Below are 60948 nucleotides of genomic sequence, written 5' to 3'. Positions count from 1 at the left end.
AGAAAGTCCCGGGGCAGAAAGTGGAGGGAGCAAGGCAGGCACTTGAGTCGGCACCCTTCCTCCGTAGGCACAGCTGAAATCAGAGTTAGGCCAAAGGGAGGCCGGTCTTCAGCATGATGTGTCTTCAGCATGTTCTGGTTTAGGCCAAAAGTTCCAGGGACTTAACACCCCAGGAGCAACCCTCCCACTGAGGGATGGGAGTGGGTGAGAAAATGTCTCATGTGGTAGGTGACTTCTAAGATGGCCTCCGATGACCCCTGTTTCCCAGGACTCACACCGTGTGTATTTCCTTTCCACACTGAAAATGGCTGAACTGTGTGATAGGATGTTACAGAAATGACAGTGTATGATATCCAAGGCTAGATCATAAAAGAATTGTAGCTCCTGCCTTTTTCCCTTTTGGATCTCTTGTTCTTGGCGGAAGCCAGCTGCCATGTTATGAGGATGCTCAAGCAATCCAGGGGAAGGTACACATAGGAAAGGTGCATAAGGACCCCTGTCAACAACCAACACTCCCTTGTCAGGCAAGTGAGACAGCCATGTGGCCATGTTGGAAGTGGATTCCCCGACACAGTCAAACCTTTTGATGATTCCAGCCTCATGAGAGACCCTAAACAGAACCCTGAGCTAGAACCACCTAGTTGAGCTGCTCCTGGATTCCTGACCCTCGAAAACTGTGATATAGCAAACATTTATTGGTTTTTTAAATGTTTATTTATTTTTGAGAGAGACAGAGAGCACGAGAAGGGGAGAGGCAGAGAGAGAGGGAGATACAGAATCGGAAGCAGGCTCCAGGCTCTGAGCTGTCAGCACAGAGCCCAACGCGGGGCTTGAACTCAAGCACCGCGAGATCATGACCTGAGCTGAAGTTGGACACTTAATGGACTGAGCCACCCAGGCACCCCAAATGTTTATTGTTTTAACCTGCTAAGTTTTGGAGTGATTTGTTGTGCATTAATAGCTAACTATATTCTCATACAGCCCTGTAGGAATGGAAAATGGTGTAGTGACTTTGGAAAACAGTTTGCTGGTTCCTCAAATGATTAAACAGAGAGGTACCATATAACCCAGCAATTCTACCCCTAAATATACACCCAAAAGAAATGAAAACATATATCCACAGAAAAAGTTGTGCATGAATGTTTACAGCAGGATGTATTCAGGATAGTCAAAAGGTGGGAACAACCCAAATGTCCATCAATGGACACATGGAAAAGTAAAATGTGATACATTCATACAATGGAATATCATTTGGCCGTAAAACGGAATGAAGTAGAGATACATCCTGTAGCTTGAATGAGCCTTGGAAAGTGAAAGAAGTCAGTCACAAAAATCCACATGTTCTGTGACTCCGCTCATACGAAATGTCCAGAAGGCAAGTCTATAAAGACAGAAAGTAGGTTAGTAGTTGCCTAGGCTGAGGTGGGGGATCGGGGTGATAGCTAAAGGGTATGAGATTTCTCCTTAAGGTTATGAAAATATTCTAAAATTGACTATGGGAATGGCTAACACACATTTGTGAGTAAACTAAAAATTACTGAATTGTCTACTTTTAATGGATCAGTTATATGTATATGAGTTACATTTTAATAAAACTGTTTAAAAAGCTGGTAATGAAGGGGTGCCTGGCTGCCTCAGCTGACAGACCATGCAACTCTTGATCTCAGGGTTGTGAGTTCAAGCCCCACGTTGGGCGTGGAGCCTACTTTTTTTTTTAAAAAATGCTGATAAGGAATACACCCCAGCTTCTTCCCCACTGGTGAGACAACTCTGAGGCGTGTTCCACACAGTCTCTCAGAAGATGCCCTGTAGGACTGATCCCATTTCCCACAGCCGTATCATGCCTGTTAATATGCACTTTCTTTTCTCTCCTTTCTTCCCGGTCTCATTTCTCCACCCCGTGATTTCTGGGACCACATCTCAAATACACTTCTTCGCCCAGTTCTTGTCTCAAGGTTTGCTTCTGAGGGAATGAAACTAAAGCAATCATGTTCTTCAGGTTGGAGGTCAGGATGCCCTGGCATGGGGCTCATTCTGCACCCATCCATAGAGAACCCAGATGGGAGGGCGGTGCCCACTGGCAGACTGTCCAGGGTGAAGGCTTGAACCAAAGTCCAGAACTGTCACAGAGCTGGCCCCCATCCTCCCCAGCACGCCTGGCATGAGCCTGGCACAATTTGCACGCACACACACTTTTAGGCATGGGAGAATTAAACAACCCAGCCTGTCACCGCCCTTTACCCCAGAGTCAGGCTGTGTGGGACATGTTCATTTCCCTTTGGCTTATTTTGCTTGTCTCTGTGGCTGGGCGTCATCTGACCACACAAACTACCAAGACAGAGAAACAGGAGGCTCTGAAGGGTTGTGTGGAACTCAGTCAGGCAGTCAGACCCTCTAATGGTGAACCAGAGGTATCTGATTGAGGGGAAAAAAGATTGCACAGCTAAGACTTGACATTAAAGATACAGGAACATCCCTGGAGGCCCCCCGCCCCAGGCAGAGGGGCCGGCATGGTAAGGCACCTCCCTCACAGGTCACTCTGGCTGCAAACCTCACCAACTGTCGCCAAGCACAGGCTGACTGTCCAACAGGAGAAGGAAGACGCTTGGGCTCGACTCAGCTTCTCACAGCAGCCTCCAGGTCCAGACTGGGAAACGGGTGCCTGGAGTTTTATGCTTTCCCTGATTTAGGCCTGTTCAGCCGTGGTCAAATGCCATCATCTTCAACCAAAAGACAGCTGGTGGATGTTAATGCTTCCAGCATTCACACACAGGGTTACCCAGAGCAACAGAACTAAAGAGCTCCGATTGGCCCAAAGATTTCATAAGTTGGTCCTAGAACAAGGACTTTGATTTCACTTTTTATATATTTTACTGTGATGCTGAATTTCATGTGTCAGATTGGCTAGGCTATAGTACCCAGTTACTTATTCAAATGCTAATCTATGTGTCGCTGTAAAGGTATTTTGTACATATGGTGAACATCTACAAGGAGTTGACTTTATTACTTTCCATAATGGGGGTGGGCTTTGCCCAATCAGTTGAAGGCAGCAGCTGCAAAAGCCGAGGCTTCCCAGAGAAGAAATTCTGCCTCGCGATGGCACCATCAACCCCTACCTGAGTTTTCAGACTGCCAGCCTGCCCTACGGATTTCAGAGTTGCCAGCCCTCCAGTCACATTAGCCAATTTCTTCAAAAGAGGGATAGAAAAGGTATATACCTATCACCTATTGGTTTCGGTTTTCTGGAGAGCTATGACTGATACATCTACCTCTAGAGGAAGGTAAGCCTGAGAGGCCCTGTGTTGTGGGTCATCACAAACAAAGAGTCCACCTTTCAGGGGGCATGAGCGTCTGTCCTGGGGGAGACAATGCCAAGGTCACAAGGAAGCAGGTAGGGGATTTGCAAAAACACGTCCTGTGGCTCTGCACCCATAAAATGCATTCTGCTGTTGGTTTAACCAAATTGGCTAGAAAACATAACTCCCACAAAGCTATCCCAAGATAGTGCTGCAAACGGAAAATTACAGAAACCACTCAAAGGTCTCACAAAACCCAGGTCCCATAAGCCGGCTGCCACATAAATCAGAGCAGGTCACAGCACTGCCCTGATGAAAATCCTCCCGAGGATCTTACAATAAACCCGAGTTTAGCTCAGCCTGTAGCCCAGCCTTGCCCACTCCTGCTCCCCTTCTCCTTCCCTTTGCTTTGCTGGTCCACTCTCTGCCACCTCAGGATCTTTGCATGTGCTATGAAACTCCTTTCTCCTGGCTCCTTGTTTGGTGCCTTCTCCTCCTTGAGGGCTCTGAGGTGGCCTTCCTGACCACACATTCTGACGTACCCCCCTCCACCCCTAAAACCATCTTCTGCACCCCCTGTTCATGCCCTTCATAGAACTTTCCACAGTCTGGGGGCACCTGGGTGGCTCAGTCGGTTGGGCATCCGACTTCGGCTCAGGTCACGATCTCACGGTCCGTGAGTTCGAGCCCCGCGTCGGGCTCTGCGCTGACGGCTCAGAGCCTGGAGCCCGTTTCAGATTCTGTGTCTCCCTCTCTCTCTGCCCCTCCCCTGTTCATGCTCTGTCTCTCTCTGTCTCAAAAATAAATAAACGTTAAAAAAAATTAAAAAAAAAAAAAAGAACTTACCACAGTCTGGAATGATTTTGTTTGTTTTCGTGCTTATTGTCTGTGTCTGAAAGTTCCAGAAGAATGTGCCGCACCATCTCATTCTCTTGTGCCTTCCCCACACCGGGTCATAGGAGGCAGTGCCCGATACATATTGAGTGAATAAATGATTCCTCAGCTCCTAAGCTCATCCACATTCAGGTCAGGGCCGCTTCCTGCCTTCCTACAGTGCCCTGGGCTGACCCATCATGTCTCTCGGTGATCCACAGTAGAGCCGTGGCATCTAGCTATCCAGAAGGCTGGCCCCCATGCCTGGAGGGTGGAGGACTTGGATACTTGCACAGGGTTACAGGGTTGAGCCTAAAGAGAAAGTCGTGTTGTTTAACAAGGTGGAAATGAACTGAGCCCTGAAGAGTGTTCCTGGCAGAGAGAACAGCAAGGGGGGGAAGGCCTCAGGGCAGCATTTCCAAGGACTGCCGGGAAGCCAGAGAACCAACCTCTAAGAGCCAGGAGGAAAGTGGCAGGAGCAGAGGGAGGGCAGGGCCTGAGGGCAGACTGAGATCCACAGGGGGATTTTCAGTAGGGAAATGATACGGCCTGATACACACACACACACACACACACACACACACACACACACACGCTGAAAATCCAGATAATTCCTGGGCTGAGGGAATAAAGAGTAGGGGTGAGAAGGAGACTTTTTTAAAAAACATTTTTTTAATGTTTATTTATTTTTCAGAGAAAGATCATGCAAGCAGGGCAGAGAGAGGCAGACAGAGGATCCAAAGTAGGCTCTGAGCTGTCAGCACAGAGCTGGATGCGGGGCTTAAACTCACGAGCGGCAGATCATGACCTGAACCTAAGTCGGAGGCTCAACTGACAGAGCCACCCAGGCCTTCCGAGGCATTTTTTTAAACTATGGTATTAGCTAGACTGCTAGCTATTTCTTTTTTCACTATGTACACGTATTGCCTTAAAATTTAAGCACACGATCACTCTGGCTGATAGGTAGAGGCTGGACCGTAAGAGGCAGAGGAGATTGTGGTGGGGGCCTATGTCAGACTGCAAGCTGCCTGCCTGATAGCCATTCTCTTCCCCCTCCTTTCCTCACTGACCGACCCGACTGTCTGCTCTCCCAAGTGACCATTCACACAGCGTGCGTCCGCCTAAAAGACTAAGTTTCCCAAAGAGCGGATGCCACTGAGTACAAGTTGCTGAGTGGAACTTTTGAGGGAATTGTTAAAAGAGGGACAGGCAACTGATAAGGGCCCTCTTCTGCTTTCCTTGGCTTTGACCCTTTATGACCTCCACTTCAGTGGAGTTACTTTCCACGGGGGTCCCTCATTCCTGAGTCATAGAAGCCAACCTACAGCTTTGCTTTTGCCGCTCAAGCCCCTGAGATTCATTGGTTACGATGATTTCTAGGCTTTCTGTGTAACTTCAGAACCCCTGCCCTTGGCTTTGAAGGTCAACAGCTGTCTCCCGATCTCCATGAGCCATTTCTGCTTCTCCTCCTGCTAACTTCACTGGTTTTATGTTCCCTCTGCATTCCTGGCACCTGGGAGTTTCCCTCTTTGAGTTTAAACCTGGCTAGGTATTCAAAAAATCATTTTACTGTATTTGAAAAAAATTTTTTTTAATGTTTATGTATTTTTGAGAAACAGAGAGGGACAGAGCACGAGTGGGGGTGGGGGGTGGGCAGAGAGAGAGGGAGACACAGAATCCGAAGCAGGTTCCAGGCTCCAAGCTGTCAGCACAGGGCTCGATGCGGGGCTCGAACCCACGAACTGTAAGATCATGACCTGAGCCGAAGTCAGACGCTTAACCAACTGAGTCACCCAGGTGCCCCTATTTTACTGTATATATAATCATTTCTTGCATCCTGTCTTATCTTCTTGTTCATCTATAGCACACAATTTGACAATTAATTACTTCAGCGTGTATATTGTCTCCCTAACTAAATGTAGACGCTCCCGGTTACATTCCTGCAAAATTCATACTGAAGTTGAAGTCCTAACCCCCCAGTTAGTGTGATTATATTTGGAGATAAGGTCTCTGAAGACATAGTCAAGGTTAGGGGTGCCTGGGTGGCTCGGCCGGTTAAGTGCCTGTCTTCAGCTCAGGTCATGACCTCAAGGTTCTTGAGTTCGAGCCCCACGTCAGGCTCTGTGCTGACAGGTTGGAGCCTGGAACCTGCTTTGGATTCTGTGTCTTCCTCTCTCTCTCTCTGCCCCTCACACACTTGCACTCTCTCTCTCCCTCTCTCTCTCTCTCTCTCTCTCTCAGAAATAAGTAGACGAGAACAAAATGAAATGAAGGAAGACACTATAGACGGACAGGCACTGTTACCAAGTGCAGTGACAGCCCGGACACGTGGCCGAAGTCTAGATTGGATGGAGTCTAGAGCAGCACCCCTCAGGCTCTCTGCCATCTTGGTTTGCCCCTCCTCTGTGACCTCCTGAGTGACCCAGCTCCAAATCCAGTCCCTGGGGGGCTTCACCAGGCCCTGGGTGTCCATCTCGGTGGGTCCTAGACTTCCTAGGAGGCCACAGTCATCGTCATCTCCTAGGAACGCACGCCCAACAGGGCGCCCCAGCAAACATCCAAGCACCCACAAAGCAAGCGCAGAGAGCAGGGGAGGCCACCTGGCTTCAAGCTGTGAGGTGCAGGGAGGTCACCTCCCAATGTATTTCTGAGGTGCTTCACTTAGGACACAAGTGGTTTTCCCAGAAACTTCCCTTAAAAACACAGTTCTGGGGGTTCCCATCTGACCCTGGGTGCTCTTGCCTCCCCTTGACCTGGAATCCCTTCCCTAAATCGTCAGATTCCAGAATCCTCCCCTCCCAACGCAGAAGCGCCCTTCTGACTTGGGGCCTTCCCTTCTCTGACTCACATTCTTCCTCCTCCTCCTTCTGACCCCGGATTCTCCAACACATACAGCTCCCCAGCCGTGGACGAGGGTCCCCCACTCGCTGTGACCAAGAGGGCTCCTGCCCTTGCACCCAGCACCCACAGGCTGTCCTGCGGCCTGGTGGCACTGGCAGTCTGTGGGCAGGGGCAGGAAAGGGAAGCTGGGAGGGACAGGGGAGGGACAGGGGAGCATCTCCGTGGGCATTCCCCAACCAGGGCAGTCACTGGACCAGCAGGGGAAGGGGGCTCGGCCAGATACCAGGAGGAGGACACAACTCTGTCTAGTGGAGCCCAGGTGTCAATCTTTGGTGTCCATCAGAGTCACCTCATTGGTGACCGCAACAATTCTGTTGACTCAGAATTTCTGAGCCAGCGGGGCCGAGGCGAGGCCCGGGAACGTGCATTTCTAACAAGGTCCCTGGTGAGGCGGTTGCTGTCTGTTAGGACTGGACTTTGAGAACCGCTGATGCCCATGGTCTGCTCCTCAGTTTCTGGCGTCCATTAACCTGGGTTCCAGTCACAGCTCTGCCCCCTGCTGGCAAGCGGCCTCTTAGACAAAGAAATTCTTCCACCCAAGTTTGTCTCCATCAGAGAGATAAATGGAATATTTACTTCCTGCTGTGGTTTTAAGGATTAAGTTGAAATAACTTGGGTAAATTATTTAGCACAGTTCCTGGCATAGAATATGACTGGGGACAAATCAATCCTTTTTCAGTTGGTTGTGGTGTGGGAATTTGGCTGGAAGGAAGCTGCTGTTTGGAAGGTTTTGTTTTTTTGTAAGCCTTAATGAATTATTTTACTTTAAGAAAAAAAAATTTTTAAGTCGTCTCTACGCCCAACGTGGGGCGAAACTCACGACCCCAAGATCAAGAGTTCCAGGCTCCACTGACTGAGCCAGACAGCTCCCCTGTCCGTGAATTATTTGACTTTTAAGAAGATGGGGTGCTTGAGTGGCTCAGCCCCACTGACTTTGGCCTTGAACTCCTGATGGGGTGTATGTGACATGACCTGCAGCGGAGATCTGAAGAGCCATTGCTCATTTTTACCTGTTCCCTAGCTCCTGTCCTCTGCCAGAAGTCTGATGTGTCCCTGGTGGGGGTTGGTCCTTCCCTTGTATTCCAGAATGAAGAAGAATCACAGCCACAGCTGACCCACAGCCAAAAGGAGCCAAGCCACAACCAAACCGTGAAGGAAATGTATGACAGGCATGGCTGCGAGCTGCTGAGATGTTAGGACACGTTACTGCAGCTAAACTTAGTGACAACCGAGTAAAACTATCCTAAGAGAGACATCTGGCTAAATAAAGCATGATGCGTCTATATGATGGGAATGTAGCTAGTAAATTTAAACATTTTTTAATGTTTATTTATTTTTGAGAGAGACAGAGACAGAGACAGAACGTGAGTGGGGGAGGGGCAGAGAGAGATGGAGACACAGAATCGGAAGCAGGCTCCAGGCTCCCAGCTGTCAGCACAGAGCCTGTCACAGGGTTCGAGCCCACAAGCCAAGAGATCATGACCTGAACCGGACTGACGTCCAGCCGTCCAACCGACTGAGCCACCTAGGCGCCCCGCAGCTAGTAAATTTAAAGTTACATTTAATTTATTTTTTTAATGTTTATTTATTTTTGAGAAAGAGAGGTGGGGGCAGAGAGAGGGGGACAGAGGCTCCGAAGCCGGTTCTGCACTCACAGCACAGAGCCGGATATGGGGCTCAAACTCACAAGCCATGAGATCGGGACTTGAGCTGAAGTCGGACACTTAACGGACTGAGCCACCCAGGCGCCCCTAAAAGTCACATTTTAAGTTACATTAAATTTATATTTAAATGCATGCAGCTATTGACATTACATGTAAGGATATAGGAAATAGCTAAAAGTATCATTTTTTAGTAAGTAAACAAAAGGCAAAATTTCAAACTGAAAGTACGGAGGGATCCCAATTTTGTAAATAAAAACATATCTTTTAAAATATATATCTTGGGGGCGCCTGGGTGGCGCCGTCGGTTAAGCGTCCGACTTCAGCCGGGTCACGATCTCGCGGTCCGTGAGTTCGAGCCCCGCGTCGGGCTCTGGGCCGACGGCTCGGAGCCTGGAGCCTGTTTCCGATTCTGTGTCTCCCTCTCTCTCTGCCCCTCCCCCGTTCATGCTCTGTCTCTCTCTGTCCCAAAAATAAATAAAAAACGTTGAAAAAAAAATTAAAAAAAAAATAAAATAAAATAAAATATATATCTTGTATATATTGTATATGTTGGTTGAAGTAAGTTGGGTAGAAACTTTTCCTAGAGAAAAAGAATTGGGGTGAGGGGAAGACACCTAAATATTTTAACCATAGTTATCTCACAATGGTGGATTAGGGGGCTGCCTGTTCTCCTTTTTACTTATCTAAACTTTCAACTTGTCTGTAATAAACATGTCATGCTTTTATACTTTAGAAAAATAGTTATACTATACAGGTATGTTTAAAAGAATCAATAACCTAGAGGCGCCTGGCTGGCTCAGTCGTAGAGTACAGGACTCTTGATCTTGGAGTTGTAAGTTCCCATGTTGGGCGTAGAGATTACTTAAAAATAAAATCTTGGGGCGCCTGGGTGGCTCAGGTGGTTAAGTGTCCCACTTCAGCTCAGGTCATGATCTCGCAGTTTGTGAGTTCGAGCCCCGCGTCGGGCTCTGTGCTGACAACTCAGAGCCTGGAGCCTGCTTCGGATTCTGTGTCTCCCTCTCTCTCTCTCTGCCCATCCCCTGCTCTCTCTCTCTCTCTCTCTCAAAAATAAATGTTAATAAATGTAAAAATAAATCAATAAAATAAAAATAAAAATAAGTCAATTGAGGTGCCTGGTGGCTCAGTCAGTTGAGCATCCAACTCTTGATTTCTGCTCAGGTCATGATCCTAGGGTCATGGGATCAAGCCCTGCATTGGGCTCCTCATTGAGTGTGGAGACAGCTTAAGATTCTCTCTCTCTTGGGGCACCTGGGTGGCTCAGTAGGTTGAGTGTCCGAATTTGGTTCAGGTCATGATCTCACAGTTCATGAGATCTGCCCTGGCAGCATATAGCCTGATTGGGATTCTCTCTCCCCTCCTCTCTTTGCCCCTCCTCCACAATCTCTCTCTCTCTCTCTCTCTCCCTCTTAAAATAAATAAATAAACATTAAAAAAAAAAAAAGAAAGAAAGAAACAGTCACATGTTGTACCGATGGAGCCAGGCAGACGCCCAATAAATTTTGTGTTGTATGTATTTGACCATCAAAAACAAGTTGTGTCTAGAGACACAACTGCAATGCAAGTCAATTCTTACGTAATTATATGGAACTCTAACTTAAGGTAGGCTGTGGGTGACCTTCAGTGTATCTAATATGTTGTGAATGGGACCCCAAAATAAAATTTCCCCAGAAGTGGTGGTGGTTGCTAATGATTCCTGCTCTCCTGTCACTGGATACCTTGTGGAGTGACAGTGAATGTGCAGCTTTTAGGGGGCAGGGGTGGGAATGGGAGGACTCCTTCTCAACTGCCACAATGGGGTCTGGGGCTCAGACCCTGACCCTGAGAGGGATCAGCCACAGAACCAGGATCCTGGATCAGGGGTGGCACCCTCCTGCAATGCCGAAGAATCAGCACTAGGGGACAGCCGAGAGCCAGGTCAGGCTAGGAGGGCGCCTGGGAGCTTCCCCGCATGCTCTGCTCTCCCTGCCAGTCTCCCGCCTGGGACCATCCCTACCACCAAGACAGTTGCTACAGCTTAGAAGGTGGTGCCATTTTTCAAAAGGGAATTGCTTTGCAAGTAAACCTAAGTGTTTCACCGGCTCCTTCCAGTGGGATACTCAGAAATATTCAAGATAGGTCAGAGGGGTTTTTTAATTAATTTTTTAATGTTTTTATTTGTTTTTGAGAGACAGAGAAACAGAGTGGGGGGTGGGGGGTGGAGGGGCAAAGAGAGAGGGAGACAGAGCATGAACAGGGGAGGGGCAGAGAGAGGGAGACACAGAATCTGAAACAGGCTCCAGGCTCTGAGCTGTCAGCACAGAGCCTGATGCGGGGCTTGAACTCACGGAGATCACGACCTGAGCCGAAGTCAGACGCTTAACTGGCTGAACCACCCAGGTGCCCCTTTTATGTTTATTTTTGAGAGAGAAAGAGAGAGACATAGCCAGAGCTCGAGCAGGGGAGGGGCAGTGAGAGGGAGACACAGAATCTGAAGCAGGCTCCAGGCTCTGAGCTGTCAGCACAGAGCCCAATGTGGGGCTCAAACCTTTGAACCAAGAGATCGTGACCTCAGCCAAAGTCAGATGCTTAACTGACTGAGCCACCCAGGCACCCCAAGATAGGTCTGTTTTTACATGTTTAACACAGTCTACCATTTAAAACATGTTCTCAATTCCTCCGTAGCCAGTTTGTGGCTAATTTTAGGGACTGACCTAATACAGTTCACATCTCATTTTTGTGCGGTATCCCTTCAAGGTATTTTCACCTGATGTTCATCATGCTGATACTTTCAAGAGGTTAAAAAACTTTTAGTAGCGAGACTGGTGGCAAGGACCATTTCTCTGCAACACTGAGAAGGTCGACGTGGCACAGACAGAAGCGTCCTGAGAAGACCACTCCGCAGAAAGCCGTGACGTCATGAGTTTCTTCGAACTGGCCTTTACTAGCATGGAACAAACCACCTCAAAAGTAAGTAGTTTAAAGCAATTACCACTACTACTATATTTTGGGGGCCGGCCTGAGTGGAGTGGTTCTTCCGCTGGGCTTCCCTCCCTGGGTTCACTGTGTGGCTGCAGTCAGCGGGCAGGTGGGCTGGAAGCTGGTTGGTCTGGGTCTCAGATGGCACCACTCAAGGGTCTAGTGTTTGGCTGGGGTGGCGGGGGGCAACCAGGCCATGGTGATCTCATTCTCAAACAGGTCAGATTTCTTCGCTTGGCCGCTGGGCTCCAAAAGGAGCAAGAGAAGCCAAGCCCTCAGCGCCCAAACACTTTTTACGCCTCTGCTGTGTCGTGTTCGTACTGTCCCCTCAACCAAAGCAAATCACACGACCAAGCCCTGGTCAGGGGTAGAGAAAAGAGTCCCCATCTCTCGACCCGAGGAGCTGCGAAATATCGTGCCCTTAAAAAAAAAGATCTACTATGTGCTCTTTCTCCTCTCCTGCCACTGCCAAGGACATCTTTACCCAAGCAGGGACGGATGGCAGCCCCTCCCCCTCCCCCATTACCCCTGTGATCAAGGTCAAGTCAACTCCATGTGCATTTCCCCAGCTGTGTGTGTGTGGTGTACCAGTCTCATGAAGTTAGATGTTTTGGACTGAAATATATCCCCCTAAAATTGGTATGTTGAAGCTGTAACCCCCAAGTGCGACTGCATTTAGAGACAGGGCCTTCAAGGAAGTAATTAAGGCATGCGTGTGCACACACACACGCACACACATGCACAATCCTATATATGCAGCTGGATGAATGTGTAGATGGGGGTTTTGTTTACTGGACCGAGGAGTTTTTAAATCCTTTCCTTTGTTGTTAAATCAGAGCACAGATTTCAGCAGATTGTATTTTCTGAAAAATTAGCCACAGCAATGTTCCCAGTCCTGCACGCTGGTCTAAAAACTTGTCACTGTCTCATGAAAGGAGGCAGCCTAACAGAACCAGAATACACACTCGGGGGGTGCCTGGCTGGCTCAGTCAGTGGAGGATGCCACTCTTGATCTTCGGGTTGTGAGTTCGAGCCCCATGTTGGGCATGGAGCCTACTGAAAACAAAAATCCTTTTTTTTTTTTTTAAAGAGAGTGTGATTGGGGGAGGGGCAGAGAGAGAGGAGGACAGAGGATCTAAAGTTCTGACGTCGGCTCTGCACTGACAGCAGTGAGCCCCATGTGGGTCTCAGACTCACAAACCATGAGATCATGACCGGAGTCAAAGTCAGTTGCTCAACCAACTGAGCCACCCAGGCACCCGCCAAAAAAAAAAAAAAAAAAAAAAAAAAAAAAAGAATACAGACTCTGAAGCCAGACTGTTCACATGCAGACCCAGAGCCACCATTTCCTAGCTGTATGATCTTGAGCACATTGTTCAGCCTCTACGTGTCCCTGGTTTCTTCATCTGCAAATGGGATGATAATACGACCAACCTCAAAGGGTTGTTTTGAGGATTTAAAAATGTATAAAATTCATTTTTTTAAAAAAGGAAGTAATTAAGGTTAAATGAGATCATAACCATAAGACCCTAATCTAATAGGACTGGCGTCCTTATAGGAAGAGGAAGAGATGGGGACACCTGGGTGGCTCAGTCGGTTAACCATCCGACTTCATTTCAGGTCATGATCTCACGGTTCATGAGTTCGAGCCCCGTGTCGGGCTCTGTGCCGACAGCTCAGAGCCAGGAGCCTGCTTTGGATTCTGTGTCTCCCTCCCTCTCTGCCCCTCCCCTGCTCACACTCTGTCTCTCTCTTTTTCAAAAATAAGTGAACGTTAAAAATACATATATTTTAAGAAGAGGAAGAGCCACTGGAGTGCTTGCTGTCTCTGTCTGTACACACAGAGAAGAGTCCATTGGAGGACACAGCGAGAAGGCTGTCTGCCAACTTACCAGAAACCAACCCAGCCGACACCTTGATCGTGGATTTGCAGCCTCCGGAAGTGTTCACTCAGTCTGTGATGTTCTGTTATGGCAGCCCGAGCTAAGACATAAGAGTTTCTTGATTAGTTATGCTTGGGAAGTGAGTGTTCCGTACTGATTCCCACACGCCTTGGAAATTCCTAAAGCTCCACAGCCTCTCAAAGCGCTCTGAGTGGTTCCTCAGCAAAGAAGGCTATAGTTTATCACAGGTCCCAAAACTTACTCAACCAGGAGGTCCTTTTCCAACACCTACGATCACCATATGAAGCCATGTTAGTTTCTAGGGCTGTGGTCATAAACCAGCACACTGGATGGCTTTATGCTCTCACAGTTCTGGAGACCAGAAGTCAGAAATCAAGATGTCAGCAAGGTTGGTTCCTTCTGGAGTTTGAGAGAAAATTCGCTCCATGCCTCTCCCCTAACTTCTGGTGGTTGCCGGTCACCCTGCGTGTTCCTGGGCCTGTAAGATGCAGCACCCACTCCCCTCCTGCCTCCGTCTTCATGTGGTTCCCTCTGTGTCTCATTCTCCACTCCTTCCCTTTCTCTTCTAAGGACCCGGTCGTTGGATTTAGGGCCCCCCCTAATTCCAGGATGATCTCATCTGGAAATCCTTAGTTTTTTCAAATTTTGTAAAATTTTTTAAATTGTTTTTAATCTTTATTTATTTTTGAGAGACAGAGTGCAAGTAGGGGAGGAACAGAGGGAGAGGGAGACACAGAATCCAAAGCAGGCTCCAGGCTCTGAGCCGTCAGCACAGAGCCCAACATGGGATTCTAACTCACGAATCAGGAGATCATGACCTGAGCCAAAGTCGCAGGTTAACCAACTGAGCCAGCCAGGCGCCCCAGGGCTATGCTTTTAGAGACTTGCTCCCAAAGCCCCGCTTCCTCCATGCCTCCCGTCTGCCCAGAACCCTCCAACACTCCCTTGGCTTCCAGGAGGAAATGAGACCTCTTCCTCCCTCTAGGGACAGCCTTCCAGGATCAGCCAGAGTGTTCTTATAACTTCCCCGCAGAGGCCACTTCTTTGGTGTCTTTCTCCTGGACTGCATCCCTGCCCAACCTCCCTCCACCTGTCCACACCTCTGTTTGCCTATAAGCCACACAGCAGGTGAGTTTCAGGAGTCTGTGGGGTCCCTGGAATGCAAATAACCAGAAACAGTTCGAATCTCAGAGGTGGGGCACAGGGGGTCTGTGCGTGCGCATTTTCCCAGGGAAAGACCTAAAGCTTTTCATCGCTTCTCCAAATCATTCTTTCCTGAGCTAAGGAGGCTAAAACGGCAAGTGTGGAGCGAGAGAGCAGTGAATAATTCTCCCTTAGAGCAGTACCACTGGGGAAATCTGCTCTGAGGGGAAAGAACCCCTCTCCCCACTCCTTTGTGTTGAGGGGCATCTGGTAAGAACAGACAGCAGGCACAGCCCATCCAAATGGGTCAACCATCCACAGGGGTCAGAGGTGACAACACAGCCTGAAGGATGCCCTGGGGATGGAGCAAAGCTGGCTCCATGCAGACTGGCAGCTGTGAGCAGAGGGGTGGCTCAAGGCTCTGCCGCCTCCACGCCCCCACCCCTGCCCCCAGCCCTGTACCCTGTAGGTGACTAGCAGATGGAGGTAGGGGGGAGGCTGGGAGAGCGCAGAGAAGCCTGAAAGCAAAGCCCTATGGCCCCCACCCCCCACCACACCCCATGGTTTGGCCTCTGGCTGGCCCCGTCTGTAAGTCTTGCCAACATCCTAGATTCTGGGAACCTGCACGTTCCTGGGAATGTGCGTTTGGTCCACTGGGCTGTGTTGTGCCAACTGCTAGGTAACTTGTCTCTCAAACTGGGTAATACGGTTTTTGCAAGTAGCCATCTAAATCTCTTTGGGATTCCATTTGAAAGCCTACTCCTGTGCCCAAGGACTCTGTATTAGTCAGCCGGGACTGCCAGAACCAAGTACCACAGACTGGGAGTCTCGAACAACAGAAATGTATCTGCTCACAGAAGTTCAGATATGAAGGTGTCGGTAGGACCCGTTCCCTCTGGGTGCTGAGGGCCGTTCCCAGCCTTTCCTTGATTTATACGTGGTCTTCAGGTTCACATGCCATTCTCCCTTCTGTGTGTGCATCCAAATGTCCTCTTCTCACAAGGACACCGGTCACATTGCATTAAAGCCCACCCTAATGACCTCCTCCTAACCTAATTACCCCTTTAAAGGCCTCATCTCCACATAACAGTCACATTTGGAGGTCCTGGGGGTTAGGACTTCAACATATGAAGTTTGAGAGGATACAATTCAGCCCAGAACAGACACCCAGGAGTAATTAGAGGGTGGATGGTGGCACTTGTGGGCGGAGATCACAGTTTGATTCTGACCTCTCAAAGCTAGTCTGCACCAGGGCCCCCTCGGGACACTGCATGGCCACCTCGCCCAGCCTCTGAGGGGCCTGGATGGCCCACCCCTCTGCACTGGCAGGCCAAACCTGAAGGGGAGGAGGCATCAGGGAGGACCCTGGAGATGGGGGCAGGGCAGCTTGAGGGGGTGTACATGTGGTTTGGGAAGGGCTAAAGTACCCCTTTGTTTGGGAGATGGGGTGGGAGAGAGAGTCTCTCGGGTTCAACTGGCCTTCCTGCTGGGGAGTGGGTGTGTGGGTGTTCCCAGGAATCCTATTTGCATACAGGGCCCAGACTTCTGGGAGGTTAGCAAGAAGGAATTTATTTTAACTTGCAAATTTGTTCTATTACGTAAAGTGCTATTTAGTTGTTGTTGAAAAGACAAATGAATCGTAGAAGTTAAAAATGCACAAAAGCTTGAAAGAAAAAAAATGCCCACGATCCGCCAGAACTAAAAGTCACTGACATTAGCTAGACATTTGTTATTTGACAGTATCATGTGCTTTCCGACCCTTCTCTTAATACAAGTAATACACGAGGTTACTAAAAAAAAGAATTAGAAAATGCAGTTCACCAAAAGAAAGCAATGTTATTGGGTCGTTTATAATCCCACTACCTAAATATACCTTGCTTTTTTGTCTTATAAGTCTTTGGCTACTAATTTAAATACTTTCCCATGTTTATTAGTCATTTAGATTTCTTTGGCGAATGGTCTTTTGCATATTGTGCTATTGGGTATTAATGGTGTCTTATCAACCTGTTTGGAATCTTTATATAGTAAAAAGTTTCTGAACAAGTCTCCCACAAACGTACTACTTTTGCATGTGGACTATTTTGAGCTGAAGGCAATTGAGGCCCCTTGGACTCAAGAGAAACTTTTGCCTCTTCTGGGAATGCAAGCTGGTGCAGCCATCTGGAAAACAGTATGGAGGTTCCTCAAAAAATAGAACTATCCTACAGATGCCCAGCAATTGCACTACTAGGCATTTATCCAAGGGATACAGGTGTGCTGTTTCGAAGGGACACATGCACCCCATGTTTAGAGCAGCACTATCAACAATAGCCAAAGGATGGAAAGAGCCCAAATGTCCATCGATGGACGAATGGGTAAAGAAGATGTGGTATATAGATACAATGGAGTATTACTCGGCAATCAAAAAGAATGAAATCTTGCCATTGGCAACTACGTGGATGGAACTAGAGGGTATTATGCTAAGCGAAATTAGTCAGAGAAAGACAAAAATCAGATGACTTCACTCATCTGAGGACTTTGAGAGACAAAACAGATGAACATAAGGGAAGGGAAGCAAAAATAATATAAAAACAGGGAGGGGGACAAAACATAAGAGACTCAAATATGGAGAACAAACTGAGGCTTAAGGAGGGGGTGTGGGAGGGGGGATGGGCTAAATGGGGGAGGGGCACTAAGGAATCTACTCCTGAAATCATTGTTGCACTATATGCTAATTTGGATGTAAATTTTTAAAAATAAAAAATAAAATTTAAAAAATAATAATAAATAAATACTCATGTTGATTTAGGAAAAGAAAAAAAAAGAGAAACTTTTGTCTCTTCCTTAATTACCTAGAGGGATCTAAAGTGGGAGTCTTTCCCAGAATAAGAGTTATCTCCAGAGATAAACCTTATCTGAGTGACCCATCTGTATGGCTGGGCAAACATCTAATACCAAACATCTGGGCCTGTTCTTACTGCCCTGTAAATTGCCCTCCTCCTGTTTGAAGCTCAGGTCCTATCCCATTCCTTAGCTCAAGATGGCATATATACCTCATTTTACCTGTCTGTTTTTTAATCTGCCACGTATGTGGGATTTCTGCAGTTAAATTTTATTTTCTCCTGTTCATCAGTCTCATGTCAATTTAATTCTTAGACCAGTGAGAAGAACCTTAGGAGAGTAAAGAAAAATTTTTCCTCCCCAATAACAGTACAGATACTAGGGGCGCCTGGGTGGCTTGGTCGATTAAGCGTCCGACTTCGGCTCAGGTCATGATCTCACGGTCCGTGAGTTCGAGCCCCGCGTCGGGCTCTGCGCTGACAGCTCAGAGCCTGGAGCCTGTTTCAGATTCTGTGTCTCCCTCTCTCTCTGCCCCTCCCCCACTCACACTCTGTGTCTCTCTCTCAAAAATAAATAAATATTTTTAAAAAATTTTTTTAACAATACAGACATTAACCCTGTGTGGTATTCGTAGCAAATATTTTTACCCAGACTGTGGTTTGCTCTTAAGTCTTTTAGCGTTTTTTGACCTGTGTCTATCTTTTCCCTTTGGGATTTCTTTACTGACTCTTATATTTAGAAAATCCTTCTCCTTCCCAAAATGAAATATTTTCTTTTCGTTTACTTGTGGCTGCTCTCTTTTCTCTTTCTTTTTTTGCGTTTACCTCTTTAAAATCTGGGAGTGAAAGTGAGAATTTTACCCAAGGTTCTCCAAACACTTAACAGATTTTCCCACCTCCACTGTGTACGGGGCCCTCCACTACCCCTGCTAGGAGCACCCACTCCCCCAGGGCCCGCAGTCCCCGGCTGCCAGCACTCACACAAAAGCACTAGAAAACAAGTGTGGTTTTTGATGTTGTGGAGGGGGGAGGGGGAGGGGTTGACCTTGGAGATCTCCACGCAAATAACTTGAAAATTCCCCATAGGGATTTCTGTTCTCCTGAGCCCCTGCCCCTGGCTCTACCCCCAGGGGGCCGGACCTTGCCTCCTTTCTCAGGGCAGCTGCCTTGCTGCCCACCTGTAACTCCGCATCCATTTCTTCACTTCACTTCAAAATCCCTCCTCACTCCCTCTCTCCCGCAGAACAATTGGGCTGTGCGGCTCCTGGCCCAAACCCAATTCTTCCTGAACAAAGACGTTCTGCTAACAGCATCCACCTCCTTAGAAAGCAGAGTGGCAACTGTTTTTTGTCACTTGAGAATTCCTTTGGGGTCTAAGTCTCCGCCCCATGCGGCCTATTAACCGATTTCTTCCAAACAAAACCAGTGTATGTCTAAGTGAAATTCCCACATCATCTGCTAATGGAGCCCCAGGGTGCTCTGTCTCCTCAGTGTGTTGAACATGCAGGAAGTGGGAGTCCTGGAAGATATAGAATCTGGACCACCCCCCACTATGGAGCGCCAACATTCAGAGAGGCCTCCCTGGGAGCACAGAGCTAGGACTGAGCAACTGAGGAGCCACCAAAGAGTCAGACACCCAGGACCCTTCCCAGGTCCTCAAGGTGGTCTCACTGGCAGGGAGGGTCCGTGTGCACCACCCTCCTCAAGGTGGACGGGCTCATGAGGGACATGTGGGCAGGGCAGCAGCGCTCCAGAAGCCTCCAGGCCCCCACTCCCAGGAGCAGCCATGGGAGCCCAGGGAGTGGCCAGATCCCAGTGGCCACACCTGGGTGGCAACAGCCAGAGCAGTGACCACAGTGAAGGTGCCCATCACAGCAGGTGTAGAGAGTGGGTGGCAGCCCTGGGGACTCTGAGACGAGGGAGAGGACTGGGGTCCCCGTGTGAACGCACAGGTTTGTGGAGGCAAATTCTGACCTGCTCTGAAGGGTGGTTCCACGAGCTCAGCTCACAGGATCGTCCAGTGGTTAGCAGCACAGCCTTGGGGGCTTGGCCAGATGGCCTGGCTCACATCCCCGCTCTTGCCCTGGCTGAGCCACGCTTTTCCCACCTGAGAAATGGGATAACACTACTTACAACGGGCCTCGTTGGGAGGAGTACGTCGCTCAGTGGCTGTGCGTGTGTTGAGTCAAGAGGCAATCGCTGGTCATCGTTGTCAGCTGCTCTGTTAGCTCCCCGGGCTGCTGTCACAAATCACCACAACTGGGGCCCTTGCAACAACAGAAAGCTATTCTCTCGCAGTTCCAGAGGCCAGAGGGCCAAAATCATGGTGTTTGCAGGAACACGCGCCCCCTGAAAGCTCTAGGGTAGAACCTTCCTTGCCTCTTGCAGCTTCCGGGGGTTCCTGGTGTTCTTCAGATCGCTCCAATTCACGGCTCTGTCTTCACATGGCCGTCTTGCCTGTGTCCTTGTGCTCTCCCTTCTCCTTCTCCCGTACTGTGTCATTTGTACCCTGGGGGATTTTGAGTTATGGAGGTGATCGAGAGATGACACAGAGAGGTCAACGCCATCGAAAGAATTTATTACTTACACTTCCCGAGAGAAGGGGCGTGCCCCGCCACACAGGGCCCCATGGGAAACGTGGTGGTCAGGAGGCAGAAGACAGGAGCAAGGGGAAGGCAAGGCAAGGTTGAGTAAACCCTGCAGGACTGGCTATTTGGAATAATTCCCACAGGCTTTGGGCTATAGGAGTATCTCCAGTTGCAGGTCCCTGGCCCTGGGATTACTTGGGGGCAGGGACAATGTCGGCCTGGTGTGCAAGAGATCAGAAGGTAGGTGGGGGCTCAGCCTTAGGTAGCCTGCCTGCATCAGAAGGGAGAGTTCCTGGCAAACTGACTTGCAGGAGACAGGTGAATACTCTGGCCAATAGTGTGGTCCTGTGATTGATAGATGCCAAACAGACTTACAGAACCTAAGAAAACACAGAACACTTCTCCTCTCTTATAAAGAAACTAGCCGTTGAAAATCAAAACAAAACAAAACAAACAACAACAACAACCAAAGAGACTAGCCATTGGATTTAGGACCTACCCTAATTCTGGATGATCTCAAGACCCTTAATTTAACTATGTCTGCAAAGACTCTCTGTCCAAACAAGGACACATTCACAGGTTCCAGGGGTTAGGATAAAGACATACCTTTGGGGGGCCCACAATTCAACCCACTATGGATGGCCATGGACTAGATTGGTTTATAGTTCTGTTAGACTCTAGGGAGAAATGACGGCTTTTGCCTTTTTTGATGAGCCCTGCAGTGTTTCTACCATGGTGGTGGCTCTAGATGAGTGCTAAAGCCAGGAAGGAATCTAAGGAAAGGTGTGGGAGGGACCCTATGGGGTGATTTCTGGATCAGTGTGGGCAGAAGTCTTGGGGTGGAGAAGTCTGAAGCCTAGGCAGAAGGGATATGACTGGAGAGCAGTGGCCACGGTAGCCAGAGGATCCAGGGTGCTCTGGAGAGGCAGGGTTGGTGGGGCCTCATAGCTCAAGTTCCTTGGATGACTTTCAGGCTAGGGATGCTATTCCTTAAGATGCTTTTGGTGGCTAGTAACAGAAAGCCCTGGCTCAATTCGCTGAAACAACTTGGAAACAAATCACCACCCATCATGGGAAAGCTGGTGGCTGGGTGGCTGCAGGTAGAGTTTGATCAAGGCTTGCTCTATTTTTCTATAATCTCCATGGTTCCACTACTCTCTACGTGGGGCTTTTTTTCAGGCCGGGTGCCCTCATGGTTACAAGAAGCCAAACTAAATGTGATCACGTACAAGAGCAGAGGAGGACTACCTCTTCCTGGGTCTCCTAATGAGTGAGGAAACCTCTCAAGGTCTCTAGCAGAACTCACCTTGCTCTCATGCCTCCATGGCTAGCATCGCATGAAGGCCTATGCCTGATCCAGGGACCCCCTCAGGGAAATGGCTTAGATAGTCAGGCCCATCCTTACAGTTGGACTGGGGCCAGACCGCCTCCCGCTGCTATGCACCCTTTTCGCTACCGGTGTTACGCAGTTAACCTGTTGCGGACAGTGTTTAATCCAGCATTTCTGTGTGTTTGAAGGATGTGTGTGTGAGAGAGTTTCTATGTGCTGGGGTAACAGACTTCCCACTCGCTGAGCCCAACATATGGTTCACGGTGAGTCTTCTTTTTACTGTTATTTACTTTATTTAATTATTTCTGATATGTATTTTCTGATTTTGTTACAATAATCAGAATATCTTTGGGAGCGGGGGGGTGCCTAGGTGGCTCAGTTGATTAAGCATCCGACTCCTAATTTTGCCTCAGGTCACGATCTCACAGTTCGTAGGTACCAGCTCCGCGTCAGACTTTGTTCTGACAACGCAGAGCCTGCTTGGGATTTTCTCTCTCTCCCTCTCTCTCTGCCCCTCCCCTACTCACACACACACACACAAGCGTGAGCTCACTCGCACTCTCTCTCTCTCTCAAAATCTCAAAATCTGAAAATAAACTTAAAAAAAAAAAAAAGAATATCTTCTGGGCAATTTGCTTTATTTCCTGCCAGGCTTTTCCCCAACAGACTTTTTTTTCACATGTCTGTGTTCACCATACAAGCGGGTTTTTTCTGTATTTCCCACCCAGCATCCATTCGCCTTCTTTTGGTTGCAGCACCCCAAAATCCTTTAGGGACCCACTCCGCTACCACTTGGAGGCCTTATGCTTCAGTGGGGCTGACCCCATGCCCCCACTCCAGGCCTGACCAACCGGGATGTGGTCCCCAGGCCGTAGAGATCACTTCAGAGAAGGGAACAGGAGCCCACAAGGCTCAGGCCTGAGGTTCACCATAACTCCGTAACTACAGCGTCTCTGCACTGACCACAGCCGCCAGCAGCCTGCACGCGGAGGACAGCTCCCTACAAATCTAGCCTCGGTGAGAAAGGGGAGCCAAGAAAGGGAGACAGAGGGGCGCCTGGGGGGCTCAGTCTATTAAGCTTCCGACTTCCGCTCAGGTCATGATCTCACGGTCCATAGGTTCGAGCCCCGCGTCGGGCTCTGTGCTGACAGCTCGGAGCCTGGAGCCTGCTTCACATTCTGTGTCTCCCTTTCTCTCTGCCCCTCCCCTGCTCGTGCTCTCTCTATCTCTCAAATATAAGTGAAAAAGAAGAAAGAAAGAAAGAAAGAAAGAAAGAAAGAAAGAAAGAAAGAAAGAAAGAAAGAAAGAAAGAGAAAGAAAGAAAAAGAAAGGGAGAGAGAAGACTAAATCTTGACATTATCATGGGGCTCCTGTGGTAGGGAAATTTTCCCTTAGACTTTACAGGTTCTGTGAACCAACAAATGCCTTTATTATTATTAATAATATTATTATTATTCAGCTTAAGCAAGTCTGAATTGGGTTTCCATTACTCCCAGCTGAGAGTGTTGGCAAATACACATAGTGTGCATGAAATACTGTATCCTGCTTTTTAGAGTAATATTATTTAAGCATTTTTCCATGTGTCTATGTAGGCTTTATATAGTTGCATAATAGTCCCCAAACTGGGTTTACCCTAAAATGAGAATATTTATTTATTTAATGGAGAGTCATTATGTCTACAAGACAGGAATGGAAAAGAAATCAAAGGCAACAGTTTTTAGACTAATTTCCTCCTCTGAGCATTGCTTAATAAAGGCAAGTGGTGTCTGGGTGGCTCAGTCAGTTAAGCACACAACTCTTGATTTTGGCTCAGGTCATGATCTCACAGTTCATGGTTTCAAGCCCCTAGTCAGGCTCTGCATTGACAACATGGAGCCTGTGTGGGATTCTCTCTCCCTCTCTCTCTGCCCCCTCCCACTCATACTCACTCTCTCTCTTTCAAAATAAATATTTTTTTAAAAATATAATAAAATAAAGGCCAGAAACTTTCAAACTAAATTAAGGAGAACAACTCTTTTAAATATATTTTCTTTTATATATGCCTACATATATATTAGGTATAACAGAATAAATATACATGATGTTCTACACCAATATTATTTAATATTTATGCATAAATAAACAATATTGTGTCCAAATCTTAATACTCCTCTCCACTCTTTGACATTAATCCCTCCTTAGTCTACTTTTCTTTCCTTGGCACAGATTTTCATTTTGTTTATTTTTTCAAGTAGGCTTTGCGCCCAGCATAGAGCCTAACACGGGGCTTGAACTCATAACTCTGAGATCAAGACCCTAGCTGAGGTTAAGAGTCAGACACTCAACTGACTGAGCCACCCAGCACCCCTCCTTGGTTCAGATTTTTAAGGCATGTGAGATTTAACAAGGGTGAGTGTAAAATGCCACATGTAGGATCAAAAATCGAATTCCAGGGCGCCCTGGGTGGCTCGGTCAGTCACGTGTCCGGCTTCGTCTTGGGTCATGATCTGGCATTTCACAAGTTTGAGCTCCGCATTGGGATCTCTGCTGTTGGCACGGAGCCCACTTCGGATCCTCTGTGTCCCTCTTTCTCTGCCCCTCTCCCACTCTCACAAGCACTCTCTCTCTCTCTCTCTCTCAAAAATAAACAAACATTTAAAAAAAAATTTTAACCGAATTCCAACGGAAGGGGAGGACAAGGAGCTTGGTTTCAGTGTTACGAGGAGTGCCCGACAGCTTCAGTGGTCCACAGGCTGTGCACAAGGTGACATCAAGAACCAAGAACGTACTAACTGGAAGCAGGACACAGGGAGGAGTAGGGGGTGGGAGCCTCTAGGGTCAGGCAGATGCCATTGAACATGCTGTGCACGTAGTTTCTCTGAGTCTCAGTCTCCTCACCTGTCAATTGGGGAAATAACACCTGCACAGTGCAGGCACTCAATGCAGTCAGTGCGGTATGCTGGTCTTAACTGTTTAGGACGGGAAGATATTCAGGCAAACACTGACCGACTACCCCACAGGGATCTCATAGCCTTCAGGGCTGGAGGAGATTAAGTTTAGCTGCGTGTAAAAGGAAAACCAAATAACAGTAGTCTGAGCATATATATGACCCTTTTCCTTCACGTAAAAGAGCTCAGGAGGAGCGCAAAGGTCTCGTGGTGACTGGTATGGCGGCTCCAACCATGGCTCCCAGATTCCCTCTATTTTTATGCTCCACCATCTTAGTGTGTGCCTTCCAATCTCAAGGTCACCTCATGAACCAACACAGCTGCTGGGGCTCCGGCCTTCACACACCTGATAGCAGGATGGCATAATGGGGAAAGAGCAAAACAGATGTTCTGCTTTTCGAAGGATCCCTTCTAAACTCCACTCGGGACCTTCTGTTGCACCTCATCGGCCAGAAGCTCTTACCTTGCTGCAGGGAAGGCTGGGGTACATATTCTTTCGGCTGAGCACATAGCCACGCTGAATAAAACGGAGGTTCTGATACTAAAGAAGAAGGGTGACGAGGGTGAGCAACTAGCAGTCTTCTCCATGATCCTTTCACAGGGTACAAGTTCGTACCAATTGGCCCCTCCCTCCCCAACAAACTTGGGTTTGCCCTGTGAGCTCCGAGAAGGCAGCAGAGTATTCATGGGGAGAAGAAATACTTAATGAGCGCTCAGCCTGCGGCTCAGGAGAAGTTACAACAGCTGTTGCCTATTGATGCGATGCGATTATGTTAGGCCTCTGTCTGCATTATCCAGTGTCCTTACCATGCCAGTCATTCAATATTTTTAATACCCCCCCTCCAGGGTATAAGATGGTGTAGGAGAGCTTGAGTTCTGAAGCCAGACAGAGTTTAAAACCCAGATTCAGTGCTCATTAATTGTGTGACTCTGAATGAGTCATTTGTCCCCTCTGAGGCTCAGCTTCCCCCATGTGTAAAATGGGTGTAATAATAGATGCATTACCTACGTAGAGACGATGGGGTAGTTGGAAGGGTTGGATGCTTGGCTCCTTCTCCTGCCTGTTAGTAGTCGCTGTTAGCTGGCAACCCCAGGGGAAGCACAGATAAAAGAGACTGGAAGCTTCCACTCCAACCGCCTCCTTAACAAAGAGCGTAAGCACAAGTAGGTTGACCCGGGTCTGCACTTTTCCGAAGAGTACTCGGGGGGTTATAGATCCTTTGTTATCCTCTGCCCTTCCAGCCCAGTTGAGCAGGGAGGAGATGGAGACTGTTCATCCTGGGTCACGAGGAGCGCAGGAAGGGAGTGGAGCCTGCAAAGTACAGCTGGGCCAGGCAGTTACGCCCAGGTCCCATGCCGGCAGCCCCTCCCGTGCTGATCTGCACCCCACCGTCACCAGCCCTCCCACTCTGGGCCGGCGAAGGGAGTGACAGCCCTGATGATATCAAGTGACCGCTTGGCCGCACCCTTGATGTTCTCCAAACACACCTGCTCCAAACGGAAAGACGTTCCATACCTGTGGATTGGAAGAATATTGCTAAGATGGGGGCACCCGGCTGGCTCAGTCGGTAGAACATGCGACTCGATCTCAGGGTCGTGAGTTCAAGCCCCACACTGGGCCTGGAGCATACTAAAAAAATTAATATATAGGGGCAACCTAGGTGGCGCAGTCGGGTAAGTGTCCAACTTCGGCTCAGGGCTTGATCTCACGGTTTGTGAGTTCAAGTCCTGCATCGGGCTCTCTACCGTCAGCACAGAACCCACTTCAGATCCCCTGTCTCCCTCTCTCCCTGCCCCTCCCCTCAAAAATAAGTAAGCGTTTTAAAAATTAATAAAATAAATAAATAAAATATTAAGATGTCCATCCTACCCAAAGCAATCTACAGATTCAATGCAATCCTTATCAAAATACCAATGGCACTTTCCACAGAACTAGAACCAGTAATAACAAAATTGGTATGGAATCACAGAAGACTCCGAATAACCAAAGCAATCTTGAGAAAGAAGAACAAAGCTGGAGGTACCACAATCCTAGGTTTCAAGATACACTACAAAGCTATAGTAATCATAAAAGTATGGTACTGGCACAAAATATAGACAAATAGATCGATGCAACAAAACGGAGAGCCCAGAAATATAGCCATACTTCCAGAGTCACTTAATCTACGACAAAGGAGGCAAGAATATCCGATGGGAAAAGGACAGTGTCTTTAATAAATGGTGCTGGGAAAACTGGACAGCTACATGCACAAGAACGAAACTGAACTGCGTTTTGACACCATACACAGAAATAAACTCGATGAATTAAAGATCTAAATGTGAGACCCGAGGGGCACCTGGGTGGCTCGGTCAGTTAAGCATCAGACTCTTGATCTCAGGTCAGGTCATGATCTCACAGTTCGTGAGTTCCAGCCCCGCACTGGGCTCTGCACTGATGGCACAGAGCCTGCTTGGGATTCTGTCTCTCCCTCTCTCTCTCTCTCCGCCCCTTACCCACTTGTGCTCTCTAAACAAACAAACAAACAAACAAACTTAACAAAGAAGAAAAAAATAAATGTGAGACCCGAAACCATAAAAATCCAAATACACCTCATTCTTTGCAGTATGGATAGACCGAGAATTTTCCAGATCTTTAAGTTCTAGTTCTTTTTAGCTTAACAATTCTCCTTTGGAATTCTACATTAAACAGTAAGAGGAGCCAAGCTGCACCTTCAATACTTTACTTAGAAACTGCTTCAATTTCTTCCGATTTCACCACTCACAGGTTAAGTTCTACCTTCCAGAAGATACTAACACACTTCAGCCAAGTTCTTTGCCACTTTATAACAAGGATCGCCATTCCTCCAGTTTCCAGTAACATGTTCCTTGTTTCCACTTGAGCTCTCATCAAAATGTCTTTACCTTCCATATTTTTCCCAACACGTGGTTCAGGATTATTAGGAGTTCTCTAGGAAGACTGAGGCTTTCTCTCCAGAACTCTCCTTTTCTTTCTGAGCTCTCTCCAGAATCATCCTGAAAGATCTCCAGAGCCGTGGAGACTTTTGTGAGCGTGGGCTCAGACTCTTTCAGCCCCTGCCCGTTCCCCGGTTCCAGAGTGGCATCCACGGGTTTAGGTATTTGCTACAGCAGCCCCCCACTTTTCGGTGCAAATTTCTGTCTAATCCTTTCGGACTGCTATTACAGAACACCATAGACTGGGGCAGTGGGGTGTGCTTATAAACAACAGATTTTTTTTTTAAGTAAACTCTATGCCCAATGTGGGGCTCAAACTCATGACCCACAGATCAAGGGTCACATACTCCACTGACTGAGCCAGCCAGGCGCCCTAACAGAAATTTATTTCTCCCAGTTCTGGAGGCTGGGAAGTCCAAGATCCAGCGATGGGTGGGTTCAGTGTCTGGTGAGGACCTGCTTCCTGGTTTATAGATTGCCTCCTTCTTGCTGCGTTTCACATAGAGCAAGGGGGCCCGGCAGTCGCGTGTGGCCTCTTTGATAAGGGCGCCAATGCTACTCACGAGGGCTCCACCCTCATGACCTAAGCACCTCTCAAAGGCCGCACCTCCAAATACCATTCCACTGGGGAATAACCTCCAACCTATGAGTTTTGGGGTGGGACACAAATGTTCAGTCTATGGTGCCCCACAACCAAACACAGTCATTGCTAGGAGCTGCCCAGGCCCTTAGCCTTCATTTGTTTCTACTCACCACTGCTGGGAAACTGACTCTCTGCAGAAAGGCTGGCCAAATCAGGGTACCGAGTCACCAGTGTGGACAGAGAGGTGCTGGAGGTGGCTCCTGGCAACATTCATTTATTTTTTTAAAGTTTATTTATTCTGTGTGTGTGTGTGCGTGCGTGTGTGTGAGAGAGAGACAGAGACAGAGACAGAAACAGAGACAGAGAGAGAGAACAAGTGAGGGAGGGGCAGAGAGAGAGGGAGAGAGAGAATCCCAAGCTGTTAGCACAGAGCCTGACAAGGGCCAGATCCCACAAACCCTGAGATCCTGACCTGAGCCGAAATCAAGAGTCGGACGCTTAATGGACTGAGTCGCCCGGGGGGGCCCCTCACAACATTTGTTAAACAACATTGTGTCCCACGACTCCTGTGGGTGCCAGCAGCTGCACCTGTAGACACACGTCCACTTTTTCCCCAAACATTTGCCCTACTCTCCTCATATTCCTGCAAACTCAGCCCGCTAGGGCGGCCACCCCAGAGGCTCAGGAGCGTGCGGTGCAAGTACCTATGACATCGCCAGCTGCCAGCAGCCCCCTGTGACCTCACCACCTGGACAACTTGGCCCCGCAGGGCCGTGGCCACTCCCTCAACCAGCACAAGTGACAGAGGGCCTAGATGACCACCGCACCCTCGGGGGAGGCCAGAGCTCCCAGCATCCCCACACATGGTGACAGCAGGCCCACGGACACTTCAACAGTGGGGTCCCAAAGTCAGGACCCCCTCCTTGCAGATGTCCCGACGGCTAACGGTGCCACCGTATCACCTGAACAGCAGGATGTAGATCAGGCCTCCACTGAGCAGGTCCCCTCCAAGTCCTCATCAGAATCTGGGGACAAGGACAAGCATGAAGCTGCTGTAGGGGACAGCCAGGAGCCTAAGGAGGCCACGGCCCTGCTTGACCACCAGGCCTCAAACGCTCCACAAATGCCCACGAGCTCCCAGGACCCAGCGTGGGAGGGACTGGTGCAAAATGCAAGCATGTCTCTGAGTCCTCAGACCTCCCAACGAGACCTCCTGGGGGAAGAAGAGACCCCACAAATGTCGGGTACCCCGGACAGTGACCAAGAATTAGCTCCAACTGTGGCAGCTGCTAAGGCACAGTTCCCCGGAAAGGACACTCAGCCCGCTGTGAGCTCTGCAGACTCGAGTGGTCAGGAGGACACTGAGACCACGGGCACCACCACCACCTCTGAAGGAGGGACTCTTGAGGGGGAACCTGAGGGTCCGGAGACCTTGAACTCTGACACTGAAGCTTCGACTACCGCTGAGTCCCAGGGAGGGACTGAGGGGGATTTGGTGGGCGGCTCAGAATATCTGCAGGCTGAGCAGCTCCCGCCCACACGAGGAGGCAGTGCCCCCCCCTCGCCTGGCCCCCGCGAGGTGGCCCCGGGGAGGAGGCCCCTGGATGTCAGCCTTTATATGGCCAATGAGGACAACAGCTATATGCGCTCCATGACCAGCCTGCTGGGCGGAGGTGAGGGGTCCATCAGCTCCCTGGCAGATATCCTAGTGTGGTCTGAGACCACCATGGGCATGGCCACGGCCTTCCTGGCTTCTGGCCACGGCTCCGCGACAGACGTGCTGCAGAGCACCGGGCCCAGCCTGCGCTCAGTCTCCAGCATCCTGGGGAACACCTTCTCCTCTGGGCTGATGACAGGGACTGGCTCGGCCCTGCACTCTGTCACCCACATCCTGGAGACAGTGGAGCAGAGGACTATAGAGGCCATCCGCTCGGCCATGCGCTACCTGACCAGCCACCTCAGTCCACGCCGGGCCCCTACCAGACCAGACCCTGACTAGAGGCTACGAAGGGAGCCCCGAAGGACCGGCTCAGCAACCTCCCGAGAGCCTGGGACCCGCATGCCCCTGCTGCCTCGCCCACCCCTGCCCGGGCTGGCTCTCCCCAGATCAGGCAATAAATCACTGGTGAGCGTTTATTTTCTAAGCGCAGAAAGGTGTCCCCCGAGGGCTTCCCGGGCTGTCCGATTCAGGGGCTGGAGGTTGAAGTCCAGAAAGAGAAGACCTTGGCAGGGCTGGGGGGCCAGGCGTGGGGGTCTCAGACTTTCAAACATTGATCCTAGAGGGACCCCCACCCACTTAAGTGTGTTCCTGAGGAAGTGAGGGCGGACCCTTCCCCAGGGCCTTGCTGGGCTCTCCAAGGGGGACTGAGAATAGAGTCAGACCAGTGTGAACTGGGGTTCACACCCCAGGGCTCTTACTGATCCGGGGCAAGTCAGTTTGCCCTCTGAACCTCTGATTTTCACCTACAGGATGGATAACGAATCCATATCGTGAAGAGGTTATGAGGCATGAGGGAAACAATGCAGGGCTTAACACAGGGTGCCTGGCACTTAACAAGCTCACACAGTTCAGCTGCCATCATGATTATCCTCCAGCGGTCTGGGGACATGGTGGGAACAGGGATCTAGTAGGGTGACCGACCATCCCTGTTTGCCTGAGGGTTGGTCTGAACTAAGAGGGTTCCTGGGAGGTGGGACTTTCAGATTTAAAACCAGGAAAACCCCAGGGCACCTGGGTGGCTCAGTCAGTTAAGGGTCAGACTTTGGCTCAGGTCATGATCTTGCAGTTCGTGAGTTCAAGTCCCGTGTCAGGCCCTGTGCTGCAGCTCAGAGCCTGGAGCCTGCTTTGGATTCTGTGTCTCCTCTCTCTCTCTGCCCCTCCCCTGCTCATGCTCGCTCGCTCTCTCTCTCTCTCTCTCAAAAATAAATAAACATTAAGAACAATTAAAAAAAAAAAAGATATTCCTGCTTCTCTTGAGAAACCTAAGAGCCTTATTTCTTCAGAGCAACCAGTAGCCGAGCTGCCCTGTCTGGAGGGACCACCCCTGGCCTGCATCCGTGATTGATGTCACCTGCCTGAGCCCAGAGGCGCCCCTTTGCCACCCCGCCCCTGCAGATCACCCCAGGCCCCAAGGGGATGCCAAGACAAACCAGGCGTGTCTACCCCCTTTTCTCAAGGAGCTGCCACATGCTGTAGGTGAGCTAGGAAATGTCCTCATAGTGAGAGCAAAGAATTCGGAGGAGGAAGACTGTCGATCCAGATCCCAGTAATCAGGGTCTTCCGGAGAATCAACCGAGTCGGACCTGGGAAGAGAGGAAAGGGAGCATCCACCCCGACAGAGGGGAGAGGAACAAAGCCTGGGGCAGGTGTGAGGCCTGCTTAGCTGGGGAGCAGCTCAACCTGACCCGAGCCCAGAGCAACAGTTGAGCCCGGCAAGTGCCGCTGTCTGGCAGGCACCGCTAGAGACAGACCGAGGAGGTGAATGAAAGATTGGAAGGGACAGAAACCAAACTCAACCCAGATCAGGTGAAGGGATTAGATGCAAGGCACGAGCGCCAAGGGGGCGCGGCTGGCCCTGGGCTCAGCCTGGCCCTCAGGGCTCTGTCTCTGCAGCTCCGCCCGCCTGTGCTGGCTCCATTCAGAGGCGGCTCAACCTCCTTCCCGGAGAGACAGAGGCCCTTGTTCTCGAGAGCTCCAGTAGGAGAGGCCCAAAGGAGGACAGCGCCGGCTTGGCTCCCTTGCTCTCTCTCTCGCACCAATCACGGAGGCTTTGGAAACGAAATACCTGGCCTGGGCCTCGCGTCCATCAGGGTGGGGTTCGGGGGAGGCGGGGTCAGCCCCGTCGCGGAGGTTCCCCCACAGGAAGGGCTGCTGGGCCCGTTTTGTGTGCCAGAGCCGGCAGCATTGTAAAGAGTGTGGCCTTGGGGGCCAGGCTGCCTCGAATCCTGCTCTGCGTCCCACTAACTCATCTCCCTGTGCCTCAGTTTCCTCATCTGTAAAATGTCAATAATAACAGTGTCTACTGCATCGGGCTGCTCTGAGGATTACATGAGCTAAGGAGTCAAGTGCATAGAACAGCGCCTGGCGCGTAGCTGAGCGCTCTGTGTTAGCAATCATTGTGATTATTATGACAGAGGGTTCTGTGGAGCTCCTGCCAAGGGCAGACTTCCCCCGCTCCTTCCAGCTCCCTCTTTGCTGCGGGGTAAACAGTTGTGTTGGCAAATCCTCCTGGCAACACGTCTCCTCTGTAGGTGGAACCCCCCTCCCCCAGGCACCCAGGTGCTAAGACACCTGGGGAAAAGGTCAGGGCTGCACATGGGGGCTGAGGACTCCAACACGGATGGAAGTGGGTGCACCGCAGCTCCGGATAAGATGGCCAGAGTGAGAAAGGAAAGGCCCCATTCCACAGGTAAGAGGAAGCCGTTCCTAGGACACAGGTCAGCAAGCAGGAGTGGTCCAGCCCATCATGGCCATGGATGAAAACTGAACAAGGAGAGTGCTACCGGGAAGGGAGAGGGAACGGAAGGTGGTGTGTAAGGGGGAAAAGAATGAGTAGTCGTCAGAATAATGGGGTGGCTGTATGTATTCTTTGATGGTGAGGACTCAGGCATAGACAAAGTTATTAATTCACCCCTGAAAAGCTAGCGCCCCCTCGCTCTTTCTCATTTATGCGCTGGGGCTAACACCTGACAACCATCCGTGCTTCTCCAGGATCAACAACCATCTTTCTGGGTGTGTGCTGCCACTGAGAGACCCGTCTGTAAGCAGAGGTTCTGCTTAAAGAGACATTTAGGCTGGGCGAAGAGCCAGTGGGGCAGACACGACATCCCGACATCTGAGCCCGGCAGGGGCTTGGCTAAGGGAAGGGCACCAACGAGTCCCGGCAGGCAGCATAAGAGACACTGTGGCCTCTCCCCGGGGCACGGTGGGCACTGTGATGGGCCACCCAATCTCCTTCAATGAAGGACTTGTCCCCCCAGCTGCTGGGAGCGCTGGCAGTGCCCAGCCTTCGGTGCTGACCCCCTTTCAGAGGGCCGCCACCCATCGTCGTGGCCAGGTCCATGCCAGAATCTAAGGCCTGACTGTCCAGCTCCAGAGTGCCCATGGGGCTGGCCGGGGTGAGCTGGGGTTTGCATTATAGACTCCATTCCCCTCCGCCCACTCTGGCTCAGAGCCTGTGTTCCAGAGAACCCAACCTGTGACCACAGGCTGTTTTCTTTCCCATCGGAGATGTGTATGTGTGTGTGTGTGTGTGTGTGTGTGTGTGCGCATTTGCGGAGAGGTGGGGGAGGACCTACAAATTCAAACTGTGGGAAAAGTTCAAAGATCTTTTTATTATGTTTATTTATTTATTTTTGAGAGAGAGAGAAAGAGACAGAGCACAAGCAGGGGAGGGGCAGAGAGAGGGAAAGAAAGAATCCCAAGCAGGCTGCCAGGGCAGAGCCAAATGTGGGACTCAAACTCACCATCTGTGAGATCATGACCTGAGCTGAAATCAAGAGTCAGAGGCTCAGCCGACTGAGCCACCGAGGTACCCCCAAAGATCTTTTTAAAAAGAATCTTCATTGTAAGAAAAGTTAAGAAATTTGAGGCCATCTTGAGAATGGTAAAAAAAAAAAAAAAAAAGCTAAATCTTTGTCAGTGCTTTTACTTGTTTTGTAAGGACAATAATATTGTTTAGTCTACAGCCACTTGTCTAACTGGTTAAAGTCACCATGTGCTTGTGGTCAAGTTTATAGGTTTGGCTGGGTGAGGCACAGATTCTATCCAGGAGAGTGTCTCCAAAAGAAAGTGACCATAGATAAGGGCAGTTCCCACAGTGGGATGTAACAAGGTGTAAAGGTAAACTAAGGTCTTTAGTACACATTTACTTATTTAAATGAGAGACTGGATCCTCTCTGGGCTGGGAGGAAGCCCCGTATGTTAGGCTGTCTGGATCTTCAGCTTCTAGTCCCTAAGAGTGGAAGTGCGCCCTCTGTTGGAGAGAAGGCACCACTGACCTGTGCCCGGAGGGCCCAAAGCTGAGCCTTGAGAATGTTGACTGGGGGATTTGAGACACATTCAGGAGCGAAGCAGGGGTTAAAAGAAAATTTTCTCCATTCACAACACTTCTGACACCAAATGCGTGGGTTTTCCACACGAAGCAGTTCTCCAATTCCCTGCAGACGCCCACCTGGGTGGCCAACAATTCAATTCTGGCACTAACTTGAGTTAGCACAAACCCTACAGGTTAAGGGCTCAGTCTCACCAGATTGCCCCACTTCAGATGCCAATCCCAAGTAGTGGGTCCCGAGGTACCCGCACTTCTGTCTGATGTGGCTACAAATCAGGGATTCCCTCATTCCCTCCTCAGGTTGGATAATTGTCTACAATAACTCACAGAACTCAGGAAGACAGGATCACTGGTTTCTTATAAAGGATATAAGGAAGGATACAAATGAACAACCAGATGAAGAGGTATACATACGGCAAGGTCCAGAAGGGTCTCGAGCGCAGGAGTTTCTGTCTCCCAGAAGTTAGGGTGTACCACCCTCCTGACACGTGGATGTTTTCACCAACCCAGAAGCTCTTCAAATTCTTTTGTTTAGAGTTTTTTATGGAAGTTCCATTATGTAGGCATGACTGATTAAATCACTAGCCATTAACCCAATCTCCAGTCCCTCTCCTCTCCCCAGAGGTCAGGGGAGGGGAGGGGTTGCTGAAAGTTTCAACTTTCTTTCTTTTCTTTCTTTTTTTTTTTTTTTTAGTTTATTTGTTTTTAATTTTTTTTAATGTTTATTTTTAAGAGAGAGAGAGAGAGAGAGAAACATAGTATGAGCAGGGGAAGGGCAGAGAGAGAGAGGGAGACACCGAATCTGAAGCAGGCTCCAGGCTCTAAGCAGTCAGCATAGAGCCTGACGTGAGGCTCCAACTCAACTCACCCTGAGATCATGACCTGAGGTGAAGTCAGCCGCTTAACCCTTAACCGCTTAACCGACTGAGCCACCCAGGCACCCCTGAAAGGGGCATATATTATGAATAACAAAAGATGCTCCTCTCACCCCTACCACTCAGGAAATTCCAAGAGTTTTAGAAGTTCTCTGCCAGGAAGCCGGCAGGGGCGAGGAAGAGTCCAAATATATATTTCTTATTATATCAATGTTCAGAATAAACCCTAAGGTACCAACAATCAAGCTGACTCAGGCTGGAAATGTGTCCCTAGGAAGATCTTAGGAACAAAGGCAGGAGGACAGAGGAGGACAGACCCTCCAGCTGGAGTCACTGCCAGAGCCCAACATCATGGCAACGTTGGTAGAACAGTGTTCTATGACTCAGACCTCAGAAGGCCCAGAGTCCTCCAGAAAGGATCCCACCATGGCAAAGGCCTTCAAGGGCTGGGCCTGGCTGAGGGGTCCCTGGAAGAGCAGTACCCCCTGCACCTGCACCTAGAAGCCAGCCGGCCCACCCTGTGGAGCCCTCAAGTGGACCCTGAGGCACTAGATGAAGGTCCCACTGTCTTCCAGCCTGTTTCCTCATCTATAAAATGGGTCTCCCATTTGCCTCACAGGGATGCTAAAATCAATAACGCATCTTTTTAAAAATAGCATTTAGGGGCGCCTGGGTGGCGCAGTCGGTTAAGCGTCCGACTTCAGCCAGGTCACGATCTCACGGTCCGTGAGTTCGAGCCCCGCGTCAGGCTCTGGGCTGATGGCTCAGAGCCTGGAGCCTGTTTCCGTTCTGTGTCTCCCTCTCTCTCTGTCCCTCCCCCGTTCATGCTCTGTCTCTCTCTGTCCCAAAAATAAATAAAAGTTGAAAAAAAAAATTTAAAAAAAAATAAAAATAAAAATAAAAAAAAATAAAAAAAATAAAAATAGCATTTAATGGTGCATGTGACAAACATCAGTTTTCTCCCTTCTGTGGGGTTTTCTGCATTGTCTGTGTATTGATCGGGAGTCTCTTAATTGGAAATGACAGAAACCAGCCCCAAGTAGCTTACTTAGGCACAGATTGATGGGCTAGGTAGAGAAGGGCTAGGAAGGAACTGGCTTTGGAGATGCCTGGTGTCAGGGACTCAAAGCTGCCAGGAGTCCATTGCTTATGCCCCCTACCTCCCCTGGCAACTCTGCTCTCCTCCAGGCTTTTGCTCCTTGCAGGGAACATGGCTCCGGGAGGCTCCTGGAGTCCCACAGGCTTGTACTTCCGAGACTAAGAGGAAAGTTCTGTTTCCCTGCTCCTGCCTGATAAATCCTAGGGGTCAGTGTTCTGGTTAACCTAGCCTGGATCACATGTTGGAAGGGCCTTCCTCACGCAGAGTTCCCGGGACCTCCGGAGCACCCGGAGCTGTATCCCTCCCAGAGAGGAGGAGGGAGAGGAGGCTAAGGAAGCCTGTCCCCTCTCCTAGGTCCCTCACTGCAGGTCGCACTGCTCTGCAACTAAAGGCCCCCAGCAGATTATAATCACCTTTCCCACCAGTATGTGACCGTTTGACCCACAATCAAGTTTCCTTTGACCATGTGCTTTGGAAAGATCTGAGGCCTTCTTAAGTGTACTCCCTCTAACTCTACGAATTAAAAAAAAAAAAAAAATTCCTTTGCATCTCTAAATTTTAAATATCAACCAATGAGGAAAAGGGATTCACTTGCAACGCCTGATTTTGCTTCTGGCCACCTGCATGTTATTAGGACTTGTCAAAATACAGTTTGGGGTGAGGAAAAACTCCTCCCACAGATGGCCTTCACCACATCGAAGCTGAACAAGATAAGCAAGGCCCTCCAGCAAGAGGAGGTAGTTGGGATTACCCTTGGCCAAAGACGGGTCGGTCGAGGCAGACCAGGTCAGGGCATGGTGGCAGATTACTGCCGGCCCCCGCATGGTTCTGGGCTTTGGGATCCAGCACTTTACTATCTGGCTTGACGTGAAACAGAGACGGGAGATGCTGCAGCCTGACAAGGCCCAGCAAGGACCAGACTCCGCGCAAGGTGCTCAGACAGGCCCCTCCCTCCCCACGCCCCGCACCCAGAGGCGGCCCGGTCAGACTGCAGCCAGGGCAAGGAGGTGAATGTCACACGGACGTCAGGGGAAGGCACGGGAGTGGGAGAGCGAACCAGGGATGGGAGCAGAGTGGCGTGAGCAGGGCCCAGTGTCTCCTCCCCCAAGGCAGGTGGCCAAGCGAGGGAGAGATTTCCTGGGCGACCGAGGGGGAGGGGGGGATGAAAACGCCCCGACCGCCACCTGCTCCTCGTGGCCAGAGCAGGAGCCCAGGTTGCGGGGCCTGGTGAGAAACGAGACGAGCGGAAAACTGGGGCAGTCAGACGGGGTGACGGCAAACAAAGGCCTCTCTCTGCGAGAGAAACGCCGGCTGGCTGAGGGTCGCACTCAGGCCACGCGGGGCCCTCGCGGGCGGCGCCGTTTCCTCCGCTGGGGCCGGTCCCCTTCCGCCGGGGGTGCGCGGTGGGCACAGCTCCGGGGCGGGACAGAGGGCGCGGCCCGGCGGGCGAGGGGCGGCGGGGACAGCCACCGCCCCGCCCCGCCGTGTCCCTGGCGACCGAGGCCTCAGCGCCCGGGCGGGGGCCTTCGGAGGGTGAGTCTACGCCGGTTGCTACGCAACGGCCCGGTGACGTCAGGCGATTGAGTTTGGTTCCCAAGGTAACTGGCCGGGCAGCTGGGCCGGGAACTATTTGTGTCTGTCCCCAGAGGGGCTGCGGAGCCTCCGGGGTCTGGCGCAGCGGAGGAAATGCGCTGCTGGCCGGCGGGCAGGCGGGGGACAGAACACAGAGGCCCTTTCAGCTCTCGGAGCCGGCGACCCAGGCGGGGCGGCGTCTGCGCCCTACGGGAGGACGCCCCTCCTCCGCTCCCCGCCGCCCCGGTTTTCTCCCCACTCCTGCGGGGGAGGCCCCTGGACCGCCAGGCTTTGTCCTACTTCTAAACGCTCCCCTGGGTAAACCCTAGGAAGAAAGGGGCCTCTGTTTGCAGCAGCCCGGCCCGCACCGCCACCCTCACTGCACACAGTAGGCGCTCAGCACGGCATTCCCATGGGACTGTGGACATTCTGCCCTTTCAGAGCTGCCAGACGCCTCCAGCACTCACAACCCCGCGTCAGGTTCTGATCTCGAGCGCCCCGGTACCTGTCCTCCTTGCCCTGGTGAGCACATCAGCAGACCGGCTCCATATTTAGGGGGCCACGATGCAAAAATAAAGTGAGAGGCCCCTTGTTCAAAAGTGACTGAGGGACAATGTAGGAAACAGACCCCAATCCTGCCCACTGAGGACGAACTGCAAGAGAGTGAAAATACATGGGGTAAACTGAGGCAAGTGGCCCCAGTCACGGAGGAGAGAGGATAAGCTTCAAATCTGGAGTGGAAGAAGTGAGGGACAAGACACAGCGGGACCAGAAAGACCAGCAGGTGCACAAAATAAAGCAGTGACCTACATCTGGGCCCGAGAGCTGGCAGCAGGTTGCCTGGGGGACCCCCAGGGCGTCGGGGCGCTGTAACGGGGTCTCCGGACTAAGGCGGTGCAGTCTGGCCAGGCCTCTAGGGCTCTCCCCTCCTCACTGCACCTGTTGCAGTGGATAACATGGAGCCTCTCACAGTCCGTCTCCAGGGAGCCACCATCACCTCCTCCAGCAGGGGGGCCAGGCCAGGCTGGCCCCAGGGATGTGGATATCCAGGTCCAGGTCTCAGAGGCCGGGTGTGCATGCATCGACATCCAGACCAGCTGTTTCCCCAGGAGCCAGGGCATGCTCTGCCTGTCCCACCCAAGGGAGGCCTCTGCCCCATCCCTGTAAACCTTCACTTCTTGTCAGCAGTCTGACAGCTGACCAGGGGCTCTGAGGACCGGAGGCATCTGGTATCTCTTGAAGAGCAGCCGCAAGGCCTTCTTTCCAGGGCAGTGAATTCCCACAACCTGATCCTCACTTGAGAAAAGCCTGCAACCCTTGTCTTCTCTCCTCTCTGTGAAGCAGGCTCCGTAATCCCAGTTTCACACACAGGATGGGTTCTAGAATGCCCCCTCCCCCAGTCTCACCTCCAGATTTGCCAGACTCTCCCAGAGGATGCCTTGAGAACTGGCTCTGGGCCTAGGAACCAGAGCTGGTGAGCAGAACCGGCGACATAATGTGCGGGGCCTAGGGCAGAGTGAAAATGCAAGGCCCCTTGTTCAAAAAGTGTTGAGAAGGTCAAGATGGGAGGGTGTCTGGCTGGCTCGGTCAAAAGAGCATGTGACTGGGGCGCCTGGGTGGCTCAGTCGGTTAAGCGTCCGACTTCGGCTCAGGTCATGATCTCACGGTCTATGAGTTCGAGCCCCGCGTCAGGCTCTGTGCTGACAGCTCAGAGCCTGGAGCCTGTTTCAGATTCTGTGTCTCCCTCTCTCTCTGCCCCTCCCCTGTTCACACTCTGTCTCTCTCTGTCTCAAAAATAAATAAACGTTAAAAAAAAAAAATTTAAAAAAAAAATAAAATAGACATTAAAAAAAAAAAAAAAAAAAGAGCATGTGACTCCTGATCTCAGGGTCATGAGTTCGAGCCCTATGTTAGGTGCAGAGATTACTTAAAAATACATAAGTAAACTTGGGGCACCAGGGTGGCTCAGTTGGTTAAGCCTTCCGACTTCGGCTCAGGTCATGATCTCACAGTTTGTGGCTTCCAGCCCCGCATCGGGCTCTGTGCTGACAGCCCAGAGCCTGGAGCCTACTGTGGATTCTGTGTCTCCCTCTCTCTCTGCCCCTCTGCTGCTCATACTCTGTCTGTCTCTCTCTGTCTCTCAAACAAAACAAAACAAAACAAAACACTGAAAACAAATAAACTTAAAAAAAAATCAATGTCAAGATGGTGACAACAGACATGAGACCAAGCACGGGGCCCTGTATGGCTGCATAGGTTGCACACTCAGAAAACCTGCCCCGCCCAGCTGGCAAGTCCTAGACACCAAGTAAACCTCCTTCCTGCACAGAATCTATCTGTTCCCTCTGTCAAGGTCCATCTGTTGGCCTCTCCCCACACTGCGGCCAGCCATTTACTTCCGGGGGCACTTTCCCACCCATCCATTCAACACAATCTGGGCACCTACGGGGTCCTCAGGCCCACCAGATATGGCAATGGGGATGTGCCCATTGCTTTCCCATCAAAGGACCAAAGTCATAGAATACTTCCAGAAATGTTCATTTATGCAAATGCTGGATGTTTGGTTCTCTATTTTCGGCTGAAGAACGCTTGCTCTTGAAAAAATAGATAAGGATAGATAAGCATCTCTGTAAGATGATGAAATATGAAATGTAGCAGCTGATTGATGAGGGTTTGGCACTAAACATTAAAACAGTATAAAAGAACAGAAGTCAAGGGTGTGTTTGCGGCCTCTTAAGGTCCAGGTCACGCCCATGATTCATCTCACTCTGCCCTCAGGGAACCGGGGAAGGGAGATTCTGCCACAGCCCATTAGGTTTAGTTCACCCTGGGATCAGATCCTGCAGTGGGAGCTCCCCGGGGGATCAGCTGAACCTGCACCCCCTCTTCTCTCTCTGCTTGCTCCTGCCACCTTCCCGACCCTTCCACAGATGTGACCCCAGGAGAGCTCCCTGATAAACTTCCTGTACGCTAGTCTATGAAGTCTCCTCTCACCCTGGGAGGTACCCATGGGCCCCGCCCACCTACTTAAATGCCCTATAACAGCTGTTCTTTCATTCATTCCAAAGACCTTCACTGAAGACCTACTATGCACCAGATGCTGTTCTAGGTGCTGGGGGTAAAGCAGAATAAGGCAGGCAAACACCTGTGCCCTCATGGAGCAGACATAAAGCAACCAAAAATACAAAGCCATAACATCGAACTTAGAAGTTCTATTTTAAAAAACTAACAGAATGATACCGTAGAGAATAGCTGATCTGAGCCAGGGGCAGCTACTTTAGATCAAATTTCCTTTGGGTCAAGAAAGTTCTCTCGAGGAGGCAATAAGAGGCCAGGCACTCACCAGTTTGAAGGACAAGCATCAACCAGGCAAATTCAAAGGCTCTCAGGTAGGAAGTTGGGATGTTGGGTTCAAAGCAACAAAAGGTGAGTCTAGAATAAACCGAGTGACGGAAGAGGAGGTCAGAGGCAAGGCCAGATGATGCAGGGCCTGGAAGAAGAATCCAGAAGAATTCAGCTTTTATTCTAAGTGAGGTGGGAGCCATTGGGCAGTTTTAAGCAGGGCAGTTATGGGATCTTTACCTATTTAAAGCATCACTCTGGCTACTGGGGGAGAATGGATTCACTACACAAACCACCTGCTGTTTGGCACATGTTTGCCCTTTGACCTAATTGTTACTAACCACCATTTGCGCAATAGCCAGTTTGCTGGAAGCCAGTCCTTGGACTTGTTTGGATCCCCACACTGCCTTGCACTGAGTAGGAGCTCAGTAAATATTTAGAGGCCAACCAGATGACACTTTTGTGTCTGCAGTGATCTTCTGGAGTCTTGCTTCTCGGACCAGCATCAGCGCCACCCAGTAGCTTACAGGGAAGGTAGAATCCCAGGCCCCACCCAGAACGTCTAAATCAGAATCTGCAATTTAAGAAGATCCCCCAGACATCCCAAGGCATGGTAATGTTTGAGAAGCTCGTATAAAAAGGAGTAGAATAACTGGAGGGCCAGACAAGGAGGTGGGGGAGGCTGGAGGTGAGCCAGGAGGTGAACCCAGGTGAGCACAGTGGGCTCACTTGGGAAGTCTCTCATAAAAGTGGCAATGGCCCTGAGTCACTGAGTCTGAGAGGAGCTGGGACCACTAATACAGCTCACACTTATTTGGTGCTTTCTATACGTCAGACACTGGTTTCTCAATCTTTTCCATGCATTAATCATTTAGTCTTCACAACAGCCCTATAAAGCAGTACGATGACAGTCACCGTGCCCATATTGCAGATGAAGAAACCGAGGCCCGGTGAGGTTAACGTTATTCCAGAATCTTCAGCAGGTATACACGCATGTGTCCGCACCGGATATTTATGGCAGAGTCTGTTCTGATTGGTCCCTGCCTGCCCTACTGATTATTCAATGTTTTGAACGTCGCCCTGGTTACAGAGCCGGCCGGAAGAAGCAGGATCCAAACTAGTCCACTGTGCTGGAGCTACACTCTAAACCACTATCCTCTATACATCTAGTGCCCTCACCGCCCAGAAACGGCACTCCTCAGGGACAAGTAATGTGTGTCAAAGTATTTTGCAAGCTATAAAACCCAGTATGAATGCCAAGTGCATAGACTCCTCCAGAGAGAGAAGCCTGTTGAAGCTGGAGTAGCTGGGCCGCCAGAGGTCAGAGGGGAGGTTGCGGTGGGGAAACAGCATTTTCTCTGCTTACTCCAGAGGGAAACTGAGTCAGAAGGAACGGCCTTCCTGAGTGGAGCCCCCACAATCAGCCCTTGGGAGGCTCTAATTTGCCAGAAACCCCAGGCAATAACCACGTTAGCCTGGGCGTGTCTTCACGGACCGACTGGACCCTCCTAATACTGACCACTAGAGGGCGCTGCTCCCCAGCCTTCGTCCCACCGGACCCCACTTGCTCACAAGAAACTAGAACTTGGAAGGGGTCCTCGTGAACAAGCACCACGGACTTTGAGAAGTGGAAAAGGAGGAAAGGAAAGATGGAAGGGGGACTTATACACACTTTCGATACCCCAAAACACTCTGGTGCAGGAGCTCTTGTTCCCATTTTACAGATGAGGAATTTGAGGGCCAAAGATGTTGGATAAGATCCCCCAAATCAGGAAGCTAGGGAGAAGCAGAGCTGGGTCATCTGATTTAAACCTCAGTTCCCAAAGGGACCACAAGTAGGTGTCAGCTCATCTGACCCTGTCATGTCGCTGGTGTCCCTGCTTCTGTTGACACTGCATTCTGATTGGTGGCCGGAGTCACTACCTCGCTCTATTCCGGGCTATGTTCCGGCAACAATTCCAACAGCCAGCCCCCATAAAAAAAAAAAAAGGCCCTTTCTTGAAACTTGAAGTCATGGTCTCCTGCTTCATTGCCCTCTGGCCTTCACGGACCCCCATATGCCACCCCAACACAGCAGCCTCCGATTTTGGCAGATTCTGGGTTGCCTCTGATCCTTAACCCTCTGATCCTAGCCTCAAATTCTACGTTCCTTCCGCACCCCAGGAACCCCACAGGTTCAGGCGTTGCCCCCTGGCACCCCAAGGCAGGTAGCAGCACAAATAAACACGGGGACATTTGACCAAGAAAAGCCTGTGGTTGGGGCCAAAGTTGTGGTTTTTTTGTTTTGTTTTGTTTTTTTTCCTCAGCTCCCACCAACTCCTTTTATGGCCTCTGGGTCCAGTTCCTTCTTCATAATAAGTCAGAGCTGGAAAAGGCCTCAGGAGTCACTAAGTCCAACTTGAGCCAACACTTTCCTTCTCTACATAACCCTCCCCACCCCCACCCCCCTGCCTTGTTGACTCCCTGCCTGCAGCCAGGTTCACAAAACCAGGCCAAGGCAGGAAGCTTCCCGCTGGAGGGAAACTCCAGCCCTGGGGCGGGACCTGGGCAACTCGTCGGCCCAGGTGGCCCAGCCCGGCACCTGCAAAACGGAGGGGAGGGAGGTGCCCAACCGCCACTTCTACTAAGGCCCCGCCCCCAGTTTCTGAGCTTCTGTATCTAAACCCGGGGACCGCCCTAACGAACGTCTATTTCGGTCCCTTTCGCACGGCCCCTTTCCTTCCTTCTGCCCTGGGAGCTATGGGCAGCTCGCGTGTCTGTGCGCACGTGCGTGTAAATGATCATGTGTGTGCTGGAGCGTGTGCGCCGCGGCACACGCGTCGGCGTCAGTGCCCGGGTCTGTGTGCGCCCCCTACCGGCTGGCCGCCACCGACTGCCGTAGCTGCCAGGTGGCCGTGTGCAGCGCCGCGTGTGCAGAGTGCCAGTCCGGACCACCCTTCCCTCGCCTCGCGGCCGAGAGCATCCGGAGCATGCGGGCGACTGGCTCTCTGTCCGCGGGCACGGGCCTCCCTTCCCGGTCTAGCATTTTCTGTCTTCCCGGGCCTCCCCGCTCCGCCCGCTCGGAGCGCTCCGGGGCGGGGGCCGGGAGCAGCCCCGCCCGGGCCGCCTGGCGAAGGTGGCAGGACTGCGGGGCGCGCACCGCCTCTCCCCTGCCGCCCCCGCCCCGGCGCCCCGTTGGGTTTTTCCATGACTGCATCCGGCCGCGGGCCGCCTTTGTTCCCGCCGTCCCTACGAGCTGGCCCGCCTCTCTCCTGCGCGCCGGGGTTTTTCCAGGGCTCAACTGGAGCATGGCGGAGCCGAGTCCTGCGCCCGCGTGGGCGGCGGCCCCGCAAGGACCCCCGCGATCCCCTGCGGGAAGCCGAGCCCTCTCCAGACGTAACGCTTCGTCCCTGCTGTCCCCAAGGCCTGCCGCCCCCGAGCCCCACATTTGTGCGAAAAGTTGGAGCACCCGGCCCGCGCGCCTCCGCTCTTCGGGAAGCGCTTTCGGCGCCCCAGGTCCCTCGCCCGACTGCGCGTTGTGGCGCGGAGGCCGCACGGGTGCAGTGTTGCCGGAGCCGGAGCCGGGCCGCCCCTGCCTCCGGCTTGTAGAAGGGCTCTACATTTCTCCCATGGGGCAGGGGGCGCAGTCGGGGCGGTAGGAGGCCTGGCCTGGCCCAGCCCACTGCAGAGGGGACCCAGGCGCGCACACGGCCAGGCACAGCTGGGAGACACCGGGTGGTCCCCACCCCCACGGGAAACGTCACACTCGCCTCTGTAAGCGCCAGAGCGCGGGGGACTCCTCTGTGCCCTGAACCCCCTCTCCGACTTCAGGAAGGGGGGAGGTAGGCAGAAAGGCGGTGTTCGAGGCACGGGATCCTCACGGGCCGCATGGAGACTGCGTGCCCGCAGCCCTGTCCTGTCCGCACTGCCGGACTCAGTCCACGCTGAGCTCCGTCCAGTTTGGTGTCTGTGCAACGGTGGCTTTATGCCCCTGGGGAGCCTCTCAGCTGTTACTCGGCCATGTTGGCGGGAAAAGTGTAGAAAACGCTGTGTTTGCGTCTGAGTGAGGCTTGCTAACCCTACCACAGAAGCCAGACTCGCAGGGTGGCCTCCAGACCGGGGTATAGGGAGAGGGGGACATCTGGGCGGGGGAAGGGGTTCTGGAATAAGACGGTGTCTGCCTGTGTGCGGGGTTTCAGAATCCCTGGCTGGCCCCTCCCCACAGCTCAACGGGAGGCGGCCCCAACTGGCCGAAGAAGATCGAGAGGTGGGGTTGGGAGGAGGGTGAAGGACAAGGAGCACCCAGATCCAGGGAGGCCCAGAGCTCTCTCCCTGTTGGGGGCAGGCGGGATGCGCCTTGAGCGCTCCCGGTGCCAGCTCCTCTCTTCCTTCCCTGGTGTATTACCTTGTTTCGTAAGCAGTTACCGGGAGCCTGTAGTGCCCTGAAAGGGTGGCTGTAAGCAGGATGTGACCCACTTCCCCAAACGGCGGCATTCTGGCTTCTCCTTTCTTCTCACCACACCCCCAAAGGGGTGCAGGTTGTGTTTAGGGTCTCAGACCACTTGTAAGTGGTTCAGATGGTAAACCACACTTCTTACCAGTCCCACTGGTCCAGACAGAGCTGGTGGGGGGGACAGCAGGTTAGAAAGAGAATCTGCTGGCCCTCGAGTTCTGTTTGCGGTGCCTTTGTCCTCAGTTGTCTTGTCCCCTATGTGCCCTTTTTGCCCCTGTTCTTGGCCAGGCTAAGAACCTTAATCCCCCGCGGTGCCTGGGCAGCTCAGTGGGTTAAGCCTGGGACTCTTGCTTTCAGCTCAGGTCACGATCTCACAGCTTGCAAGACTGAGCCCGTGTCTGGCTCTGCCCTGTCAGAGAATCTTGGGATTCTCTCTCTCCCTCTCTCTCTCTGCCCTTCCCCCTCTCATGTGCACCTGTGTGCTCTTTCTCAAATAAATAAACGTTAAAAAAAAAAAAAAAAAAAAAAGAATCTTAATCCCAGGCCTTAACCATTATCCCTCAGTTCTGTCATCTATAAAATGGGGATACAAATGGTGTTTTCCCCAAGGTGGTTATATGGGTTAAATGAGTTTATATGGGTTTAATATATGTAAAGAGCCTGGCACATAGCAAATACTAAACAAACATTTTCTGTCATTATTGAAAGTTAAGCGACTCCTCTAAGGTCACGCAGTAAGTGGCTAAGTTTGATTCTAACCCAGGTCAGCTGGTCCCAGAGCCCATGCTCTTTTTTTTAATTTTCTAAAAAAAATTTTATGTTTATTTCTTTTTTTTAATTTTTTTAATGTTTATTTTTGACAGAGAGAGAGAGAGAGAGAGTGCAAGCGGGAGAGAGCAGAAAGAGAGGGAGACACGGATCCAAAGCAGGCTCCAGGCTCTGAGCTGTCAGCACAGAGCCCCATGCAGGGCTCAAACCTACAAACCACGAGATCATGACCTGAGCCAAAGTTGGACACTTAACTGATGAGCCACCCAGGTGCCCCCCCATAGTATACTATGTATACTATACATAGTATACAATACATAGTATACAATGTATACTATACATAGTATACAATGTATACTATACATAGTATACAATGTATACTATACATAGTATACAATGTATACTATGCCCCCCCATAGTATAAGCATGCTCTTATACTATGCTATGTATATATGCACTAGCAGAATTTGGAAACTACTCATGTACACAGGTTCTCTGTAAACTAGAGGGAAATCATGGGTGTTGGGGGTTAGGAGACATTTTTCTAGGGGGGCCACATTCATAATGGTGATGTCTGATCCAGTTCCCATTTTGTGACTGTTACAATTGTTTTACGGCTTTTAAAAATTACATATATTAATCGAGAAATTTATGACAAGCTGATAATTACCTTGATGGTAGAAAACTCCAGGCCCTTCCAGCAGTGATGTAAATTCTATGACATTTCACTTCATATTTATTGACTTGTTTTTACCCAGCATTGCAGCAGGTGCTGTGGGGGCAGGGAGAGCATTCTTAGGAGGGCAGAGAACTCACTTTACTGCCTTCTTGTGGAGACAGTACATATGTCTATGTAATGGTGATATCTTTTTTTTTTTTTTAAGTTTTTTAATTTATTTTGAGAGAGAGAGAGAGAGTGTGTGTGCACACATGTGAACAGGGGCAGGACAGAGAGAGAGGGAGAGAAAAATCCAAAGCAGGCTTCTTGCTGACAGTGAGGAGCCCGACGCAGGGCTCGAACTCATGAACCGTGAGATCATAACCTGAGCCAAAACCAAGAGTCAGACGCTTAACCAACTGAGCCATCCAGGTGCTCCGATCTTTTTTTTTTTTTTAATGTTTATTTATTTATCTTGAGAGACAGAGAGAGCGTGAGCATGAGTAGGGGAGGGGCAGAGAGAGAGGGAGCGAGAGAGAATCCTAAGCAGGTTCCCAGCTGCCAGCACAGAGCCTGATGCTTGGACTCTATCTCACAAACTGTGAGTCATGACCTGAGTTGACATCAAGAGTTGGACACTTAACTGACTGAGCCACCCCTTTACATTTAAGTAATCTCTGCACCCAACATGGGGCTCGAACTCATAATCCCGAGATCAAGAGTCACAGCCTCCACCGACTGAGCCAGCCAGGTGCTCCAATGGTGATATCTTTAACTGTCAAAAGGAGTAATTTAATTAACTAACCATTAATATTTCATGAGGACCAGGGGTGAGCAGACTGAGGTGGTCCCATGATCCTTCCTCCTGGCCTTCGTGTCTTTGTTATAAGCACCTCCCTGCGTGTGGGTGGGGCTTGTTCTAACCAATAGAATAAGGCAAAGGTGATGGCGTGGCTCTGATTATGTGCACCTGATTACATTACACAAGACCACAATGACCATCTTGCTCAGAGACCTCCTCCTTGCTGGCTTTGAAGAAGCAAGCTGCCATGGTGGGGACCGCCTACAGAGAGGGTGGGATACTGCGATACTAGCTGACCCAGGGGAGAAACTGAGGCCTCTGTCTGACAAGCTGCAAGGAACTGAATTCCGCCAACAACCACATGAGCTTGCAAGCAGATCCTTCCCCAGTCAGGCCTCAGGTGAGGCCCCAGCCCTGACTGAAGTCTTGCCCACCCTTCTGTGAGAACCTGCAAGAGGATAAATGTGTGTTGTTTTGAAATGCTACATTTGTTGTTACATACACAACAACAGAGAACTAATGTGGGATCTAGTAGGTGAGAGGTCCTGCGTAGTAATATTATGGGGTACAAAGAATTATAAGGGATCCAGCACTTGAGGAGCTTCCAGGCAGCCAAGGTGAGAAAGGAAACCCAGCACGGTTTCACTATCTGCCAAAAGGAAAGTAATGTTTCTAAAGAGGCATCTTGGCTCCTGAGCCTAAGAATTTGTCACACGGACAATAGAATCTATGAACAGAGTGCAGAGTCTGAAAGGCCTGGACCCACCTGCAGTTCAAGATCCCCCCTCATCCTGCCTTACTTCCTGCCCGACCTCTTGCTACATGGCACTCTCTCGTTCACTGCTGTCCTTCCGCACAGCTCTTTTCCCTTCTCTGCTCGCTGACTGCTCCATTTCAAGGACCAGCTTGACTGGCAGCCTCTTCTACAAAGCTTTCTTCAATTCCCTAGCAGAATTAACCACTTGCTTTTTATTTTCCAAATCTGTATGTTTTAATTTTCTTTAATGTTTATTTATTTTGAGAGAGAGAGAGAGCAGGTAGAGGAGGGGCAGAGTGAGAGGGAGAGTGAGAAAGAATCTCATTGCACTGCCAGTGTCGAGCCCCGTGTGGGACTCAAACTCCCGAACCGTGAGGTCATGACCTGAGCCAAAATCAAGAGTTGGCTGCTTAACCGACTGAGCCACCCGGGTGCCCCCTCAAATCTTTGTTATCAAAGGCATCATATTGTATTATTCATTTCTGATTTTTTACTGAGCACCTGCTAAGTGCTAGGCCTCCTGTTAGGTGCAAGAGATACTGTCACAAGTATAGCACAGAGCTGTCCTTGGGGCCTTAGGCCCTCAGTCACGGGCCCATCCTGTCCTCCACGCAAGGCCAGTGCATCCTAGGCGCTCAGCAAACACAGCAGCCACAGGTCTTCGTGTCGGTTAAGTGAGCGACTGAGGCTCTGTGGGCCTTCCTCTGGTATCTCATGATGCGTTCCTGGCCTCGTGACAGCCTCTTTGAGGGGTGAGTTCACTGTCAAATATGCTCCCAAGTAGCTGAAATCAGTTGGACATTATGATTTGGTAATGTAACACTCAACATGTCGGCAGCAGATGTCAGCAGAAGCGGACTTAGTTTACCTGTAATTGACATAGGGCTTTGGGGACTGACTGTCATTAATAAATTAGTGGCATTTTAAGGTTGTTCAAGGCTCTGCAGTGTGGGAGATAGGGGTCTCCTGAGCCAGTGATAGGAGGTGTATGCACCTAATTTATCTAAAAATTGATTGACGTGAGCCAAGACGTGGCTCTATTAGTCCTTGTTGCCAGGCCGACCCGCTAGGTGTTTATAATACGGGGTGTTCAATTCCCTTCTAACTAGCGGCTGCCCCACACGACAAAACTTCAAAGGGTGCTGCCCATGCCTTCAGGCAGAGTTCGGAAAAGTGTGAGGGCCCTGGAGGACACAGGCTGTGGCATTTGGCTATTGTTAGGGGAGCGGCGGGCCGTCCTTTCCCTGGGCCCCCTCCCCCAACTTCCTGGCCATCCTAGGCAAAGGTTGGGCCCCATGTTTTCCATTTCCTGGAGAGTCTCCTTCCCCAAGCATCCTGGCCCTCAGGGAAGGATGGGGTGCTGCCCTGAGTCCCCCCCATCAGAGGGGACCTAGCAGCCTGTCGTGGGGCTGCATCTTGCTGTGTATTTGATGGAGTTTCCTGGCCGTGACCTGTCTTGCACCTGGGGCCTCCATTATCTCCACCTAGAGTTTCCAAGCCACGCCCCGAATCCTCGGGTGGGATCCTCGGGTGGGATCCTCGGGTGGGAGTCCCCACCCCACCCCCAGACACAGACCAGGGCTTCAAGGGATCATTTCTGGAGTCTGATGAGCTTCCTGGATCTGACCAGAGTTCTGCTCCATTCCTGGGACTTGCTGGCTGTGGCGCGGCCTCCGTGGGGAGGAGCCTCCGTGGGGAGGAGCCGTTCCCCTCCCCCCACCTCCCCCGCCCCCGCCCCCGCCCCTGTGCTGAGGAACACGTCCAGTCCCTACTTGTCTCCTCCCTGCCCCAGTTTGCCCTCCTTCCCTCCTGGCCAGAGCCGATGTCCCCTTTTAATTTAAGCTGCAGAGGAAGTGGCCTCAGGAATGGCCTAAAAAGCTGCCCCTGAGCCCCATCATCGAAGAGACCCTCCTGTGAAAGGCCCCCTTCTATCAGGTCTCCTCCCTCAGCCTCCCTAGAGCTGGACCGTTTTTGGATTTCCTGTCTTCATACCCATTTTTCTGCTTCATCCGTGGAATTTGGTGACCCGAATTTTGGCCTGATGTCTCGGCTGGGGGCCTGGCATTGCTTTGACTCTCCCCCTGCAGACTTGGCATGGGATTCTAGAAGGACTGCCTGCTGCTACACTCTGTGTGTGCCCAACCCCAAACCCCAGTCCCAGGAAGTCACTCCACTGAGGCCGCAGTGAAGACCTCTCTCCAGGCTCTGATCTCTTCCTCAGTCGGACAGTTTGGCCCCGGGCGGTTTCCAGCTGATGGTGTGGGATTAATAAACACAGCAGGAAGTCTTTGTTCTTAAAAAAGAAAGGTCTCTGTAGAAAAATAGTTATGCACATAACAGAAAATTCAAAAAGGGGGGGTGCATTCTCTCCAATACCCCTGTTCTTCAGTTCCCGGCTGCACAGGTAACTATTTTTGGAGTTTTTTGTTTCTTCCAGACATTTCTAGGCACTCCCCCCCACCTCACCCCTGTCCCCACCACCAAACACAAAGCCTTGATTGTACTGTTTGCCATTTTTCATGGTGTAAATGCTCCCACCATGGCTGATTTCAAGATGCCAACGGGATGTCGGTGAACGCGGAGTTAAAAAATAGGCCCGATTCGCTGGGGATGAGAGCCAGCTCCCGCTCTGCGTGGTCAAGTTACACAGACACATTAAACACACGGCCAGACACACACAAACGGAATCCTAGGACACCTGCACTTTCCTTCTCACACTGTACTGAACCACCTTCCCCGGGCAAAGCCAGATAGCAAGCACCGCAGGGGAATGTATGTATCGACCGGGCTGTTCCTCATATGAGACAAGAATGGGGAGAGTCTGTCATGGAGAAGCTTGTGGCAGAAAACCATGAAGGGTCATCAGGTTAACTACGGGGTAAGAGATGTTAAGAACCTAATTAGTGAGAAGTCATTTCTGAAGAGTAACAATTTGGGGGCCACCTGGGTGGCTCAGTCGTTTGAGCATCAGACTCCTGGTTTCAGCTCAGGTCATGATCTCACAGTTTGTGGGCCCCATGTCAGGCTCCAAGGTGGCAGCATGGAGCCTCCTTGGGATTCTCTCCCTCTCCCAATCTCTCTCTCTCTCTCTCTCTCTCTCTGACCCTCTCCACCCTCATGTGTGCATTCTCTCTCACAGAATAAATAAATAAACTTAAAAAAAAAAAAATAGGGGAGCCAGGGTGGCCCAGTCAGTTGAACTCCCGACTCTTGATTTTGGCTCAGATCATGATCTTGCAGTTCGTGGGATCGAGCCCCACACCAGACTTTGCACTGACAGTGTGGAGCCTGCCTGAGATTCTCTCTCCCCCTCTCTCTGCACTCCTCCCCCACTCTCTCTAAATAAATAAACATAAAAAAGAATAAAAACCCTTTGGTTTGAGTAAATCTTTTTTAAAGTTGGGGCGCCTGGGTGGCGCAGTCGGTTAAGCTTCCGACTTCAGCCAGGTCACGATCTCGTGGTCCGTGAGTTCGAGCCCCGCGTCAGGCTCTGGGCTGATGGCTCGGAGCCTGGAGCCTGTTTCCGATTCTGTGTCTCCCTCTCTCTCTGCCCCTCCCCCGTTCATGCTCTGTCTCTCTCTGTCCCAAAAATAAATAAAAAATGTTGAAAAAAAAAAAATTTAAAAAAAAAAAATCTTTTTTAAAGTTTATTTATTTTGAGGGGGAGAGAGGGGCAGAGAGAGAGGGTAAGAGAATCCCAAGCAGGCTCCACACTGTGTGGAGCCGGATGCAGGGCTCAAACTCACCAACCATGAGATCGTGACCTGAACTGAAATCAAGAATTGGTCACTTACCCGACTGAGCCGCCCAGGCACCCCTGGTTTGAGTAGATCTTGAAGAAACAATATCTTAATTTCTAATCGACTACTTAGGAGTTAAATGAACCCTTAATTCAGGACAGAATTTAAACTGCCAGGAAAAAAAAAAAAAGTTTCACCTACCTCTTTAAAAGCTGCAGAGATGGGGCGCCTGGGGTGGCTCAGTCGGTTGGGTGTCCAACTTCGGCTCAGGTCATGATCTCGCAGTCCGTGAGTTCGAGCCCCACGTGGGGCTCTGTGCTGACAACTCAGAGCCTGGAGCCTGTTTCAGATTCTGTGTCTCCCTCTCTATCTGACCCTCCCCCATTCATGCTCTGTCTCTCTCTGTCTCAAAAATAAATAAACATTAAAAAAAAAAAAAAAAAAAAGCTGCAGAGAGTTGAGGCGCCTGGGTGGCTCAGTTGGTTAAGCGTCCGACTTCAGCTCAGGTCATGATCTCATAGTTCATGAGTTCAAGCCCCGCATCGGGCTCTGTGCTGACAGCACAGAGCCTGCTTAGATCCTCTATCTCCCTCTTTCTCTGCCACTCTCTCTGCTCTCTGCTCACTTCTCTACTCTCTCTAAATAAATAAATAAACTTAAAAAAAGAAAACCTTCAGAGGGTTGATCAAATTTCCCAGCTAGAGAGAATTGAGGAATCTAAAAACCTGGAGAGAAGAGCCAGATGAGTGACGTCACCTGCAGGCATGTGACCTTGGGCTTCCTCGGTCTTCTAAAGAAGCTGTGGACAACCCAGCCCTGACATCCGCCAAATTACTCACTTCGGTGGCTGCCCAGGACTCCCTCTGAGTTCCATTAGGAAACATTGGGTTTTTTTGAAACAAGCACTTGAGAAGGGATTTCAGCTCCCTGGGTTTCTGGGTGACTTTCTCTGTGGTTGGCTCGTCCCTCTGCCTCCTGGTACCTCTGTCAGGCATTCTGAGCTTCCAGCAATCTTCGTCAGAAAGAGGATAATTATGGCTGGTGTCCACCTGGGCTCTGTTGGTCTGGCTTAGTCCCTGGCAAGCTGCTTCTCACAGACAGTTGAAATGGAGGTTCGTATACCCTTCAGATGACAGGTAACCCTTGGGCCCCTCAACCCCTGTGTGAGCCCCTCCTGTCCCTAAATCCCAGGAATAGAGAAGGGGACCCATATTGAGCACTAGCACCACAAACTGTTTAGTTTGTGGAAAAGCAATACCTTCTAAAGTATCCATCTTATACCTAGAACTGAGAAGGGTTTCACTCCGAATGCTAAGACATACAAGTGTATAAAGAGCTGTGGGTGTAGCCCCGTGCCATGGTTGTACAGCAGGAGGTTATGGATGACTCCCCCGGCAGCACTCGGGGCTCCCTTTGAAGCATGTGGCTGATCCCCTCTGGGAAACAATCCTTCAGGCCCCATCTTTGCCAGGGATATATCTTTGGCGAAGCCATAGCTAATGGGAATTTGGGAATACATAAGATGGGTATGGACAGCTAATAGGAATATACAAAGTTCAAGAGACTATGAGGTTGGAACCAGATGGCTGAGAAATGTCTTCAGCTTACCATCCATGCACAAGGACAATACCATTTCAGTTTACTCAGGGAGCAGCAGGAGGAGAAATGGATCATTATGAGGGCCACATAACTCAGAGATGGCTTCCCTGTGTTGAAGGAGCTCAAGACAGTTAGCCCACCACTGTAATTGGATTGGGGCAGTAGGGAAGGGGGGTGTAAAAACTTAGAACACAAAATTTGGTGCCTAAAAGCCACAGGCTGATAAAGAAAAGAGGAAGAAAGGTCACAGTCTTTGGATTTATTCCTCCATGCTGCCATTTTCCAGGATACAGTCCAGTTCGTTGGCAGGTGTGTTTCAGAACACTTGGGGACAGGAAAAATAGACAAGCATGTATTTTGGGGGAGTTCAGGACTGAGTAATTCTCAAGTGGATTTGCTCACATTGCCAGGATTAGATTGACTCATTCACTTAGGCTGAGGAGTCGTAATGCAGAAGACTTCGTTCCTCCCAGTAGACCATCTCAGCACATTCCACGGCATTCTGTGGGGAAAGCAGAGAGCTTCAGAACCATACCAGCTCTTCTAGAGGCTGGCCCAAATGAAACATAGTGGGCAGAGGGCTGGCTGGAGCGGGGGACTCAAAAGAGAGAGAATTGAGGGAATGGGGTGGACCACACTGAGCACAGAAGCTGCTGGGTGGGTCTGTCATTCAGGGTCAAGATGGAAGAAAGGTTGCTGCTGCAGAACATTCAAGAAGATTTGGAACAAAACAGATTGACTGGAAAATAGGTAAGGAAAATGAATCTTAAAAAACAGTAAATCTGAAAATACCAGATGCTGAGGATATGTGGGAAATGGGTATTTTTAAACACTGTGTTGGCAGGTACCCTGGGACCGCATGGCAATCCTCAGTAAGCTGAAGGTGTGCATACCCGGGACCCAGCCATGCTGCTCCTGGGTGTATCCCCACTGAGGTCTTTGGCACAGGTGTTCCAGAAAACAAGCACGAAGATTTTTTTTTTTGAAGCACTGTTTGTAATAGCAAAAAAAGTGAAAACAATCTGTCTCTAGGCAAAAGAATGGACAAAATGAACTCTAACTTGCTCGTGGGAGGCATTCTATACTGCAGTTAAAGTGAATGAACTATATCATCATGTATCAACATGTAAAATCTCAAAAACATATTGCGTTAGAAAAGCAGGTTGTAATACGGTACACACGGTGATTCCTTTTACATAAAGTTTCGAAACACATACAAATGTACTCTTCGGTTTAAAAATGCACTTGAGGCACCTGGCTGGCTCAGTCAGTAGAGCATGTGACTCTTGCCCTCAGAGTTACAAATGCAAGCCCCACATTAGGTGCAGAGATTACTTAAAAATAAAATCTTTAGGGGCACCTGGGTGGCTCGTCAGTTAAGTGTTCAAATTTGGCTCAGGTCATGATCTCCTGGTTTGTGGGTTCGAGCCCCACGTCGGGCCCTGTGCTGACAGCATGGAGCCTGCTTTGGATTCTGTGTCTCCTTCTCTCTCTCTGTCCCTCCCCGGCTTTGCTCTGTCTGTCTCTCTCTCAAAACTAAACACTGAAAAAAAATGTTTTAGTGTGTTTATAATATGTACCAAAGACAGAAACATACATGGGGTGAATTTCACCAACCTCAGGGAAGTGGTTACCTTTGAGGAGAGAAGGAAGGAAAAGCCACATAGGGATTTAGCTATGTTTGTAGAGCTTTATCTCTTTAAAATAAATAAATACACAAACTAAATAAATAAATAAATAAGGCAAAATATTAGCATCTGTCTAATCTCAGTGTCTGTCTACAGATGTTGACCTATATTACATTTCACACTTGTGGTAGACTGAATAATGGTCCCAGAGATGTCCCTCCATGACCTAATCCTCAGAATCCATGCATATCCTACCTCCTGTGGTAAGTGGGCCCTCGCAAATATGAGTAAGTTAAGGATCTTGAAATAGGGAGATTATCCTGAATTATCCTGGGCCCAATGTAATCACAAGGGTCCTTAGGGAGGCAGGAGAGTTAGTCAGAGAGAGGAGATGTGATCGTGGATGTAGAGGTTGGAGGGATGTGCTTTGAAGATGGAAAAAGAGGACACTAGCCAAGGAATGCAGGCAGCCCCTAGAAACCAGAAGAGGTTAGAAAACAGATTCTTCCCCGAAGTTCCAGAAAAAATGCAGCCCTCTCAGTATCTTGGTTTTGGACTCTGACCCCCAGAACTGTAAGGGAATAAATTTGTGTTGATTTAAGCCGCTAAATTCATCATAACTTGATATAGCAGCAACAGAAAACTAATACAGTGTCTTGGGGGGCATTGTTTCATAATTCAAAAGTTTGCTTGCTTTTCTTTTATGATGGTAAGTTGGGAGAAGAGCAGTAAAGGAGAGCCTAGGCCCTGTCTTCCTGTTCCTCCTCCTTTAGAGGAGGTTGAGCCATTGAGGAACCCTCCTCGCCCCAGCCTCTGGAGTTTCTGGAAGCCCTGGTTGTCAGAACATGCCCAGAGCTTTGGGGTGAGCCACACTTCGGGAGAACTTCCGGAGCCGGTTCCCTCCGTCCCTGGAAGGTAAAGCTGCCAGAAGCCCACAGAAATCTGAGGTGACTACAGAGATGAACACGAGCACTGCGTGAGGAGCTCCCCCAACGCTCCCTGGCCCTTGTACTATCTCCTGCAGAGGCCGCCTGGGCTGCCGGGGCGGGGGGAGGGGGAGGGCAGCCAGTGCCCAGGGGCTTTGCCTGGGAGTGAAGACTCCAGATGTTGGATGGCCAGGCACCCCTCCAAGGCCAGAAGGCTTATGCAGGGGGGTGGGCAGCAGCACTGTGCTAACAGGAGCCTCAACTTGGGTCAGTGCCCTCCCAGGGGAGTTCAGCAGGTGGCTGCTGCCTGAGATCTCATGGGTGCAGGTGTGAAGTCTGGCCAAGGGAGCCATTTGTTGAAGAGGTTGGCTGCAACAGAGACCGATAGGAGAGGGGGCTAAGGGCATGTAAGGATCCAGAAAGACTTGTTTTCAGGAAAAGAAACATCTGGGTATATCTGTGTGCGTGTGTGTGTGCGCATGTATGGGTAGGGGGGCTGTTGTGGGGAGAGATGTTCAGTTGGGGGGTGTAGGAGTGGAGGCCAACGGCTGTGGAAGAAGAGGCTTGAGGGTCCAGAACATGGCACAGGCAGAGGAGTGATCTTGGGTGGGAGGAAAGATGGTTCTTCTCTTTCCAGAGCTGGAGACTAGTTGAGAAAGACATGGACAAGCGTCTGGAAGGACATGACACCCCACCCACCCCAGAGTCAGCCTGGTGTGGGAGTGGGGGACAAGGGACGATCGAGAGGCTGCATTCACTCCATGTGGGTCACTTGAATTGTTTTATAGTAAAGATGTATTCCTGTACTACTTGTGAAATTAAAAATAAATTTAAATATATGAAACCCAACGGGCACCTGGGTGGCTCAGTCCGTTAAACGTCGGACTCTTGATTTCGGCTCAGGTCACGCTCTCGCCATTCACGAGTTTGAACCCCGCATCGGGCTCTACACTGACAGTGTGGAGCCTGCTTGCAATTCTCCCTCTGTTTCTCTCTCTGCCTCTCCTCTGCTCCCACTCGCTCTCGCTCTCTCAAAAATAAATAAACATTAAAAAATATATTAAACCCTATAAATATTATAACAGAAAAGTGGCAGACAGGTGTAAGATTCACTGAAGGGGTAGGATAGGGTTTCCGGATCAGACTAAGTATAGGGGCCCCTCAGGGGGAAAAGCTGAAGAAGTAAAGGTAACGTATAACAAGTCTTGAGGCTGCAAGACACCATGGCCAGAGCAAGGACCCTGCTGGAGAGGAAATGGCAGCTGAGGAGATGAGGATCAATGCTTCAGGGTCTCTGGGAGGCATTTTGAAAGCACAGACTCCACCCCCACCCTCACCCCTGAGTCAGGAAGCCTTCCAGGGGCTCTGGAATTCCCTTGCATTTCAACGGACTCCATTTCATTCATTCATTCATTCATTCATTCATTTTGAGAGAGAAAGATCAAGTGTGAGCAGGGGAGGGGCAGAGAGAGAGGCAGAATCCCAAGCAGGCTCCATGCTCAGCCCAGAGCCTGATGCAGGGCTTGACCCCACAAACTGTGAGATCATGACCTGAGCCAAATCACGAGTTGGATGCTTAACCGACTGAGCCACCCAGGCGCCCCTATATTTATTTAAGTAATCTTTGCACCCAAGGTGGGGCTTGAACTCAGGACCCCAGAGATCAAGAGTCACATGTTCTACTGACTGAGCCAGCCAGATACCCCCCCTACCAAACTCCATTTAATTTTTTTATTTTTTGGGTTTTTTTTAAATGTGTATTTATTTTAGAGAGTGGGGGAGGGGCAGAGAGAGGCAGGGGACAGAGGATCTGGAAGGGGCTCTGTGCTGGCAGCAGAGAGCCTGATGCGGGGCTCAAGCTCATGAATCGTGAGATCATGACCTGAGCCGAAGTCAGATGCTTAACTGAGTCACCCACACGGACCCTGATGTGATCTGTGGACACCATCTCCTCCTCTAAAGGACTTCTCCCCCCAGACATGTGGCTCAGCACCATGGCTCTGGTTACCTGTGACCTAACCTGCAGGCATCTTCCCAAGAGCCTCCCTCCTGCTTTTCTGCCAGCTTCTCTCCACACAGCGTCCTCACCCAGCTCCACAGACTCACTCAACCCAAGGTCCCACACACTCAGAATGAAACACTGAAGGGGAAAACCCTTCCATGGGTCACAGGGCCAGGGAGGGGCTGAGTTAACCCTCAGACTCACCCCAGCTGAGAATATTTCTTTTCTTTCTCTCTTTTTTAAATTTTATTTTTAAGTAATTTCTACACCCAGTGTGGGGCCCAAACTCATAACCCCAAGATCAAGAGTTGCACGCTCTACTGACTAAGCCAGCCAGTCGCCCCAGAATATTTCTTATCAACTACAGTTTTTATAAGGTAGTAAAATACAAAATAACGGTCTAGCTTGGCATGTTCAGAACTTAAATAAATACAACATAAAACAGGTGAGGGGGCGGGGCTTGGCTGACTCAGTTGGTGGAATAGGTGACTCTTCATCTCAGGGCTGTGAGTTGGAGCCCCATAAGTGTAGAGGTTACTTTTTTAAAAATCTTGAGGGGCACCGGGTGGCTCAGTCATTGGAGCGTCCGACTCCTGATTTTGGTTCGGGTCATGACCACCTGGTTTGTGAGTTCAAGCCCCATGTTGGGCTCTATGCTGACAGTGTGGAGCCTGCTTGGGATTCTCTCTCTGCCCCTCCCCTGCTCACATTCTCTCTCTCTCTCTCTCTCTCTCTCTCAAAATAAATAAACAAACCTTTAAAAAATCTTAAGAAAAAAAAAGCAATACAATCATGGGTCTACAATTCTGAAAAAAAGGAAAAAAATTATAAACACATTTTTTTTCCCTTTTTCTTTTAGCAACAGTACTGCAATGAGCATTTTTGTAGCCGTATATTTTGGACACCTTAAAGATTCCTTCCAGATAACTTGTAGAGGTAGAACTGACAGGTCAGAAGATACTTGTAATTTTAAAGCTTGATTTCTCTCCAAAAAGGCTGTTCCAATTCTTTCACATTTCTAGAAATAATTCAGGAGAAAGCTGCTGCCCAATAGTGGGCATTGATCTGCTATAATCTGATGGTAATAAGGGGAAATGTTATTTTAAATGGTTTTATTTTGACTTCTTTGTATTAAGGAGATTAGACATTTTCTCTTCTTATTTCATTTATTTCATTGTTTTGATTCCTCTGCCCTGCTCACATCATCCATCTATCTGTTTGGTGCCATGTGCTTTATCAGAGCCCTTTGATGATGAGGGTATTTGCCTCTGTTGCCACATACATCTGGAAAATGTATTTTCCACATGTGTCTTTTGCCTTTAAATATGTTTTGCTGGTGGGGCGCCTGGGTGGCTCAGTCCGTCAAGCGTCTGACTTGATTTCAGCTCAGGTCATGATCTCACAATTTGAGAGTGTGAGCCCCGCATCGGGCTTGGTGCTGACAGCACAGAGCCTGCTTGGGATTTTCTCTCTCCCTCTCTCCGCCCTTCCCCCGCTCTCTCTCCCTTAAAATAAATAAATAAACTTAAAAAAATTTTTAATAAATAAATATGTTTTGTGAGTTTTGACATATAGAAATTTTTCATTAAAAAATTAGATCTAGGAGTGCCAGTCTGGCTCAGTTGGAAGAGCATGAACTCTTGATCTCAGCATCATGAGTTCAAGCCCCACGCTGAGTGCACAGATTACTAAAGAAAATATATAAACTTAAGAAAATTTAAGTCTAATAGGATTTGTTTTGTTTATTTCTATTTCTGTCTTGAATGTGGCACTCATCAATACTTCAGGAAACGAGGTACCATAGTCCCCCTTTATCCATGATTTCACTTTGGGTCTCATCACCCCGTCAACCATGGCCTGGGAGGAGGTGACCCTCCTTCTGACGTAACATCAGAAGGTCAACAGTAGCCTAATGCTAACGTCACAATGCCTACGTCATTCACCTCACTTCATCTCATCATGTAGACTTTTTATCATCTCGTATCATCACATGAAGGGTGAGCCCAGTACGATAAGATACTTTGAAAGAGAGAGATACATCCACATAACATATATATGGTTTTTTTTTTTCAAATTGTGGTATATTTTTATAATCGTTCTATTATCAGTTATTGTGGTTAATCTTTTACTGTGCCTAATTTATAAATTAAACTTATCAAATAAATCATTGGTATATCTGTACAGGAAAAAACAGCATATATAGGGTTTGGTACCACTCACAGTTTCAAGCATCCACTGGGGGTCTTGGGAAGTATTCCCCAAGGATAAGAGGGGACTGCTGTATGAATAGTAAGAATAAAAAGGAATATTGAGAGAGGGAGATAACGTAAGGAGAGGCTGAGTGTGGCAAGATCCCTATTCACTGTAGCCGATCCAGGTTCACACTGGAATTCCTGTCAGAGGTTGAGATGGAGGGATGGAGGAGGGAGGGAGGGAGGGAAGGAAGGGCAAAGGGGAAAAGGGACAGAGGAAGGACGGACCTGTATGGCAGGGGAGGGCCCAGCTAGACCCAGTGTATAGATCTGAGGATGTCTCCAGGGTGGTCCTGTCTCCAGGGCGGAACTGGAGGAGGCAGACTGCTGTGGCCAGGAAAACCAGATTATCTCATCCCAGAAGCCAACACCGTGTCTGAAACATCCAGAGAAGGGGACAGAACCTACACGGGGGGCTGTCCTTGGACCCAAGGGAGGGCACAGCTGTTTACTAGACAGGCAGTCTAAACACCACACCGGAAGTTCC

General features: G+C 50.1%; 1 protein-coding gene and 1 long non-coding RNA gene across 2 annotated transcripts; one reads left to right on the top strand and one right to left on the bottom strand.

Moving 5' to 3' along the window:
* Positions 1-733: 733 nt before the first annotated feature.
* LOC131496156 (uncharacterized) lies at positions 734-14273 on the bottom strand. The gene is made up of 4 exons (XR_009254351.1): positions 13856-14273; positions 13603-13693; positions 4143-4481; positions 734-1381 (listed from the first exon to the last, which is right to left on the bottom strand). It is a non-coding gene; the product is annotated as an uncharacterized LOC131496156 (long non-coding RNA).
* Positions 14274-28727: 14454 nt separating this feature from the next.
* On the top strand, positions 28728-30092 carry TEX44 (testis expressed 44). The gene has a single exon (XM_058701409.1). The coding sequence runs from the start codon at positions 28771-28773 to the stop codon at positions 29953-29955; it is 1185 nt and encodes a 394-aa protein (XP_058557392.1). The 5' UTR covers positions 28728-28770; the 3' UTR covers positions 29956-30092.
* Positions 30093-60948: the final 30856 nt, after the last annotated feature.

Source organism: Neofelis nebulosa, chromosome 2, assembly GCF_028018385.1.
Source record: "Neofelis nebulosa isolate mNeoNeb1 chromosome 2, mNeoNeb1.pri, whole genome shotgun sequence".
Taxonomy (NCBI): Eukaryota; Metazoa; Chordata; class Mammalia; order Carnivora; family Felidae; genus Neofelis; species Neofelis nebulosa.
This window is presented reverse-complemented; position numbering and strand designations above follow the sequence as displayed.

Coding starts and splice junctions, on each gene's coding strand:
- TEX44 (XM_058701409.1), top strand. CDS start 28,771: ATGACCACCGCACCCTCGGGGGAGGCCAGAGCTCCCAGCATCCCCACA.